Genomic DNA, 72,089 nt, shown 5'->3' with positions numbered 1-72,089 from the left:
ATGGACCCAAAGGTCTGAGGTAAACTACTCACACATCATCGGAGGGGCCATGGAGTTGATGTAGAGGCCCTCCATGATCAATGCCCCCTCCGGCGGAGCTCCAGAAAAGGCCCCAAGATGGGATCTCTTGGGTATAGAAGGTTGCGATGGTGGAAATAGGGTTTCGTGGTGCTCCTGGATGTTTTCGGGGTATGTGAACATATGTAGGAGGAAGAAGTAGGCCGATTGAGCCACGAGGGGGGAGGGCGCGCCCCTGCCTCGTGGCCGCCTCGTTGATTGCTTGACGTCCACTCCAAGTCCTCTAGATCACGTTTGTTCCAAAAATCACGCTCCCGAAGGTTTCATTCCGTTTGGACTCTGTTTGATATTCCTTTTCTGCGAAACACTGAAATATGCAAAAAAAACAGCAATTTGGGCTGAGCCTCCGGTTAATAGGTTAGTCCCAAAAATAATATAAAAGTGTAAAATAAAACCCATTACCATCCAAAACAGATAATATAATAGCATGGAACAATAAAAAATTATAGATACGTTGGAGACGTATCAACATCCCCAAGCTTAATTTCTGCTCGTCCTCGAGTAGGTAAATGATAAAAACAGAATTTTTGATGTGGAATGCTTTCTAGAATATTCTTCAATGTATTTTTCCCTATTGTGACATGAATGTTCAGATCCGAAAGATTCAAAATAAAAGTTTATTGTTGACATAAAAATAGTAATACTCCAAGTATGCTAATCAAGCAATTATGTCTTATCAAAATACTATAGCCAAATAAAACTTATCCCTACAAAGTCATATAGTTTGGCCATGCTTCATTTTCGTCATACAAAATGCTCTCATCATGCACAACCCCGACGACAAGTCAAGCAATTGTTTTATACTTAACCTTTTTCAAACTCTTTCAACTTTTACGCAATATATGAGCGCGAGCCATGGACATAGCACTATGGGTGGAATAGAATATGATGATTGAGGTTGTGTGAGAAGACAAAAAGGGAGAAAGTCTCACATTGACGCGGCTAATCAATGGGCTGTGGAGATGCCCACCGATTGATGTCAATGGAAGGAGTAAGGATTGCCATGCAACGGATGCACTAGAGCTATAAATATATGAAAGCTCATCAAAGAAACTAAGTGGGTGTGCATCCAACTTGCTTGCTCACAAAGACCTAGAGCATTTGAGGAAGCCCATCATTGGAATATACAAGAGTTCTATAATAAAAAATTTCCACTAGTATATGAAAGTGACAAAATAAGAGACTCTCTATCATGAAGATCATGGTGCTACTTTGAAGCACAAGTGTGTAAAAATGATAGTAACATTGTCCATTCTCTCTTTTTCTCTCATTCTCTTTTTTTATTTGGGCCTTCTTTCTTTTTTTTGGCCTATTTTCTCTTTATTTTTTTTCGTCCGGAGTCTCATCCCGACTTGTGGGGGGATCATACTCTCCATCATCCTTTCCTCACATGGAACGATGCTCTAATGATGATCATCACACTTTTATTTTCTTACAACTCAAGAATTACAACTCGATACCTAGAACAAAATATGACTCTATGTGAATGCCTCCAGCGGTGTACCGGGATTGCGATGAATCAAGACTGACATGTATGAAAAATTAAGCATGGTGGCCTTGCCACAAATACGATGTCAACTACATGATCATGCAAAGCAATATGACAATGATGATGCGTGTCATAATAAATGGAACGGTGGAAAGTTGCATGACAATATATCTCGAAATGGCTATGGAAATGCCATAATAGGTAGGTATGGTGGTTGTTTTGAGGAAGATATGAGGAGGCTTATGTGTGATAGAGTGTATCATATCACGGGGTTTGGATGCACCGGCGAAGTTTGCACCAACTCTCAAGGTGAGAAAGGGCAATGCACGGTATCAAAGAGTCTAGCAATGATGGAAGGGTGAGAGTGCGTATAATCCATGGACTCAACAATAGTCATAAATAACTCACATACTTATTGCAAAAATCTACAAGTCATCAAAACCAAGCACTACGCGCATGCTCCTAGGGGGATAGATTGGTAGGAAAAGACCATCGCTCGTCCCCGACCGCAACTCATAAGGAAAGCAATCAAAGAACACCCCATGCTTCAAATTTGTCACATAACGTTTACCATACGTGCATGCTACGGGACTTGCCAACTTCAACACAAGTATTCATCAATTTCACAATTACTCAACTAGCACACCTCTAATATTATCACCTTTATATCTCAAAACCGTATATCAAGCATCCAACTTCTCTTAGCATTTAAATTTTTTAACCAAAGTGAATTACCATGCAGTTCTAAAGGACTCTCAAAATGATATAAGTGAAGCATGAGAGATCAATTATTTCTATAAAATAGAACCACCGCCGTGCTCTCAAAGATATAAGCGAAGCACTAGAGCAAAAATTATCCAACTCAAAAGATATAAGTGAAGCACATAGAGTATTCTAATAAATTCCAATTCATGTGTGTGTCTCCCAAAAGGTGTGTACAGCAAGGATGATTATGGTAAACTAAAAAGGAAAGACTCAAATCATACAAGACGCTCCAAGCAAAACACATATCATGTGGCGAATAAAAATATAGCTCCAAGTAAAGTTACCGATGGACGAAGACGAAAGAGGGGATGCCTTCCGGGGCATCCCCAAGCTTAGGCTTTTGGTTGTCCTTGGATTTTACCTTGGGATGCCTTGGGCATCCCCAAGATTAGGCTCTTGCCACTCCTTGTTCCGTAATCCATCAAATCTTTACCCAAAACTTGAAAACTTCACAACACAAAACTTAAAAGAAAATCTCCGTGAGCTCCGTTAGTAAAAGAAAACAAACCACCACTTCAAGGTACTATAATGAAATCATTCTTTATTTATATTGGTGTTAAACCTACTGTATTCCAACTTTTCTATGGTTCATAAACTCTATTACTAGCCATAGATTCATCAAAATAAGCAAACAACACACGAAAAACAGAATCTGTCAAAAACAGAACAGTCTGTAGTAATCTGTAGGTTTAGAATACTTATGGAACCCCAAAAATTCTAAAATAAATTTTTGGACGTGAGGAATTTATCTATTAATCATATGCAAAAATAATTAACTAAATAACACTCTCCAGTAAAAAATGGCAGCAATTCTTGTGAGCGCTAAAGTTTCTGTTTTTTACAGCAAGATCAAAAAGACTTTCCCCAAGTCTTCCCAACGGTTCTACTTGGCACAAACACTAATTAAACACAAAAACACAACCAAAACAGAGGCTAGATAAATTATTTATTACTAAACAGGAACAAAAAGCAAGGAACAAAAATAAAATTGGGTTGCCTCCCAAGAAGCGCTATCGTTTAACGCCCCTAACTAGGCATAAAAGCGAAGATAGATCTAGGTATTGCCATCTTTTGTGGGCAATCCATAGCTGGCTCTCATAATAGATTCATATGGTCATTTAATTTTCTTTCTAGGGAAGTGTTCCATGCCTTTTCTTAACGGAAATTGGAATCTAATATTCCCTTCCTTCATATCAATAATTGCACCAACCGTTCTAAGGAAAGGTCTACCAAGAATAATAGGACATGAAGGATTGAAATCTATATCAAGAACAATGAAATCTACGGGCACATAATTCCTATTTGCAACAATAAGAACATCATTAATCTTTCCCATAGGTTTATTAATAGTGAAATCCGCAAGGTGCAAGTTTAAAGAACAATCATCAAATTCACGGAAACCTAGCAAATCACACAAAGTTTTTGGGATCGTGGAAACACTAGCACCCAAATCACACAAAGCATAGCATTCATGATCTTTAATTTTAATTTTAATTGTAGGTTCCCACTAATCATAAAGTTTTCTAGGGATAGAAACTTCCAACTCAAGTTTTTCTTCATAAGATTGCATCAAAGCATCAACGATATGTTTAGTAAAGGCTTTATTTTGACTATAAGCATGAGGAGAATTTAGCACGGATTGCAACAAGGAAATACAATCTATCAAAGAGCAATTATCATAATTAAATTCCTTGAAGTCCAAGATAGTGGGTTCGTTGCTATCTAAAGTTTTAACCTCTTCAATCCCACTTTTACCAATTTTTGCATCAAGATCTAAAAACTCCGAATTTTTGGGACGCCTTCTAACTAAAGTTGACTCATCTCGAGTCCCATCATTATCAAGATTCATATTGCAAAATAAGGATTTAATAGGGGACACATCAATCACTTTTAGATCTTCATCCTTATTGTCATGAAAACTAGAAGAACACGCTTTCACAAAGGGTGTGTTTGGTTGCCCGCATTAGGCCCAGCCTGGCTCGGGCGGGAAGAATTTGGCCCGTTTGGTTTTCTGCATTCACTGTGCGGACCGCATCGCACGAAACTTAAAGCATGTCCAGGCCAGGCCCGGGGGAAACGCACGAATCGGCAGTAGCTCGCGAGCCTGGCTCAGGCGAGTAGGGGAGGGCGACGCGCTTCTCCCCTCGTGCGAGCAGGGGAGATGGCGCGAGCTTTCTCGCGTCGCCGAAAAATCGACGGGAGGATTTCAGCTCACCTCCCGCCGCTCCACCCCTATTTAGCCCCTCCCCCACCGCCCCAACTCCCGCCACCATTCTTCCTCCGTTCGCACTTTCCCGCCGACGTGCATCGGCAATGACGAGCAGGTAAGCCGCACATCTTCATCGGCCGGCGGTCCACAGCATTGGAGCTCATTCACCGGCCACCACCGTCCCCCCTCATCCTCAAGCTGCAGCCCTGGCCTCTGTGAGTTCAATCACCCTTTCTCTCTGTTCCTTCTAGCTAGATCTGAGCTGCAGCTAGGGTTTGATCTAGATGCATGGTTGATTAGTGGTCTGATCTGTGAGCTGATATGGTTGGTTGCTATGCTGCGGTTGCAATTTGTGGTAGGGCTAGATGTTCAAGCATGTGGTAGGCTAGATTAGTAGTAGAGTTTGAAGTTGAACCTTGTGCTTGTGTTGAATCATGCTTAGATCTGTGATTTGTAGCTATTGGTGGTCCATTTGTAGCATGCTGTTTGTTGTAGATGTATGTTCCTGCTCATAGATTGTTTGGTATGCTTAGTATGATAGTGATGAAGCATGTGCTTGCTATGATAGTGATGAACCATGTACATGTATGCTCCTGCTTTCATGGATTGTCCGGTATATTGTGTGCTATACTCACTGTCAATGCATGCTACGATTGTAGGACATGACCACGCAGACGCAAGATCTTAGTCAGGCCCTTGTCGTGTCCGACAGTCAGTTTGCTCCATCGTTTGTCGAGGAATCGCAGCCTATTTCCGAGATGGCACCTGATTCAGAGGTGTTTGAGTCTGATTCCCTCTATGTGCCAGTAGTGCTCGTTGAGCCAACTCCTGCTGCTGCTGCCGCCGCTGCAATCAAGCTACAGCAGCAAAGGCAAAGAAGGATGGTAGGTCGAACAACATGAAGTGGCAGCCGTTCATGTCCACATTCGTGCTGAACAAGATGTGTGAGCTCATCTCTAGTGGAGTTAGGACTGACAAGGGCTTCAAGGAGGTGCACTTGAACACCATTGTGAAGCAGGTGTTCGAGTTCTGTGGGCAAGAGGTGTCTGCCACCCAGGTGTACAACCATCTGAGGAAGTGGAGAAGTCGATGGATCCAAGTGTCCAAGCTGAGAGACCTTAGCGGTGCCTCATGGGATGAGAACACTTGCTCCATAGTTCTGGAGGCAGAGCACTACGCCGGCCATGTCGTGATTAGCTCACAACCCTCTTCCTTTTCATACTGTCCACCATTGCCTACTCCTAATCGCAACTAACAACACTTGTGTTTCATTCTTAGGACCACCCAAGGGACACTGAGTTCCTCAACACACCCATCCAGAATTACAACCAGATGCAACACATCTTCTCCTTCGAGCTGGCAACTGGGAAGCATGCCATGGGCTCGGGTGAGCCTCTTGGTTCTCCCATGCCAGACTTCCCTGGGACACCGGATGTCGAGGTCCTTGATGACCCTGACAAGCCCGCTACGAAGCCCTTCAACAAGCCATTTGACCCCGTCCATGATAGGAAGGGGAAGAGAGGAGGCCTGATGGAGGAGGAGATCAATGTCTTTTGCAGCATGACTGAGGCGGTGAAGGAGGTGGCAACAGCCATCAGGGAGTGCAAGCCCCTCGACGTCCACCCTGACCTGTATGGCGCTGTCATGACCCAGGGTGGATTCAGCGACGAGGCTCTCATGGCAGCTCTCAGCCACCTGCTTGACAACAAGGCCCAGGGTGTTGGGTTCGTTGCCATGGCCGACGCTCACAGGGTGTTGTGGCTCAGGAGTTGGCTGGGCAAGTGCTACGTCTTGAGCTTGCGTTGGTTTTCCCCGAAGAGGAAGGGATGATGCAGCAGAGTAGCGTAAGTATTTCCCTCAATTTTTGAGAACCAAGGTATCAATCCAGTAGGAGGCCACGCTCAAGTCCCTCGTACCTGCACAAAGCGATAGCTACTCGCAGCCAACGCGATTAGGGGTTGTCAAGCCCTTCACGGTCACTTACGAGAGTGAGATCTGATAGATAGAATATTTTTGGTATTTTTGATATAAAGATGCAAGGTAAAAAGTAAAGGCAAAGTAAATAGCAAAATAATATTAAAGTGATGGAGATTGATATGATGAGAATAGACCCGGGGGCCATAGGTTTCACTAATGGCTTATCTCAAGAGCATAAGTATTCTACGGTGGGTGAACAAATTACTGTTGAGCAATTGATAGAATTGTGCATAATTATGAGAATATCTAGGCATGATCATGTATATAGGCATCACGTTCGTGACAAGTAGATCGAAACGATTCTGCATCTACTACTATTACTCCACTCATCGACCGCTATCCAGCATGCATCTAGAGTATTAAGTTAAAAACAGAGTAACGCCTTAAGCAAGATGACATGATGTAGAGAGATAAATTTATGCAATATGAAATAAACCCCATCTTGTTATCCTCGATGGCAACGATACAATACGTGCCTTGCTGCCCCTTCTGTCACTGGGTAAGGACACCGCAAGATCGAACCCAAAGCTAAGCACTTCTCCCATGGCAAGAACTACCAATCTAGTTGGCCAAACCAAACAAATAATTCGAAGAGACTTGCAAATATAACCAATCATACATAAAAGAATTCAGAGAAGATTCAAATATTATTCATAGATAGACTTGATCATAAACCCACAATTCATCGATCTCAACAAACACACCGCAAAAAGAAGATTACATCGAATAGATCTCCACAAGAGAGGGGGAGAACTTTGTATTGAGATTCAAAGAGAGAGAAGAAGCCATCTAGCTACTAACTATGGACCCGAAGGTCTGAGGTAAACTACTCACACTTCATCGGAGAGGCTATGGTGATGTAGAAGCCCTCCGTGATGACGGCCCTCTTCCGGCGGAGCTCCGGAACAGGCCCCAAGATGGGATCTCGTGGATACAGAAAGTTGTGGCGGTGGAATTAGGTTTTTGGCTCCTGTTTTGATCGTTTGGGGGTACGTGTGCATATATAGGAGGAAGAAGTACGCTGGAGGAGCAACGAGGGGCCCACGAGGCAGGGGGCGCGCCCTAGGGAGGGGGCGCCCCCACCCTCGTGACCGCCTCTTTTGTTCCTTGGAGCAGGGTCCAAGTCTGTTGGATCACGTTCGGTGAGAAAATCACGTTCCCGAAGATTTTATTCCGTTTGGACTCCGTTTGATATTCCGTTTTTTCGAAACACTGAAATAGGCAAAAAAAACAGCAATTCTGGGCTGGGCCTCCGGTTAATAGGTTAGTCCCAAAAATAATATAAAAGTGGAAAATAAAGCCCAATATAGTCCAAAACAGTAGATAATATAGCATGGAACAATAAAAAATTATAGATACGTTAGAGACGTATCAGGCATCCCCAAGCTTAATTCTTGCTCGTCCTCGAGTAGGTAAATGATAAAAAGAGAATTTTTGATGTGGAGTGCTACTTGGCATAATTTCAATGCAAATCTTCTTAATTGTGGTATGAATATTGATTAGAAAGATACAAGACAAAGGTTTATATTGACATAGAAAATAATAATACTTCAAGCATACTAACAAAGAAATTATGTCTTCTCAAAATAACATGGCTAAAGAAAGTTATCCCTACAAAATCATATAGTCTGGCTATGCTCCATCTTCCCCACACAAAGTATTTAAATCATGCACAAACCCGATGACAAGCCAAGCAATTGTTTCATACTCTAACTTTTTCAAAACTTTTTCAATCTTCACGCAATACATGAGCATGAGCCATGGATATAGCACTATAGGTGGAATAGAATGGTGGTTGTGGAGAAGACAAAAAGGGAGAATATAGTCTCACATCAACTAGGCGTATCAACGGGCTATGGAGATGCCCATTAATAGATATCAATGTGAGTGAGTAGGGATTGCCATGCAACGGATGCACTAGAGCTATAAATATATGAAAGCTCAACAAAAGAAACTAGTGGGTGTGCATCCAACTTGCTTGCTCATGAAGACCTAGGGCAATTTGAGGAAGCCCATCATTGGAATATACAAGCCAAGTTCTATAATGAAAGATTCCCACTAGTATATGAAAGTGATAACATGAGAGACTCTCTACTATGAAGATCATGGTGCTACTTTGAAGCACAAGTGTGGTAAAAGGATAGTAGCATTGTCCCTTCTCTCTTTTTCTCTCATTTTTTATATTATTATTTTTATTTTTATATGGCCTTTCTCTTTTTTTATGGCCTTTCTCTTTTTTGGGGCTTCTTTGGCCTCTCTTTTTTCGTCCGGAGTCTCATCCTGACTTGTGGGAGAATCATAGTCTCCATCATTCTTTCCTCACTAGGACAATGCTCTAATAATGATGATCATCACACTTTTATTTTTCTTACAACTCAACAATTACAACTCGATACTTAGAACAAAATATGACTCTATGTGAATGCATCCGGCGGTGTACCGGGATATGCAATATGACAATGATGAATGTGTCATGATGAACTATATGGTGGAAAGTTGCATGGAAATATATCTTGGAATGGCTATGGAAATGCCATAATAGGTAAGTATGGTGGCTGTTTTGAGGAAGGTATATGGTAGGTGTATGATACCGACGAAAGTTGCGCGGTATTAGAGAGGCTAGCAAGGGTGGAAGGGTGAGAGTGCGTATAATCCATGCACTCAACATTAGTCATAAAAAACTCATATACTTATTGCAAAAATTTAGAAGCTATCAAAGCAAAGTACTACGTGCATGCTCCTAGGGGGATAGATTGGTAGGAAAAAACCATCGCTCATCCCCGACCGCCACTCATAAGGAAGACAATCAATAAATAAATCATGCTCCGACTTCATCACATAACGGTTCACCATACGTGCATGCTACGGGAATCACAAACTTCAACACAAGTATTCTTTAAATTCACAACTACTCAACTAGCATGACTTTAATATTATCACATCCATATCTCAAAACAATTATCATGCTTCAATCTTTTCTTAGTATTCAACACACTCGAAAGAAAGTTTCACAAATCTTAAATACCAAGCATATTATTATTAGGAAAATTACCATGCTATTTAAGAGACTCTCAAATTAATTTAAGTGAAGCATGAGAGATCAATAGTTTCTTTAAAACAAATCCACCACCGTGCTCTAAAAGATCTAAGTGAAGCACATAGAGCAAAATTATCTAACTCGAAGGATATAAGTGAAGCACATAGAGCAAAATTATCTAGCTCGAAAGATATAAGTGAAGCACATAGCGCAAAATTATCTAGCTCAAAAGATATAAGTGAAGCACATAGAGCAAAATTATCTAGCTCAAAAGATATAAGTGAAGCACATAGAGTATTCTATCAAATTTTAATTCATGTATGGCTCTCTCAAAATGTGTGTACAGCAAGGATGATTGTGGTATACTAGCAAACAAAGACACAAATAATACAAGACGCTCCAAGCAAAACACATATCATGTTGGTGAATTAAAATATAGCTCCAAGTAAATTACCGATGGAAGTGGACGAAAAAAGGGGATGCCTTCCGGGGCATCCCCAAGCTTTAACTTTTTGGTGTCCTTGGATTATCTAGGGGGTGCCATGGGCATCCCCAAGCTTAGGCTCTTGCCACTCCTTGTTCCATGATCCATCAAAAGAATTCACCCAAAACTTGAAAACTTCACAACACAAAACTCAAAATAGAAAACTCGTGAGCTCCGTTAGCGAAAGAAAACAAAAGACCACTTCAAGGTACTGTAATGAACTCATTCTTTATTTATATTGGTGTTAAGCCTACTGTATTCCAACTTCTCTATGGATTATAAACTATTTTACTAGCCATAGATTCATCAAAATAAGCAAACAACACACGAAAAACAGAATCTGTCAAAAACATAACAGTCTGTAGTAATCTGTAGCTAGCGCAAGATCTGGAACCTCAAAAATTCTAAAATAAATTGCTGGACATGAGGAATTTATCTATCTGCAAAAACAATTAACTAAATAGCATTCTTCAAATAAAAATGACAGCAGTTCTCGTGAGCGCTAAAGTTTCTGTTTTTTACAGCAAGTTCAACAAGACTTTCCCCAAGTCTTCCCAACGGTTCTACTTGGCACAAACACTAATTAAACACAAAAAACACAACCTAAACAGAGGCTAAATAATTTATTTATTACTAAACAGGAGCAAATAGCAAGGAATAAAAATAAAATTGGGTTGCCTCCCAACAAGCGCTATCGTTTAACGCCCCTAGCTAGGCATAACAAGCAAGAATAGATCTAGGTATTGCCATCTTTGGTAGGCAATTCTTCAATTAGGCATCTACCATCTTTAGGAATTTATTTCTTTTTATTAATTATCAAACTTTTAGGCACAAGATTGAAAAATTCATTTGCAATAAATGGTTCCTTAATGATAGCAAAAAGATTGGGATGAATACTTGTAGATTTAAGATCCGCAGTTTCCTTACTAGGTGATTCACCCTTATTTTTAGGGGCATACATAAACTTGGCAATTTTAGTAGGAGGACTAGGGGTATTCTTTACCGAAGAAAAAGCGGTTCCCAAATTTGTAATGATACCCTCAAGTTTATCAATTCTAGTAGAATCTAAGTTCATCTTCTTATTAACTATGGGTTCCTTTTCCTTAATATTTTTCAAAGTCATTCCTACCTTAGATCCATGTTGAGTAATTTGATTGTGGATCTTTTTATCTAGATTTTCAATTGATTCAATAGTAGCAACTTTATTTTCAATAATTTCAAGTCTTTGCATAACATGCTCCAAAGTTAACATGGTTCCATTAACCAAAAGAGGTGGTGAGCCAAATAAATCTATCATAGCATTATAAGAATCAAAAGTATGGCTACCCAAGAAGTTCCCTCCGGTAATGGTATCGAGGATATATTTATTCCAAGGATTAATACCTACATAAAAATTGCGGAGAAGAACTAAGGTAGATTGTTTTCTGGTAGATCTATTTTGAGCATTGCAAATTCTATACCAAGCATCTTTTAGATTTTCCCCCTCCCTTTGTTTAAAATTTAGAACTTCACTCTCGGGAGACAACGGAGAAGAAATGAGACTATCCATGACGGCACGCAAACAAACTAGCACACTAGCAAACAAAAAGGCAAATAGAGAGAGAGGATATAGAGAGAGGGCAAATAAAACGGCAAGGGTGAAGTGGGGGAGAGGAAAACGAGAGGCAAATGGCAAATAATGTAATGCGAGAGATAGGGATTATGATGGGTACTTGGTATATTGACTTTTTGCGTAGACTCCCCGGCAACGGCGCCAGAAATCCTTCTTGCTACGTCTTGAGCTTGCGTTGGTTTTCCCCGAAGAGGAAGGGATGATGCAGCAGAGTAGCGTAAGTATTTCCCTCAGTTTTTGAGAACCAAGGTATCAATCCAGTAGGAGGCCACGCTCAAGTCCCTCGTACCTACACAAAGCGATAGCTGCTCGCAACCAACGCGATTAGGGGTTGTCAAGCCGTTCACGATCAGTTACGAGAGTGAGATCTGATAGATAGAATATTTTTGGTATTTTTGATATAAAGATGCAAGGTAAAAAGTAAAGGCAAAGTAAATAGCAAAACAATATTAAAGTGATGGAGATTGATATGATGAGAATAGACCCGGGGGCCATAGGTTTCACTAATGGCTTCTCTCAAGAGCATAAGTATTCTACGCTGGATGAACAAATTACTGTTGAGCAATTGATAGAATTGTGCATAATTATGAGAATATCTAGGCATGATCATGTATATAGGCATCACGTCCGTGACAAGTAGATCGAAACAATTCTGCATCTACTACTATTACTCCACTCATCGACCGCTATCCAGCATGCATCTAGAGTATTAAGTTAAAGATAGAGTAATGCCTTAAGCAAGATGACATGATGTAGAGAGATAAATTCATGCAATATGAAATAAACCCCATCTTGTTATCCTCGATGGCAACGATACAATACGTGCCTTGCTGCCCCTTCTGTCACTGGGTAAGGACACCAGAAGATCGAACCCAAAACTAAGCACTTCTCCCATGGCAAGAACTACCAATCTAGTTGGCCAAACCAAATGGATAATTCGAATAGACTTGCAAAGATAACCAATCATACATAAAAGAATTCAGAGAAGATTCAAATATTATTCATAGATAGACTTTATCATAAACCCACAATTCATCGGTCTCAACAAACACACCGCAAAAAGAAGATTACATCAAATAGATCTCCACAAGAGAGGGGGAGAACTTTCTATTGAGATTCAAAGAGAGAGAAGAAGCCATCTAGCTACTAACTATGGACCCAAAGGTCTGAGGTAAACTACTCACACTTCATCGGAGAGGCTATGGTGATGTATAAGCCCTCCGTGATGACGACCCTCTTCCGGCGGAGCTCCGGAACAGGCCCCAAGATGGGATCTCATGGATACAGAAAGTTGCGGTGGTGGAATTAGGTTTTTGGCTCCTGTTCTGATCGTTTGGGGGTACGTGTGTATATATATGAGGAAGTACGCCGGAGGAGCAACGAGGGGCCCACGAGGCAGGGGGCGCCCTAGGGGAGGGCGCCCCCACCCTCGTGACCGCCTCTTTTGTTCCTTGGAGCAGGGTCCAAGTCTCCTGGATCACGTTCGATGAGAAAATCACGTTCCCGAAGATTTTATTCCGTTTGGACTCCGTTTTGTTGGAAATATGCCCTAGAGGCAATAATAAATTAGTTATTATTATATTTCCTTGTTCATGATAATCGTTTATTATCCATGCTAGAATTGTATTGATAGGAAACTCAGATACATGTGTGGATACATAGACAACACCATGTCCCTAGTAAGCCTCTAGTTGACTAGCTCGTTCATCAATAGATGGTTACGGTTTCCTGACCATGGACATTGGATGTCGTTGATAACGGGATCACATCATTAGGAGAATGATGTGATTGACAAGACCTAATCCTAAGCCTAGCACAAGATCATGTAGTTCGTATGCTAAAGCTTTTCTAATGTCAAGTATCATTTCCTTAGACCATGAGATTGTGCAACTCCCGGATACCGTAGGAGTGCTTTGGGTGTACCAAACGTCACAACGTAACTGGGTGACTATAAAGGTGCACTACGGGTATCTCCGAAAGTGTCTGTTGGGTTGGCACGAATCGAGACTGGGATTTGTCACTCCGTGTGACGGAGAGGTATCTCTAGGCCCACTCGGTAGGACATCATCATAATGTGCACAATGTGATCAAGGAGTTGATCACGGGATGATGTGTTACGGAACGAGTAAAGAGACTTGCCGGTAACGAGATTGAACAAGGTATCGGGATACCGACGATCGAATCTCGGGCAAGTATCGTACCGCTAGACAAAGGGAATTGTATACGGGATTGATTAAGTCCTTGACATCGTGGTTCATCCGATGAGATCATCGTGGAACATGTGGGAGCCAACATGGGTATCCAGATCCCGCTGTTGGTTATTGACCGGAGAGTCATCTCGGTCATGTCTGCATGTCTCCCGAACCCGTAGGGTCTACACACTTAAGGTTCGGTGACGCTAGGGTTATAGAGATATTAGTATGCGGTAACCCGAAAGTTGTTCGGAGTCCCGGATGAGATCCCGGACGTCACGAGGAGTTCCGGAAGGGTCCGGAGGTAAAGAATTATATATAGGAAGTGCTATTTCGGCCATCGGGACAAGTTTCGGGGTCATCGGTATTGTACCGGGACCACCGGAAGGGTCCCGGGGGTCCACCGGGTGGGGCCATCTGCCCCGGGGGGCCACATGGGCTGTAGGGGGTGCGCCTTGGCCTATATGGGACAAGGGCACCAGCCCCAAGAGGCCCATGCGCCAAGAGTAGAGGAAAAGGGAGAGTCCTAAAGGGGGAAGGCACCTCCGAGGTGCCTTGGGGAGGATGGACTCCTCCCCCCCTTGGCCGCACCCTTCCTTGGAGGAAGGGGCAAGGCTGCGCCCTCCCCCTCTCCCTTGGCCCTATATATAGTGGGGGGAAGGGAGGGCAACCATACCTAAGCCCTGGCGCCTCCCTCTCCCTCCCATGACACATCTCCCTCCTCCCGCAGCGCTTGGCAAAGCCCTGTTGTAATCCCGCTACTTCCACCACCACGCCGTCGTGCTGCTGGATCTCCATCAACCTCTCCTCCCCCCTTGCTGGATCAAGAAGGAGGAGACGTCGCTGCTCCGTACGTGTGTTGAACGCGGAGGTGCCGTCCGTTCGGCGCTAGGATCATCGGTGATTTGGATCACGACGAGTACGACTCCATCAACCCCGTTCTCTTGAATGCTTCCGTGCGCGATCTACAAGGGTATGTAGATCCACTCCTCCCTCATTGCTAGATGACTCCATAGATTGATCTTGGTGACACGTAGGAAAATTTTGAATTATTGCTACGTTCCCCAACAGTGGCATCATGAGCTAGGTCTATGCGTAGTTTCTATGCACGAGTAGAACACAAAGTAGTTGTGGGCGTTGATTTTGTTCAATATGCTTGCCGTTACTAGTCTTATCTTGATTCGGCGGCATCGTGGGATGAAGCGGCCCGGACCAACCTTACACGTATGCTTATGTGAGACCGGTTCCACCGACTGACATGCACTAGTTGCATTAGGTGGCTGGCGGGTGTCTGTCTCTCCCACTTTAGTCGGATCGGATTCGATGAAAAGGGTCCTCATGAAGGGTAAATAGCAATTGGCATATCACGTTGTGGTTTTTGCGTAGGTAAGAAACGTTCTTGCTAGAAACCCATAGCAGCCACGTAAAACATGCAAACAACAATTAGAGGACGTCTAACTTGTTTTTGCAGGGTATGCTATGTGATGTGATATGGCCAAAAGGATGTGATGAATGATATATGTGATGTATGAGATTGATCATGTTCTTGTAATAGGAATCACGACTTGCATGTCGATGAGTATGACAACCGGCAGGAGCCATAGGAGTTGTCTTAATTTATTTATGACCTGCGTGTCAACATAAACGTCATGTAATTACTTTACTTTATTGCTAACCGTTAGCTGTAGTAGTAGAAGTAATAGATGATGTGACAACTTCATGGAGACATGATGATGGAGATCATGATGATGGAGATCATGGTGTCATGCCGGTGACAAGATGATCATGGAGCCCCAAGATGGAGATCAAAGGAGCTATATGATATTGGCCATATCATGTCACTATTATTTGATTGCATGTGATGTTTATCATGTTTATACATCTTGTTTACTTAGAACGACGGTAGTAAATAAGATGATCCCTCACTAAAATTTCAAGAAAGTGTTCCCCCTAACTGTGCACCGTTGCGACAGTTCATTGTTTCGAAGCACCACGTGATGATCGGGTGTGATAGATTCTAACGTTCACATACAACGGGTGTAAGACAGATTTACACACACAAAACACTTAGGTTGACTTGACGAGCCTAGCATGTGTACAGACATGGCCTCGGAACACAGAAGACCGAAAGGTCGAGCATGAGTCGTATGGTAGATACGATCAACATGAAGATGTTCACCGATGTTGACTAGTCCGTCTCACGTGATGATCGGACACGGCCTAGTTGACTCGGATCATGTAATCACTTAGATGACTAGAGGGATGTCTATCTTAGTGGGAGTTCATAAGATGAACTTAATTATCCTGAACATAGTCAAAAGGTCTTCGCAAATTATGTCATAGCTCGCGCTTCTGTTCTACTGTTTAGATATGTTCCTAGAGAAAATTTAGTTGAAAGTTGATAGTAGCAATTATGCGGACTAGGTCCATAAACTGAGGATTGTCCTCATTGCTTCATAGAAGGCTTATGTCCTTAATGCACCGCTCAGTGTGCTGAACCTCGAACGTCGTCTGTGGATGTTGCGAACATCTGACATACACATTTTGATAACTACGTGATAGTTCAGTTAAACGGTTTAGAATTGAGGCACCGAAGACGTTTTTGAAACGTCGCAAAACATATGAGATGTTTCGAGGGCTGAAATTGGGATTTCAGGCTCGTGCCCACGTCAAGAGGTATAAGACCTCCGACGATTTTCTTAGCCTACAAACTAAGGAGAAAAGCTCAATTGTTGTGCTTGTGTTCAGATTGTCTGAGTACAACAATCGCTTGAATCGAGTGGGAGTTGATCTTCCAGATGAAATAGTGATGGTTCTCCGAAGTCATTACCACCAAGCTGCTAGAGCTTCGTGATGAACTATGATATATCAAGGACATATATGATGATCCTTGAGATATTCGCGATGTTTGACACCGCGAAAGTAGAAATCAAGAAGGAGCATCAATTGTTGATGGTTGGTGAAACCACTAGTTTCAAGAAGGGCAAGGGAACAAAGGGATACTTCATGAAACGGCAATTCAGCTGCTGCTCTAGTGAAGAAACCCAAGGTTGAACCCAAACCCGAGACTGAGTGCTTCTGTAATAAGGGGAACAACCACTGGAGCAGAATTACCCTAGATACTTGGTAGATGAGAAGGCTGGCAAAGTCGATAGAAGTATATTGGATATACATTGTGTTGATGTGTACTTTACTAGTACTCCTAGTAGCATCAGGGTATTAGATACCGGTTCGGTTGCTAAGTGTTAGTAACTCGAAATAAAAGCTACGGAATAAACGGAGATTAGCTAAAGGTGAGATGACGATATGTGTTGGAAGTGTTACCAATGATTGATATGATCAAATATCGTACGCTCCCTCTACCATCGAGATTGGTATTAAAACCTAAATAATTGTTATTTGGTGTTTGCATTGAGCATAGACATGACTGGATTATGTCTATCGCAATACGGTTATTCATTTAAGGAGAATAATGGTTACTCTGTTTATTTGAATAATACCTTCAATGGTCTTGCACCTAAAATGAATGGTTCATTGAATCTCGATCATAGTGATACACATGTTCATGCCAAAAGATATAAGATAGTAATGATAGTACCACCTACTTGTGGCACTGCCACGTAAGTCATATCGGTATAAAACGCATGAAGAAGCTCCATGTTGATGGATCTTTGGGCTCACTCGTTTTTGAAAAGTTTGAGGCATGTGAACCATGTCTATTGGTGTATATGCATGAAGAAACTCCATGCAAATGGAGCATTTGGACTCACTTGATTTTGAATCACTTGAGACATGCAAATCATACCACATGGGCAAGATGACTGAAAGCCTCGTTTTCAGTAAAATGGAACTAGAAAGCAACTTGTTGGAAGTAATACATTTTGATGTGTGCAATCCAATGAGTGCTGAGGCATGTAGTGGATATCGTTATGTTCTTACTTCACAGATGATTTGAGTAGATGTTGAGTATATTTACTTGATGAATCACGAGTCTGAATTATTGAAAGGTTCAAGTAATTTCAGGGTGAAGTTGAAAGATCGTCGTGACAAGAGGATAAAATATCTATGATATGATCATAGAGATGAATATCTGAATTACGAGTTTGGCACAGAATTAAGACATTGTGGAAATTGTTTCACAACTAATACAGCCTGGAACACCATAGTGTGATGGTGTGTCCGAACATCATAACTGCACCCTATTGGATATGATGCATACCATGATGTCTCTTATCGAATTACCACGATAGTTTATGGGTTAGGCATTAAAGACAACCACATTCACTTTAAATAGGGCACCACGTAATTCCAATGAGATGACACCGTATGAACTATGGTTTAGAGAAACCTAAGCTGTCATTTCTTAAAAGTTTGGGGCTGCGACGCTTATGTGAAAAAAGTTTCAGGCTGATAAGCTCGAACCCAAAGCGGATAAATGCATCTTCATATGACACCTAAAACAATTGGGTATACCTCCTGTCTCAGATCCGAAAGCAATAAGGGATTGTTTCTAGAATCGGGTCCTTTCTCGAGGAAAAGTTTCTCTCGAAAGAATTGAGTGGGAGGATGGTGGAGACTTGATGAGGTTATTAAACCGTCTCTTCAACTAGTGTGTGGCAGGGCACAGGAAGTTGTTCCTATGGCACCTACACCAATTGAAGTGGAAGCTTATGATAGTGATCATGAAACTTTAGATCAAGTCACTACCAAACCTCGTGGGATGACAAGGATGCGTACTACTTCAGAGTGGTACGTGATCCTGTCTTGGAAGTCATGTTGCTAGACAACAATGAACCTACGAGCTATGGAGAAGCGATGGTGGGCCCAGATTCCGATAAATGGCTCGAGGCCATAAAATCCGAGAGAGGATCCATGTATGAAAACAAAGTGTAGACTTTGGCAGAACGGCTCGATGGTCGTAAGGCTATTGAGTGCAGATGGATTTTAAAAGGAAGACGGACAATGATGGTAAATGTCACCATTAAGAAAGCTCGACTTGTCGTTAAGATGTTTTCCGACAAGTTCAAGGAGTTGACTACGATGAGACTTTCTCACTCGTAGCGATGCCAAGAGTCTGTTGGAATTATATTAGCGATTACTGCATTATTTATGAAATCTTGCAGATAGGATGTCAAACATTGTTTCCTCGATGATTTTCTTGAGGAAAGGTTGTATGTGATACAACCGAAAGGTTTTGTCAATCCTGAAAGATGCTAATAAGTATGCAAAGCTCCAGCAATCCTTCTGAGGATAGGAGTAAGCATCTCGGAGTTGGAATGTATGCTTTGATGAGATGATCAAAGATTTTGAGTGTATACAAAGTTTATGAGAAACTTGTATTTCCAAAGAAGTGAGTGGGAGCACTATAGAATTTCTGATAAATATATGTTGTTGACATATTGTTGATCAGAAATGACGTAGAATTTCTGGAAAGCATATAGGGTTATTTGGAAAGTGTTTTTCAATGGAAAGCCTGGATCAAGCTACTTGAACATTGAGCATCAAGATCTATAAGGATAGATCAAAACGCTTAATGGTACTTTCAAATGAGCACATACCTTGACATGATCTTGAAGGTGTTCAAGATGGATCAGTCAAAGAAGGAGTTCTTGCCTGAGTTGTAAGGTATGAAGTTAAGACTTAAAGCTCGACCACGGCAGAATAGAGAGAAAGGACGAAGGTCGTCCCCTATGCTTAAGACATAGGCTCTACAGTATGCTATGCCGTGTACCGCACCTGAAATGTGCCTTGCCATGAGTCAGTCAAGGGGTACAAGAGTGATCTAAGAATGGATCACAGGACAGCGGTCAAAGTTATCCTTAGTAACTGGTGGACTAAGGAATTTTCTCGATTATGGAGGTGGTAAAAGAGTTCGTCGTAAAGGGTTACGCCGATGCAAACTTTGACACTAATCCAGATTATTCTGAGTAGTAAACTGGATTCGTATAGTAGAACCGTTATTTGGAATAGCTCCAAATAGAGCGTGGTAGCTGCATCTAGGAGATGACATAGAGATTTGTAAAGCACACACGGATCTGAAAGGTTCAGACCCGTTGACTAAAACCTCTCTCACAAGCATAACATGATCAAACCCAGAACTCATCGAGTGTTAATCACATGGTAAATGTGAACTAGATGATTGACTCTAGTAAACTCTTTGGGTGTTAGTCACATGGGGATGTGACCTTGAGTGTTAATCACATATCGATGTGAACTGGATTATTGACTCTAGTGCAAGTGGGAGACTGTTGGAAATATGCCCTAGAGGCAATAATAAATTAGTTATTATTATATTTCCTTGTTCATGATAATCGTTTATTATCCATGCTAGAATTGTATTGATAGGAAACTCAGATACATGTGTGGATACATAGACAACACCATGTCCCTAGTAAGCCTCTAGTTGACTAGCTCATTCATCAATAGATGGTTACGGTTTCCTGACCATGGACATTGGATGTCGTTGATAACGGGATCACATCATTAGGAGAATGATGTGATGGACAAGACCCAATCCTAAGCCTAGCACAAGATCATGTAGTTCGTATGCTAAAGCTTTTCTAATGTCAAGTATCATTTCCTTAGACCATGAGATTGTGCAACTCCCGGATACTGTAGGAGTGCTTTGGGTGTACCAAACGTCACAACGTAACTGGGTGACTATAAAGGTGCACTACGGGTATCTCCGAAAGTGTCTGTTGGGTTGGCACGAATCGAGACTGGGATTTGTCACTCCGTGTGACGGAGAGGTATCTCTAGGCCCACTCGGTAGGACATCATCATAATGTGCACAATGTGATCAAGGAGTTGATCACGGTATGATGTGTTACGGAACGAGTAAAGAGACTTACCGGTAACGAGATTGAACAAGGTATCGGGATACCGACGATCGAATCTCGGGCAAGTATCGTACCGCTAGACAAAGGGAATTGTATACGGGATTGATTAAGTCCTTGACATCGTGGTTCATCCGATGAGATCATCGTGGAACATGTGGGAGCCAACATGGGTATCCAGATCCCGCTGTTGGTTATTGACCGGAGAGTCATCTCGGTCATGTCTGCATGTCTCCCGAACCCGTAGGGTCTACACACTTAAGGTTCGGTGACGCTAGGGTTATAGAGATATTAGTATGCGGTAACCCAAAAGTTGTTCGGAGTCCCGGATGAGATCCCGGACGTCACGAGGAGTTCCGGAAGGGTCCGGAGGTAAAGAATTATATATAGGAAGTGCTATTTCGGCCACCGGGACAAGTTTCGGGGTCATCGGTATTGTACCGGGACCACCGGAAGGGTCCCGGGGGTCCACCGGGTGGGGCCACCTGCCCCGGGGGGCCACATGAGCTGTAGGGGGTGCGCCTTGGCCTATATGGGCCAAGGGCACTAGCCCCAAGAGGCCCATGCGCCAAGAGTAGAGGAAAAGGGAGAGTCCTAAAGGGGGAAGGCACCTCCGAGGTGCCTTGGGGAGGATGGACTCCTCCCCCCCTTGGCCGCACCCTTCCTTGGAGGAAGGGGCAAGGCTGCGCCCTCCCCCTCTCCCTTGGCCCTATATATAGTGGGGGGAAGGGAGGGCAACCATACCTAAGCCCTGGCGCCTCCCTCTCCCTCCCATGACACATCTCCCTCCTCCCGCAGCGCTTGGCAAAGCTCTGTTGGAATCCCGCTACTTCCACCACCACGCCGTCGTGCTGCTGGATCTCCATCAACCTCTCCTCCCCCCTTGCTGGATCAAGAAGGAGGAGACGTCGCTGCTCCGTACGTGTGTTAAACGCGGAGGTGCCGTCCGTTCGGCGCTAGGATCATCGGTGATTTGGATCACGACGAGTACGACTCCATCAACCCCGTTCTCTTGAATGCTTCCGCGCGCGATCTACAAGGGTATGTAGATCCACTCCTCCCTCATTGCTAGATGACTCCATAGATTGATCTTGGTGACACGTAGGAAAATTTTGAATTATTGCTACGTTCCCCATCACGTTTGATATTCCGTTTCTTCGAAACACTGAAATAGGCAAAAAACAACAATTCTGGGCTGGGCCTCCGGTTAATAGGTTAGTCCCAAAAATAATATAAAAGTGGAAAAATAAAGCCCAATATAGTCCAAAACAGTAGATAATATAGCATGGAGCAATCAAAAATTATAGATACGTTGGAGACGTATCAGCAAGCACTACTACTAGAGTAGTGCTGCCTGTGAGCGTGCATGATCCTCGACAATGGCGGTGGCGACGACGACGATGATGACGATGACAACGTACATTTTGTGTAGCTAGGGCTCAAAAACTATTTGATGGTCTGTATATTTTGGTGAGGTGGTATATACTGACCCCTCACGCTGATGGTGAACTTGCGGTGGTAGGACGACACCCTCTTTTGGATGTGGTGGTAGGTTAACACCAAGGTATTGGTAGGTTGAACTTGCTATGCCATATGATCATGCATGATTTACTTCTCTTCTGCTCCATTGTTGTTTGTGTGCTACTTTGCTTGCTACTTGTGCTCCATTGATTTGCTGCTTCAACTCTTGCTCTTGTGCATTGCTAGGGCAAGTGGTATGCCGTGTTCATCGGTGAGGTTCCAGGGATTTATAGTTCATGGGAGGAAACCAATGCACAAGTGGCATAGTATAGCAACAACAACTATAGAGGGTTCAAGACTAGGCAGGCAGCAGAACAAGCTTACTCCGCCTGGGTGCGAAAGCACGGAGGCAGCATTGTCGACAGTGCCAAGGTTGGAGCTGTCAAAGTGGAAGCTGCTAAGGTGGATCGTCAGTTCGGCCTGAAGCTGAAGAACTTCATCATCTTCGCCCAGTTCATCACCATTGCTGTGTTGTGGCGTTGATGTGCTAGGTGTGATCATTGTGGGTAAGCTCACCAACTAGGGTACAAGGTAAGCACAACATGTACGCTGTATGCAACCAAACGCCATGTTCATATGGCGCTAGGGCCAATGTAGCCAACCAAACAAAGTGCACTTGCGTATTACCTAATGCAGGGACTAGGGATGCAGGCAACCAAACAATTTGCATATGGCGTATTAGGGCCTGTTTTTCCTCAACCAGGCTGGGTTGAGAAGGGTATGCAATGCGACTACTGTTCCAAACTGGAACCAAACATGCCCAAAGCAATCTTTCTTAGCACGCATCCTAGCGGTTCTTTCTTTGCACTCATTAATGGAAATTCTCATGGCTTTGAGAGACTCATTGATAGCATTCTTAGGTGGAATAGATCTAAGTTTCAAAGAATCAATATCAAGAGAAATTCTATCCACGTTCCTAGCCAACTCACCAATCTTAAGCAATTTTTCTTCAATCAAAACATTGAAACTCTTTTGCGAAGTAATAAATTCTTTAATATTAGATTCAAAATCAGAGGGCATCTTATTATAATTTCCATAAGAATTGTTGTAGGAATTACCATAATTATTATAGGAATTACTAGGAAACGGCCTAGAATTGAAATTACCTCTATACACGTTGTTACCAAAATTGTTCCTAACAACAAAATTCACGTCCATAGATTCTTATTATTCTCAATCAAAGTAGACAAAGGCATATCATTAGGATCAGTAGGAGCACTCTTATTAGCAAACAATTTCATAAGTTTATCCATCTTTCCACTCAAAACATTAATCTCTTCAATTGCATGCACCTTTTTACTAGCAGATCTTTCAGTGTGCCATTGAGAATAATTAACCATAATATTATCTAGGAGTTTAGTAGCTTCTCCTAAAGTGATTTCCATAAAGTGCCTCCCTCGGCCGAATCTAAAAGATTTCTAGAGGCAAAATTCAATCCGGCAATTTTTTTTGTATAATCATCTATAAATTCATACCATCTGTAGGGCAATTACGTATCATTAATTTCATCCTCTCCCAAGACTATGCAGCATGCTCATGATCAAGTTGCTTAAAATTCATAATATCGTTTCTAAGAGAGATGATCTTAGCGGGAGGAAAATACTTAGAGATAGAAGCATCTTTGCACTTATTTCATGAATCAATACTATTTTTAGGCAAAGACGAAAACCAAGCTTTAGCACGATCTCTAAGCAAAAACGGAAATAGCTTAAGTTTAACAATATCATTATCCACATCTTTCTTCTTTTGCATATCATACAAATCAACAAAGTTGTTTCGATGGGTAGCGGCATCTTCACTAGGAAGGCTAGAAAACGGATCTTTCAAGACAAGATTCAGCAAAGCAGTATTAATTTCACAAGATTCAGCATCGGTAAGAGGAGCAATCGGAGTGCTCACAAAATCATTATTGTTGGTATTGGCAAAGTCACACAATTTAGTATTATCTTGAGCCATCGTGACAAGCAGGCAATCCAACACACAAGCAAACAAGCGAAGAAAAAGAGAACGGAAAGAGAGGGTGAAAGGAAAAGAGGGCGAATAAAACGGTAAGGGTGAAGTGGGGGAGAGGAAAATGAGAGGCAAATGGCAAATAATGTAATGTGAAGGATAAGAGTTGTGATGGGTACTTGGTATGTCTTGACTTGGCGTAGATCCCCTCGGCAACGACGCCAGAAATCCTTCTTGCTACCTCTTGAGCATGCGTTGGTTTTCCCTTGAAGAGGAAAGGATGATGCGGCAGCAAAGCAACGTAAGTATTTCCCTCAGTTTTTGAGAACCAAGGTATCAATCCAGTAGGAGGCCACGCGCGAGTCACCTCGTACCTACACAAACAAATAAGAACCTCGCAAGCAACGCGATAAAGGGGTTGTCAATCCCTTCACGACCACTTGCAAGAGTGAGATCTGATAGAGATAATAATAATAAGATAAATATTTTTGGTATTTTTATGATATAGATTGAAAGTAAAGATTGCAAAATAAAATAGATTGAGAACTTGTATGATGGAAAATAGACCCGGGGGCCACAGGTTTCACTAGTGGCTTCTCTCAAGATAGCATAAGTATTACGGTGGGTGAACAAATTACTGTCGAGCAATTGATAGAAAAGCGAATAATTATAAGAATATCTAGGTATGATCATGTATATAGGCATCATGTCCGTGACAAGTAGAGCGACTCCTGCCTGCATCTACTAATATTATTCCACACATCGACCGCTATCCAGCATGCATCTAGAGTATTAAGTTCATAAGAACAGAGTAACGCTTTAAGCAAGATGACATGATGTAGAGGGATAAACTCATGCAATATGATAAACCCCATCTTTTTATCCTTGATGGCAACAATACAATACGTGTCGTTTTCCTTTCTGTCATTGGGATCGAGCACCGCAAGATTGAACCCAAAGCTAAGCACTTCTCCCATTGCAATAAAGATCAATCTAGTAGGCCAAACCAAACTGATAATTCGAAGAGACTTGCAAAGATAACCAATCATACATAAAAGAATTCAGAGAAGATTCAAATATTCTTCATAGATAATCTTGATCATAAACCCACAATTCATCGGATCTCGCAAACACACTGCAAAAAGAGTTACATCAAATAGATCTCCAAGAAGATCGAGGAGAACTTTGTATTGAGATCCAAAGAGAGATAAGAAGCCATCTAGCTACTAGTTATGGACCCGAAGGTCCGAGGTAAACTACTGACACATCATCGGAGGGGCCGCGGAGTTGATGTAGAGGCCCTCCGTGATCAATTCCCCCTCCGGCAGAGGTCCGGAAAAGGCCCCAAGATGGGATCTCTTGGGTACAGAAGGTTGCGGCGGTGGAAATAGGGTTTCGTGGTGCTCCTGGATGTTTTCGGGGTATGTGAACATATATAGGAGGAAGAAGTAGGTCGGTTGAGACACGAGGGGCCCACGAGGGGGGAGGGCGCGCCCAGGGGTGTAGGTTTGCCCCCTACCTCGTGGCCGCCTCGTTGATTGCTTAACGTCCACTCCAAGTCCTCTGGATCACGTTTGTTCCAAAAATCACGCTCCCGAAGGTTTCATTCCGTTTGGACTCCGTTTAATATTCCTTTTCTGCGGAACACTGAAATAGGCAAAAAAACAGCAATTTGGATTGGGCCTCCGGTTAATAGGTTAGTCCCAAAAATAATAACAAAATTGTAAAATAAATCCCATTAACATCCAAAACAGATAATATAATAGCATGGAACAATCAAAAATTATAGATACGTTATAGACGTATCAGCAGAGTGGCAAAAAAAATAGGCTGGGAGGGGATTTGGGTGCGCTGGAGTGTTGGGGAACGTAGCATGCAATTTCAAAAATTTCCTGTGCTCACGCAAGTTCTATATAGGAGATGCATAGCAGCAAGAGGGGGAGAGTGTGTCCACGTACCTTCGTAGACCAAAAGCAGAAGCGTTTGACAACGCTGTTGATGTAGTCGAACTTCTTCTCGTTCCGACCGATCATGTACCGAACGTACGGCACCTCCTCCGAGTTATGCACACGTTCAGCTCGATGACGTCCCTCGAACTCTTGATCTAGCAAAGTGTCGAGGAAGTAGGTGAGTTCTGTCAGCACGACGGCGTGGTGACGGTGATGGTTAAGTGATCCGCGCAGGCCTTCGCCTAAGCACAACGAAGATATGATTGGAGGCGTAAACTGTGAAGGGGGCGCCGCACACGGTTAACAATTGTTGGTGTGTGTTCTAGGTGCCCCCTCCCCACGTATATATAGGTGGGAGGGGGAGGGGAGCAGCCATGGGGCTCCCCAAGTAGGAGGAATCCTACTTGGGGACTAATCCAATTCGCCCCCACCATATTTTTGGAGGGGGGAGGAAGGAGGAGGGAATGAAGGGGGAGGCCGAATCCCTCCCCTTCCTTCTCTCTTTCCCTCTTTCCTTCTCCTCTGGTGCGGCCCATATGGGGGCGCAGCAGCCCCTGCTGCCTGCTGCGTTTCCCCTCTTGGCCCATTAGGCCCATATCTTTTGCCGGGGGTGCCCGGAACCCCTTTCGGTGACCCGATATGTACCCGGTACCCTCCGGAGCACTTCCGATGTCCGAATACTATCAGCCTATGTATTAATCTTTACCCCTCGACCATTTCGAGACTCCTCGTCATGTCCGTGATCTCATTCGGGACTTCAAACAACATTCGGTAACCAAATCAGATAACTCATATAATACAAAATCGTCATCGAACGTTAAGCGTGCGGACCCTATGGGTTCGAGAATGTAGACATGACCGAGACACCTCTCTGGTTAATAACCAATAGTGGAACCTGGATGCTCATGTTGGCTCCTAAATACTCTACGAAGATCTTTATTGGTCGAACCGTTATGACAACATACGTCATTCCCTTTGTCCATCAGTATGTTACTTGCCTGAGATTCAATCGTCGGTATCTTCATACCTAGTTCAATCTCATTAACGACAAGTCTCTTTACTCGTTCCATAATACATCATCCTACAACTAACTCATTAGTCACTTTGCTTGCAAGGCTTCTTATGATGTGCATTACCGAGAGGGCCTAGAGATACCTCTCTGATACTCGGAGTGACAAATCCTAACCTCGATTTATGCCAACCCAACAAACACCTTCAGAGATACCTGTAGAGCATCTTTATAATCACCCAGTTACTTTGTGACATTTGATAGAACACAAGGCATTCCTCTGGTGTCCGGAAGTTGCATAATCTCATAGTCAAAGGAATATGTATATGACATGAAGAAAGCAATAGCAATAAAACTGAACGATCAATATGCTAAGCTAACAAACGGGTCTTGTCCATCACATCATTCTCCTAATGATGTGATCCCGTTCATCAAATGACAACACATATCTATGGTTAGGAAACTTAACCATCTTTGATTAACGAGCTAGTCTAGTAGAGGCTTACTAGGGACACAGTGTTTTGTCTATGTATCCACACATGTATCAAGTTTTCGGTTAATACAATTCTAGCATGAATAATATACATTTATCATGATATAAGGAAATATAAAATAACAACTTTATTATTGCCTCTAGGGCATATTTCCTTCAGTCTTCCACTTGCACTAGAGTCAATAATCTAGATTACATTGTAATGATTCTAACACCCATGGAGTCTTGGTGCTGATCATGTTTTGCTCGTGGAAGAGGCTTAGTCAACGGGTCTGCAACATTCAGATCCGTATGTATTTTGCAAATCTCTATGTCTCCCTCCTTGATTTGATCACAGATGGAGTTGAAGCGTCTCTTGATGTGTTTTGTTCTTTTGTGAAATCTGGATTCCTTCGCTAAGGCAATTGCTCCAGTATTGTCACAAAAGTTTTTCATTGGACCAGATGCACTAGGTATTACACCAAGATCGGATATGAACTCCTTCATCCATACTCCTTCATTTGCTGTTTCCGCAGCAGCTATGTACTCCGCTTCGCACGAGATCCCGCCACGACACTTTGCTTGGAACTGCACCAACTTACATCTCCACCATTCAATATAAATATGTATCCGGTTTGTGACTTAGAGTCATTCGGATCAGTGTCAAAGCTAGCATCGACGTAAGCATTTACGACGAGCTCTTTGTCACCTCCATAAACGAGAAACATATCCTTAGTCCTTTTCAGGTACTTCAGGATGTTCTTGACCGCTGTCCAGTGATCCACTCCTGAGTTACTTTGGTACCTCTCTGCTAAACTTATAGCAAGGCACACATCAGGTCTGGTACACAGCATAGCATACATGATAGAACCTATGGCTGAGGCATAGGGAATAACTTTCATTTTCTCTCTATCTTCTGCAGTGTTCGGGCATTGAGTCTGACTCAATTTCATACCTTGTAACATAGGCAAGAACCCTTTCTTTGACTGATCCATTTTGAACTTCTTCAAAACTTTATCAAGGTATGTGCTTTGTGAAAGTCCAATTAAACGTCTTGATCTATCTCTATAGATCTCGATGCCCAATATATAAGCAGCTTCACCGAGGTCTTTTATTGAAAAACTTTTATTCAAGTATCCTTTTATGCTATCCAGAAATTCTATATCATTTCCAATCAATAATATGTCATCCACATATAATATTAGAAACGCTACAGAGCTCCCACTCACTTTCTTGTAAATACAAGCTTCTCCAAAAGTATGTATAAAACCATATGCTTTGATCACCTCATCAAAGCGTATATTCCAACTCCGAGATGCTTGCACGAGTCCATAGATGGATCGATGGAGCTTGCACACTTTGTTAGCACCTTTAGGATTGACAAAACATTCTGGTTGCATCATATACAACTCTTCTTTAAGAAATCCATTAAGTAATGCAGTTTTGACACCCATTTGCCAAATTTCATAATTATAAAATGCAACAATTGCTAATATGATTCGGACAGACTTAAGCATCGCTACAGGTGAGAAAGTCTCACCGTAGCCAACTCCTTGAACTTGTCAAAAACCTTTTGCAACAAGTCGATCTTTGTAGACAGTAACATTACCATCAGCGTCAGTCTTCTTCTTGAAGATCCATTTATTCTATATGGCTCGCCGATCATCGGGCAAGTCCACCAAAGTCCACACTTTGTTCGTATACATGGATCCTATCTCAGATTTCATGGCTTCAAGCCATTTATCGGAATTTGGGCTCATCATAGCTTCTTCTTAATTCGTAGGTTCATCATGGTCTAGTAACATGACTTTCAGAACATGATTACCGTACCACTCTGGTGTGGATCGTGCTCTGGTTGACCTACGAGGTTCAGTAGTAACTTGATCTGAAGTTTTATGATCATTATCATTAGCTTCCTCTCTAGTTGGTGTAGGCATCACGGGAATGGTTTTCTGTTATGAGCTACTTTCCAATTCGAGAGAAGGTACAATTAGCTTATCAAGTTCTACTTTTCTCCCACTCACTTCTTTCGAGAGAAACTCCTTCTCTAGAAAGGATCTATTCTTAGCAACAAAGATCTTGCCTTCGGATCTGTGGTAGAAGGTGTACCCAACAGTTTTTTTCGGGTATCATATGAAGACACACTTCTCCGATTTGGGTTCGAGCTTATCGGGCTGAAGCTTTTCCACATAAACATCGCAACCCCAAACTTTAAGAAACAACAGCTTAGGTTTCTTGCCAAACCACAGTTTATACAGTGTCGTCTCAACGGATTTAGACAGTGCCCTATTTAAAGTGAATGCAGCTGTCTCTAATGCATAACCCCAAAATGATAGTGGTAAATCGGTATATTTCCTTCACGGAGATGTCGGAGTCCTATGTGTCGGCGGTTCGGACTCCCGTAGAGCCTCCCCCTATCTGCTTTCAATTTGCGGGAAAACGGACATCCGGACCGCTCTGCGAATCAATCGGGTACCGCGTTGGATGACAAAAATGGCTCTGAACGGATGCTTTACTCAGACATAAAAAACTTATCCTTTCGCCTAGTAGTCTTTCATGTTTTTCATCCACATTTGTCATTTATACCATAAAGAGAATGATGATGTATCATGTTATAAATCTACTGGAAGATTTTACATTAGGGGTATACTATTATGTAGGCAATGACTTCCTAACAAATTGAAGTACTTTAACAACATTATTATAAGAAAGCTGGAAAGAAGTGTGAGGATCGTATGAAGTAACGGTGAAACCCTATATGTGATATTAAATATTTAGTGAAATAAAGCAAATCGTTCTTATGTCATTTCTCAAGCGGCATTTGGGCAGCAATTCAAAGCTGAATAATATAACATCGTATAACTATCTATCATCATCAACCACTAATAATTTTAACAAATTCATTTATTGCGCAACTATGATTACGAATGTGCATGCACTTATTGGCCCTTGGGAGGTCGTCCTCCCTGTAGTGAGTGACCTTGATGCAACCTCGGCTGGCCACAAGTTTGCTTGCATCGACTGTGTGCGCATCACCGCCACGAATACTTAGAAAATTTGGAATGTCGAGGTTTTCCCTAAAGACCTGCTACTGCAAACACCTATCACCCCTAATATTGACATCGATGTTCTCCTCAGGCACATATGTTCTCACACTACTTTTGTAAGACGATTCTCAAGGTCTTGGTGTAATTTTTTTGGCTTTGTCTAGGGTTACATTACATGAGCTCGCATTTTTCGTCTGCCAATACTGTTAGCATATACCCCCTATAATATGATACTATTGTAGCACTTTGTTAAGGTGGGCTTTTTCGCCAGACCTCAAAAAAAGAGATATGAATGCATATAAAGCCTTCTAATTTTCTAGAATGAAGTTCATCACATCCAGGTATCCAATGAAAATATGTAAATAGCAACAAACTTACATATCTATATACAATAAGATGATGGTGGAGAGGCGGGTAACCGAAGGTCAATTGCCGTCGAAGATGCAACCATTCCGGTGTTTCCAGAGCCACCCGGTGGTGATGATGATGAGGGAGGCCAACCCTCTACGAGCGGGAGTTGGTGCGCGATCACATAACGTAATGCACCAGGATTGGAAATCCATGCCGCCAATGGGTAGGTTGGCCGTGGAGCGAACCCATCCCAGGATCTCGAGCCAAATTTCTTGCGAGAAATAGTAGAGCACCAACAAATGCTGCATCGTTCCTTCTTCCTGATCGCATTAGGCGCACATGGGCTCGTGGGGGAGGCCGTGACGGGCTAGGCGATCAGCCGTCCAACATTGGTCTTGCATCGTTAGCCACCTGAAGAACTTGATCCATAGTGACACCCAAGGCGAGCCTTTGGGCTAGGGCCGGCGCCACCGGGATCAAGAGCATCATCCCGGAGAGTTAGAAAGCTAGAAGAAGCGCGAGGATCGTATGGAGTAACGGTGAAACCCTATATGTGATATTAAATATTTAGTGAATTAAAGAAAATCTTTATTATGTCATTTCTCAAGCGGCATTTTGGCAGCAATTGAAAGCCGAGTAATACAACATCGTATAACTATCTATCATCATCAACCACTAATAATCTTAACAAATTCGTTTATTGGGCAACTATGATTATGGATGTGCATGCACTTATTGGCTCTTGGGAGGCCGTTCTCCCTCGCAGTGAGTGACCTTGATGCAACCTCGGCCGGCCATAGGTTTGCTTGCATCGACTGTGTGTGCGCCACCGCCACAAATACTTGAAGAAGTTGGAATGTTGAGGTTTTCCCTAAAGACCTGTTGTTGCGAATGCCTGTCACCCCTAATATCATTGTCGATGTTCTCGTTCGGCACATGTGTTCTGACACTCCTTTCGCAAGACGGTCCTCGAGGTCTTGGTGCATTTTTTTGGCTTTGTCTAGGGTTACATCGCATGACTTCGGCCTTGTCACTGTTTTTCAAATTTTAGACCAACATCTCCTTTGGGCTAGGGCGGGCGCCACCGGGATCAAGAACATCATCCTGGAGAGTTGACTAAAGTTAGTTGGGGATGAGAAATCCATTTGTTTGCTCCGCACTCTCTATCATGCCTTAACATGCACATCGTTAGCGAGTGTATGCAATCTTATGCTGTAAAACTCTCCTTTCTACTCCTTTCGTTCGAAATTTTTTGTCCTAAGGCAGTTTCTCAAATGGATGTATCTAGCACTAACTTGGTGCTAGATACATCCGTTTGAGGGACAAGATTTTCCGGACGAAGGAAGTATCAATGAAAAGATACGCAACCTTTGCGTAGTCACGAAAAAAATACGATAAGAAGGGTTCAACCGACACAACCGAAGATACGCAAATATTGCGTAAAGGGGAAGATATACGATAATTAATACGGGCAAATATCGTGTATAAAGGGGAGGATATACGATAATTAATACGGGCCAAATATCTCAAAAGGGTGAAAATATGCAGAAATTAATTCCCGGAGATAGATAGAGATAGAACTGCCGTGACCAGAGAGAGAGAGAGAGAGAGAGAGAGAGAGAGAGAGAGAGAGAGAGAGAGAGAGAGGAGGCGTGTGAGAGCTGTAGCAGAAACTGAAACCGCAAGATACAAACAACAGCCAGTGGAACAGGTCGTGTGGTTAGACTCCAGCTAGCGAGCAGCGGCGGCACAGAGCAAAAACAAAAACAGGGAAGCCCGTTGCGTTTCCCCCCACACCTCGCCCTCCCTCCCTCCCTCCCACGCGCACGAGCACGCAGATCGATTCGCCGGCGTGGCTCACGCCGGCGCTCCGTGCCTCCGCGCCCCTAGCCGCGGTGGATGAGCGGCTGCCCCGTCGCCGCCGCCGCCGCCGCACCGTCCGAGTCCGGGCTCCAGGGCCGCTCCGGCCATGGCGAGCGTCGGCCGCAGCAGATCGAGGCGCAGGGGAGAGGTCGGCGGGCCGTTCGAGTGGGACGCGGCCCCTTCGGGGGACTACTCCGCCGATCACCATGGTCCGTGCTTGCCTGGTCCAGCCTCGTTCCGTACTAGTAGTAGTTTCTTGTAATCGTTCCTTCTTTTTTTTTCTGGGTGCGTAATTCTTTGGCCTTTTCTTTTCGTTTGGAGGCCATACGGTAGAGATCCCGTACTTGATTTTGTTCAGGGCGTCCCTTGTTTGATCCTTGACGGTGAAGGTTTTTGAGGGGGTTTTGGTTCTCTCTCGTGTGTTATCGCGTCGAGAGAGAGATTGGGGATTGCTTTACTTCTTTCGTGCTTCCGTCCGCACCTTCGGGCTTGCTTGCACATTTAGCATCCTCCATTTCCTTTAGGTTTTGCTTATATTTCGGAATTAAATTCCCTGTTTTTACCCACTTTTTTCTTGTTTTATTTAAAAGGATTTCGCGGATTAATCATTACTGAAAATGACGTTTCTTTGGCTGCGCTCGCTGTCTAATCAGAAGAATTTATAATTAAGAGTAGGTTCCCATTAGTGTATGCTCGTAGAGAGATATACCTTAAAGCAATCAGTAAAATATTGTGCACTTTTCTTTTTTACATACATCCCTGTTGTTTTAAGCAAACGGACGGGGACATAATAACTTTCTCATGTACTTTAGGTCTTAGTCAAGCCTTTATTGGGAGAGAGAAGATTCTTGTTTCGAATTTCAAATGGCTGTAGCGGACAGATCTTTCCTTGCTTCCTTTCTTCCTTGTTCTTTAATTTGAAGTTACACTGATGTTCCGTGGGAGTTCTAGGACAAAAGCTACCCCCTAAACTAGACGTGTGATAAATGCAGTTTCCCCCGTCCTTCACTGTTTTGGGATGAACTGTAGTAGACTGCGTGGGTCCTAAAGATCCTACACCCTAGCCTAGAGGCATGTAGAGGAAATGTGACAATTCCCACCAGATCACGCAAAGAAACCTCATTTGCCCGTAATTTGCTGGATATTTATTGTAAGCAAAAGCATTAAATTATGGTCTTTTGTGTCCCCATGTCAGCTGGACGGACGCCGTGCAGGTTCATGGCCAAGTGGCCTTCTTATTCTAACCACTGGCCTTCTTATTCTAATCACCAAGAGAATCTTTGTTTGAATTTGTCTGAGCCTGTAGAAGAGCCGTAACTTATTCTGTGTTGGTTACCTGATGCTGAATGAATTGACCGTTTGTTCTAAAAGAAGTAGTAGTAAGGTTGGTACAAATTCAATCTGCCACTCTTGAATCAAAGTAAATATTGTGTGCTCCATACGATGAAACACTAATTTTTACTCCCTCCGTCCAATAATTTTTACTCCCATCACACATAGACATTTTTACTCAGGGTTCAACACTTACTATGATGATGTTTCTACACAAGCAGGTTCTTCTGATTTTTTATTTTCTTATATTTTTAAAAATTAAACTGCATGAAGCTATTCGAAGAAATGACATCATGGTGAAGCTCTTTGTACTTTTCTTTTAAGAGCTGTTGTTCTACCAGATATTTGCTTGTAATTTTGTGCTAGGTATATTTCCATCCTACTATGCCATCGTTTCCTGGATCTAGTAAAACAGTGAACTGGAGCTGAAGACTCCTCTCTATGTGGCCTTTGTTTTTCCCTTTCCCCACAGAAAATTTAGTTTGACATGAAGTTTCTTCTTCTTGCCATGATATCATATTGCTTCTTCTGCCAATTTTCGTTGCTATACAAATTATTTACTGTCTCTTTTCTCTTTAAACCAGGGGCTGGGTCATCGAGGAAACAAGCAAGTAACTCTGGGATACTCTCCCACACTCTGGTGAGTGACCCGTGTTTAGCTAAAGAGCTATATCATATGATACGTATGTTCGCAATTTAACCTAGAAAGCTTAAAACATGCACACTTTTCTCTTCTGTGATACTAAGGCCCTGTTTGGAGACCCGCCACTCCACCACTCCGCTCCCGGAGCTGGAGTTAAAAAGCACGGAGCTGGGAAAGAGATGCTCCGCAGCTCCTCGTATTTTTAGGAGCTGGAGTGACTCCGAACAGGGCCTAACTATAACCCTCTGATATGAAACTGGAGAGCTTAAATTGGTTTACATGTGTTGCTCTAATATCAACAATTGATGTGCGCTCTGCAGTATCGAGTTTACTTCAAATGTGTGCATGTTATTCTGTTGGCCATAGCAGGATTATTCTGTTGTAGTAGTGACGGGCGCTATGGTTGCAAATGGACTCCTTATTTGCCTTAGCTTATAGCTAGCGATAGCTCTGCTATTCCATGTAGGTATACTTGTGACAAAATAGCATGGTAAGTTAGAAATTCAACTGTTCTAGAAAGCCAAGATACACGATTTATAACGTTTAACTATGAGAAATCCCTACCAAGAGACTTAATCTTTCTCCTTTTTAATACCCCAACATTCATATTTTTCAAGGATTAAGTACTTGATTTTGTGAAAATTACTAAACCTATCATTTTATGATCCTTTCAACCTGTATTAGTATTTTCTTTATCCAGAGCAAAATGCTTGTGCCTTGCAATGTAAGGGACTGATGGAGCAATCATTTAAACAACTGTTGCAATATAACAAAACATAACTTATAACCTCTACTTAATGGATGACAACTGTGATAATTTTCAAATGAATTAAGAGGTAATGCCAGTGAATGTGAACGGATCTCTACGAACTCAGATGTTTATAAGAGTAAAGATAAAGATAAATATGCTTACCTTATGTGACCTATCTTGGGTGCATATTTTGTTCCTTTTCTATTTTTACCATATGTGACTTATCTTGGAATAGCTTGGAGATAGCTAGCCATAACTTTCTATCTGCAAAAGAAGTGGCTTAACTCCTTAGAAATCCACTAAAATTTTGTAGTTATCCTCTGCTATCAAACTTTTTTGCCCCAGTTATTTGATTGTTTAACTTTTTTTCAGTTTGACGAGGAAATCAGGAAAAGTAAACCAAGACAGTCCAGCTGTGTACCGATGAAAAAGCTAATAGATGAAGAGTTCTTGAAAGATGTCAATGCCAGGCATACTTCACCAGGTGCTGTAGGAAGACTAATGGGTCTTGATTCACTCCCTACCTCGTCTGGGACCCATAGCCAGCACAGAAGTAGCAGAAGTCATGCACACAAGACGCCATCTTTTATTTCTCATGATAGATATGTTCCACAGAGGAGAAAGAATGATGAGATGCCAGAGGTCAAAGATGTTTTTGAGGTTATGGATGTGATGGGAGTAAAGGCACACCGAAGCCCAAGAGGTAGAAATGGAAATACAACTTCCAGATTTGATGCAGCTGAGAAGGCTAATCTAGATTTCATAAGGCACAAATTTATGGATGCAAAACGTCTTTCTACAGATGAATCCCTTCAGATGTCAGAAGAGTTGAATGAGACACTTGATGCATTGGTATCTAATAAGGATCTTCTTTTGGAATTTCTTGAAAAACGCGATCTGGGTTCTGCCTCCTCTAATGGAAACTGCATTACAATATTGAAGCCATCTAAAAGAAATCAATTTATTGATGCAGACAACATCTGTTCACATGATAATGATACAGAAAGTTTTTTCCGCAAGCAAAATGAAGTGAAATACCCCACGAGGAAACCACATACTAAGTTATCCAGTCAATCCCCAAGAGAAGACTCTGGTTCATCGAGGCAGAAACTATCAAGGTCAAGTCAGGAAATCAGTGATAAACGAGCTTGTCCCACACGGATTGTTGTCCTGAAGCCATGCTTTGAGAAAGCTCAGGACCTTGAAGGATCCTTCGGCCTACCACATGAAATCCCTCATTCTGATTACAGAAGGCACACCGCATGCCAGTGTGCTGGCATGTGGAGTCCATATACTGATGAGTCCATGTGTCAAGTATCCCCTGGCGATCCTGAAACGTCAGGCCATATAAAAAAGGGATCTAGAGAAATTGCTAGAGAGGGTGCAAAACAAATGAGAGCTGCTAGGGGCCGTGTTCTCCAACCAGACACCAGCACAATTTTGTCAGATGAAAGCTCACAGTTTGTGTCATCTCTTGCTAAGGTCAAGAATTCGGAGAGAGTCCATAGGTCTTCTGAATTATGTGACGGTTGGGCTTCTCCCACCTTCAACACTTCGCCAGCATATTCAAATGACACATCAGTCATAAATGAAGCAAAGAAACAGCTCTCTAGCAGATGGAAGATAGCGCATCAATTTCAGCATCAAGAACCTGAGAATAATGGCTTCGGCGTGCTTGGAGACATGTTTGTTCTCTCTGACGAGGAAACATCAGAAGTTGCTACCCAAACAATGTCATACCAGAAATGTCCAAAGGGAGAACTGCAGCGAAACAGAGTGCCAGTCTCGTGTAGCAATCCTCTTGGCATCAGCAGCAAGGATGGTTGGAGAGGTGTAGCTCCAAGCAATTCAGCAAGGTCTAAATATCTTCCATCATTCTCTAACCATGGAGTTCAAAAGTCGAGCAACAGAAAAAGAACGGGTAGGCAAAATGAGTTTTCTATGCTTAAAGATGTTCTCAAAATAGGACCCCATGATTCTGAGTACGCATGTCATAGTAGACAAAGAAAATCCCTGGTCGGAGGTTCACCTTTTCGTGGTGATGAAGATCAAGTGCTCCCAGATGATGAGGGAAGAACCATGATTGACCATGAGATACATGTGAGTTCTCAGGAAGCACCAGATGTTATTGACATGCCAGATTCATCTGAACAGACACTTGCACATACCGTGAATTCTGGCCATGAATTAGATGGAGTGCGTCATCTGGATACCAGTTCTGCAGTTTTTCAACAGAATAAAGAACCACTTTCTCCTGCTAAACTGAATCAGCACATGCATCAACAGCCATCGACAGCATTTGATTTCTGCCTTCATGTTCCTAATTTTGACAATCTGCTGGCTCAGGTATATCGCATGTACCATCTAATTTTAGCTTATTATGCAGTTTTTTTCTTGTATCCTTAATAAATTCCTGTGGATATACATTAATTTATATGAAGGGGAGCCTTGGCGCAGTGGTAAAGCTGCTGCCTTGTGACCATGAGGTCACGGGTTCAAGTCCTGGAAACAGCCTCTTACAGAAATGTAGGGAAAGGCTGCGTACTATAGACCCAAAGTGGTCGGGCCCTTCCCCGGACCCTGCGCAAGCGGGAGCTACATGCACCGGGCTGCCCTTTTTTTTATACATTACTACATGTACATCCCATTTTTCTCCCCTCTTGTTTCCCTCAACCAGATCTTTCAGCTCTTTGATAATTCTGGAAGCTCAATTGATTTATCGCTTGCCATGTTTACCAACTTCTGATTGTATTCTATTGCAGGCCGAGGGGATTGAAAATCATGTGGATGATGTTTACGCAGCTCTGTTTAATCCGCCAACAGAAACAGAATCTCCTGTGGGGATTGACCACCATCATGGTGTTGACAATGACAATCAAGCCTCGTGGATTCACCCGACAGGATCAGAATCTCCGGTGAGCTCCAACATTGATGAGCAGCCAAGTCCAGTGTCTGTTCTTGAATCTTCCTTGGATGCTGAAGAAGTTTACTCAGGAGATTTCGAGAAAATTAGTGCCGATCTTCAAGGCAAGTGGTCGAGTTTTTCTTTGCCTATTCACCTTCCCTTTAAATTCTCAGCTCTTGAGTTTGACTTTCTGTAATATTACAGGACTGCGAATGCAACTTCAGCTTCTCAAGACGGAGACCACAGACGATGCAGACGACACCGATCATCTTACAGCGAGCGACGACGAGGTTGCCTCGGCAGATGAGCCACTTGCTGAAATGGAGATACTACCCCATGCTTTCGTGGATGAGGAAGAACGAGATTTCTCGTATGTGCTTGATATGCTCACCTTATTGGGCATTGATGACGCTTTCCAGGACGGGCTACTCGACGTGCGCTGCTTTTCGGAATATCCTGCTGGCCCTGATATATATGATATACTTGAGAACAAGTACAGCAGCCTCATTCTATGGCCGGCGTCGGAGAGGATGCTCCTGTTTGAGCTCACAAACACCGTGATTGCAGATCTGATAGCCTCTCTGGTGCATCATGGGTCAAAGGGGTTGCTGCGAAGGTTCTCATCCAGGTGGGATCAGGAGGGGTTTGTCGTTGATGTGTGGCAGAGGGTGTTCGAGATACGGCAAGAGATGGACGGTAACCAGGGCGACCCGCTGATGATGGACTTCGAGCGGCATGGCTCTGAGGATGGCGTCGATCTTGTCGGGAGGGAGATGGAGAGGATGTTGCTTAAGGATCTTGTGGTGGAAACCATTGCTGAGTTCCTGGGGACAGGATAATCTGGTGTAGCTTTTGTGGCTCCATGGTTTGCAGCGATTGCCATTTGAGCAGCTGAGATGCCGTAGGTTCGTTGTAGTGGATCATCATACAGACAGAGACAGGTGAAGGGATGTGGTTGTAACTATTAGTTGTAATAACTGTGGCCTAGGGTTCCCCTCCCAACTGGAGAAAAACCAGTGGATTTTGGGCGCGGAGATGGAGTATAAATGTGAATTTTTGGTATGAACTGGTTGATAATCATGCAGTTGCCTTGTTTGGTATGTTTTGAATGTGTGTTACATGAAATGATGCTTATGTTAGTCGTTGCTCTTCAGCGGCTTAGGATGTGGAAATTGCATAGAAGTCATCCCACTCCCCCCAACTATCCCTCGTTTGTCCGACAAGCTTTTAGACACCTTGGACGCAATCTTATGCAACTACGGCAATATCACAAGTGGTTCAGGTACGGAGCAACAACTCCACACCACCCGTGTGTCGCGGCCTGCACCTGCAACGTCGATCAGTGCGTTTGATTTGCACACCCAAAACCCTATATAAATCTGGCTAACATGCACGTAACGATGCACACCAGCAGCACTCCCCGGTCTCCTCCGCGCACGCGCCAAGATGGCCAAGGGGGCGCTCTACATCTACATGATGGTCGCGCTTGCACTGACGAGCTGCGCACTCGCGGGCCGCGTCCTCAACGACCATCCCGCGGCGCCTCCGGTAGAGACCGATCCATTGCCGGGGCCGACCGACCCGCCTGTCGACCCAGAGGTAGTGCCGGTCCCCGCGCCCACGGCGGCGTTGCCTTTGCCATCCAATGCCGCGGGCGCCGCTGGCGTAGCTCCGGCCGCTGGCGTTGGTGCAACGGCTAACGTAGGAGCCGGCGACAGCCCCCTGACGTTCTTCATGCATGACATCCTCGGCACCTCGTCGCAGACGTCGGCGCTCATGGTGACCGGGGTGGTGGCGAGCGCCGACGGCCTGGCCAGCGGCAACAACGTCGTCCCCTACGACAGCCTCGTCCAGAGCAACGGAAACGCCGTCAACGGCGGCTACAAGAACACCATCCCCTCCGTCAACGGTTCTGGCGGTGGCGACACGCCCCAGACCCAGAACCTCCTCCTCGGCATGACCACCGTCGTGGACGAGGAGCTCGCCGGGGGCCATGAGCTCGGCGCCGCGGCCGTCGGCAGGGCGCAGGGGTTCTACGTCGCGAGCTCGCAGGACGGCAGCAGCAAGACGGTCGTGCTGACGGCCATGTTCGGTGGCGAAGTGCACGGCGACACGCTCAGCTTCTTCGGGGTGCACCAGTTGGCGGCGCCGGAGTCCCGCATCGCCGTCATTGGCGGCACAGGGAAGTACGAGACCGCCAAGGGCTTCGCCGCCATCCGCACGCTGCACCCCGGCGACCAGCACGCCGCCGACGGCGTCGAGGGCCTCCTCCAGTTCGACATTCACCTCTCCTGAGCTGCTTCCCTAACTAGTGCTACCACATTCCAAGTGTTTGTCCTTCCAGGTTATATGATGCTCTGCCGTCGCGCTCAACATTTGTAATCTGAATTTCACGGCCTATGCATTTTACTACCATAATACTCCTATATGTAATGCGAACTAAGTGTATATTTATGCATATTTTATGAAGAAAACTAAGTATATTTGTGATGTCCTGGCCTCCTGGGTCACATGAAATGAAATCCTGAAAAACTTAACTGTTTGGATGAGCTTACAGAACATAAACCACACGAAAAGCAGAGTGTCATGAGCTCCTACAAACAGAAAACAAATGGGTGCCAGGATACTAGAATTTAAGCAAAAAAGAAATAATAAAAAACTCTCTATTCATGTACTTTGAAAGCCTAAGGAGTTGACAAGAACATGATCACATGATTCTGATTTCCGAGACAAAACTTATGTATCAATGAAACTAAAATCAGGTAACGCATGTCATGTCACTAAAGAGTTGCATGGAAGAAGAATCCTGGGTAAGCTATCTGTAATCTATACGCCTGCAGCCGAGCTTGCCAAGGCACTAAAGAACGCTCCGTGTGAAGTATAATACAGATCCGACTTCGGTAACTCCTGCCCCTCATTTCTCATCCAAGATGCGTTTCTGGAAGTCCGAAACCATGCGTGGCAGGCCTTGCTTCAGAGAGACTTTTGGCTCCCAATTGAGAAGAGATTTGGCCTTTGAGATGTCAGGTTTTCTCATGTGCGGATCATCGGCGGTGTTGGGTTTAAATTCAACACGCGCACTTGGGTCAATTGTCTCTTTCACTACCTGTGGAATATAGTGCGGAAACGTTATTCCTCATAGGCAAAAAATGTATAAAAATATCCACTTTATGTTTAAACAAGAAGTGGAGGTCAGTCAGTTTCGGTATCAAGGTCAGACCTGAGCAAGCTCCAACATGGTAAACTCCCCAGGGTTTCCCAAGTTGAAAGGTCCAATGTACTTATTTTCCATCAGAGTTATCAACCCATCAACCTACAAATTAACAGATGGTTAAAGTTTTTAAGATTCGAATGCATAAGGCATTGATGCAGTTTTGAACAACAAAACAGAAATTGCTGCTTCCACATTTAGACAAGGAAAAATGAACAAGTCAAGTACCAAATCCGAAACATATTGAAAGCTTCTTGTTTGCTTTCCATCACCATAAACCGTCATTGGCTGCTTTCGCAAAGTCTGGAAATGAGAGACAATGGATATTGGGTAATGCCAAATTTCTATGGTAGTCCTCCTTTTGAATAAGAGCTATGAATTAAGACAAACCTGTGCAACAAAGTTGCTAACAACCCGGCCATCATCTAAACACATACGAGGGCCGTACGTGTTGAATATGCGAGCAATTCTAACCTGAAGAAAGTTCCCTTGTCAAATTTGATATTTAAGATATGTAAGACAGTAATGGAACACAGATAAAGCAGATCATAAGCAGAATTTTGCCAAATGTACTGTCCCTCTTTGATTCACTCCGTCCAGTTAAAAATATGTAAGCAATACCTTGAATATTCATTTTAAAAACTCAAGAGAAGACCTTCTACTCAAACTAAGAGCAGTCAATTTTACGCTCATTACTGTATGTTTTTACTTCAAAACGGCTACATGTAATGAGTTCCCAACATCACAAAGGTACTTTTTTCTGGCAAAAAATATATTTTGAGACAAACACATGGCACAATCTCTCTTGCTCATGATTGCCCAAAATGTAGTACATATAAACATACACAGACAGCATGAAGCACATGGGTCCAATATTTGGCATTTGAGCCCTCTCAAGTTCACTTACTCAAAAAGGAAATTACTGAAACATCACCTATAAATACCATCTCAGATACATAATGATTTTTTTTGCGGGTAGATACATAATGATTTTTGCCTGGTTTAATTGCACATCTTACCAGATCGTAAAACAAGCTTTGAGCCACACTATTAATATATGCTGAGGGGCGCCGTGCAGTTAATTTTAGGCAACACATGACATTGCCAACAAGGAAGTCTATAGTTTGACTAAGACCACAATTCAGCAACTGCAGCTTTACCTCAACGCCAGCACCACGATGGTAATCCATGGTCAGAGTTTCTGCTGTTCTCTTTCCCTCGTCGTAACAACTCCTTACACCTACACATTGCCACAAAAATGGCACATATCAAAATGCAGTGGAGTGGGCAGACAGAAACGGGCAGTGGTTGAAATATAGTACTATTTGGCTTGTTGCGCATGAGAAATGTTATCTCCTCCAGATAAAATGAGCACACCTATGGGATTGACATGGCCCCAGTAACTCTCCTTCTGAGGATGCTCTAGAGGATCACCATACACCTCACTGGTACTGGTGAGCAAGAACCGGGCACCGACCCTCTTCGCCAGTCCCAGCATGTTCAACGTCCCCATCACATTTGTCTTGTGCATTATTAGTTAAGGAACCTATTAGGAACAGTATCGAAACAAAAACTACAGAAAACTCTAGGTTTTCTGGCAATGCAGGCACAACATTTCAATTTTCCTATGCCATTATTGACCTACTAGTATTTAAGCAATCCTTTCTATATACGCAACTGAATACATAAAAGCAAACAAACTCGAACATTTACAGTGGAAATGGAAAAAAAGGATATGATGGTCTTGATTGGGTTGAATTTGTAGTGGACGGGGGAGGCGGGGCAGGCGAGGTGGTAGATCTGGTCGACCTCGAGGAGGATGGGCTCGACGACATCGTGGCGGATGAGCTCGAAGCGAGGGTTGGCGAGGTGGTGCGCGACGTTTTCCTTGCGGCCCGTGAAGAAGTTGTCGACGACGATGACGCTGTCCCCGCGGGCGAGGAGCTTGTCCACGAGGTGGCTGCCGACGAAGCCGGCGCCGCCGGTGACGACCACCCGCAGGGGCTTTTTGCGGACGCCGACGGGGAGGCGGCGCGGCGACGCGTTGGCGGTGGAGAAGGAGAAGACGCGGGGGTTTCTGATGGCAGAAGTGGCGGTGGCGGCGTATGCGGCGGAGGAGAGGGAGATAGGGTGCGGGGCGAGGGCGGGGTAGAGGAGGAAGAAGGAGGAGGCGAGGAGGAAGCCGAGGAGGACGAAGAGGAGGCGGTGCTCGCGGAGGAGGTAGGAGGCGAGGGAGCGGGAGAGGGAGGCGCGGTGGTGCGGGCGGTGCTGCTTGCTGAGGCTGGGCTGGCGGTGGAGCTGCTTCATGGTCAGACGGCGGCGGCGGCGGATCCGCTCGCCGGCGGGCGCGGAGGGAGTAGGCGAGAGTGAGGGGGGCGGACTGAGGAGGCGGCACGTGTGATGCGGGCGTGGAAAGCTGCGGTGGCCTGCTCCCCGCAGATGCCGCACGTGCGTGGAAACGTTCTTTGCCCTTTCTCCTGTGCACATTAGCGACTCATTCATTAATATTCCATTACTAGAGCAGTATAGTGTGGAAGATATCATTCAAGACCGCATAGCGCAGTGGATTAGCGCGTCTGACTTCGGATCAGAAGGTCGTGGGTTCGACTCCCACTGTGGTCGATATTTTTTGAAATGGGATTTCTATTCTTGTGGTTACTTATTTTCGCCCTGTCACCTTAACAATTTTTTTTCTATCCTTTCATGGTCCCAGCCTCATAAAATACCCGAATACGGGGGCAAAGCATATTTATCGTTACTTTGATGACGTCTTAACGAGTGGGACCATCTCAAAAATGCTCCATCAACCTCGCATCCCAGTCCATGGACACGGGATTTCTATTCTTGTGGTTACTTATTTTCGCCCTGTCACCTTAACAATTTTTTTCTATCCTTTCATGGTCCCAGCCTCATAAAATACCCGAATACGGGGGCAAAGCATATTTATCGTTACTTTGATGACGTCTTAACGAGTGGGACCACCTCAAAAATGCTCCATCAACCTCGCATCCCAGCCCATGGACACGGGATTTCTATTTCCGTGGTTACTTAATTCTACTTAGTTTTACCCCGTCACTCTAACGTTTTCATTTTTTTCTTTTATCCTCTTATAGTCCCAGCCTCGCAAATGCCCGAATGCGGAGTCAAAGCATATTTATCGTTACTTTGATGACGTCTTGACGAGTGGGACCACCTCAAAAGTGCTCCATCGACGTCGCATCCCAGCCCATGGACACGGTTGATATTTTTTGAAATGGGATTTCTATTTTTGTGGTTACTTACTTTCGCCCTGTCACCTTAACAATTTTTTTTCTATCCTCTCATGGTCCCAGCCTCACAAATGCCCGAATACGGGGGCAAAGCATATTTATCGTTACTTTGATGACGTCTTGACGAGTGGGACCACCTCAAAAGTGCTCCATCAACATCGCATCCCAGCCCATGGACACGAGATTTCTATTTCTGTGGTTACTTAATTCTACTTAGTTTTACCCCGTCACTCTAACGTTCTCATTTTTTTTCTTCTATCCTCTCATAGTCCCAGCCTCGCAAATGCCCGAATGCAGAGTCAAAGCATATTTATCATTACTTTGATGACGTCTTGACGAGTGGGACCACCTCAAAAGTGCTCCATCGACGTCGCATCCCAGCCCATGGACACGGGATTTCTATTCTTGTGGTTACTTATTTTCGCCCTGTCACCTTAACAATTTTTTTCTATCCTTTCATGGTCCCAGCCTCATAAAATACCCGAATACGGGGGCAAAGCATATTTATCGTTACTTTGATGACGTCTTAACGAGTGGGACCACCTCAAAAATGCTCCATCAACCTCGCATCCCAGCCCATGGACACGGGATTTCTATTTCCGTGGTTACTTAATTCTACTTAGTTTTACCCCGTCACTCTAACGTTTTCATTTTTTTCTTTTATCCTCTTATAGTCCCAGCCTCGCAAATGCCCGAATGCGGAGTCAAAGCATATTTATCGTTACTTTGATGACGTCTTGACGAGTGGGACCACCTCAAAAGTGCTCCATCGACGTCGCATCCCAGCCCATGGACACGGTTGATATTTTTTGAAATGGGATTTCTATTTTTGTGGTTACTTACTTTCGCCCTGTCACCTTAACAATTTTTTTTCTATCCTCTCATGGTCCCAGCCTCACAAATGCCCGAATACGGGGGCAAAGCATATTTATCGTTACTTTGATGACGTCTTGACGAGTGGGACCACCTCAAAAGTGCTCCATCAACATCGCATCCCAGCCCATGGACACGAGATTTCTATTTCTGTGGTTACTTAATTCTACTTAGTTTTACCCCGTCACTCTAACGTTCTCATTTTTTTTCTTCTATCCTCTCATAGTCCCAGCCTCGCAAATGCCCGAATGCAGAGTCAAAGCATATTTATCATTACTTTGATGACGTCTTGACGAGTGGGACCACCTCAAAAGTGCTCCATCGACGTCGCATCCCAGCCCATGGACACGGGATTTCTATTTCCGTGGTTACTTAATTCTACTTAGTTTTACCCCGTCACTCTAACGTTCTCATTTTTTTCTATCCTCTCATAGTCCCAACCTCGCAAATGCCCGAATGCGGAGTCAAAGCATATTTATCGTTACTTGGATGACGTCTTGACGAGTGGGACCACCTCAAAAGTGCTCCATCTGTTAGGGAACGTTGCAGAAAACAAAATTTTTCCTACGGTTTCACCAAGATCCATCTATGAGTTCATCTAGCAACGAGTGATCGGATGCATCTACATACCTTTGTAGATCGCGAGCGGAAGCGTTCAAAGAACGGGGATGAGGTAGTCGAACACGACGTGATCCAAATCACCGGAGATCCTAGCACCGAACGGACGGCACCTCCGCGTTCAACACACGTACGGAACATCCATGTCTCCTCCTTCTTGATCCAGCAAGGGGAGAGGAGAGGTTGAGGGAGATGGCACCAGCAGCAGCACGACCGCGTGGTGTTGATGGAGCTGCAGTACTCCGGCAGGGCTTCGCCAAGCGCTATGGAGGAGGAGGAGGAGGAGGTGTTGGAGAGGGAGAAGGAGGCAACCAAAGGCGTGGATGAAAAGCCCTCCCTCCCCCACTATATATAGGAGGGCCAAGGGGGGGCGCCGGCCCTAGGAGATCTAATCTCCTAGGGGGGTGCGGCCAAGGGGGGTTTCTCTCCCCCCCCCCAAGGCACCTAGGAGGTGCCTTCCTCTCCTAGGACTCTTCCTCCCTTGAAACCCTAGGCGCATGGGCCTCTTGGGGCTGGTGCCCTTGGCCCATGTAGGCCAAGGCGCACCCCCTACAGCCCATGTGGCCCCCCGGGACAGGTGGCCCCACCCGGTGGACCCCCGGGACCCTTCCGGTGGTCCCGGTACAATACCGATAACCCCGAAACTTGTCCCGATGCCCGAAACAGGACTTCCCATATATAAATCTTTACCTCCGGACCATTCTGGAACTCCTCGTGACGTCCGGGATCTCATCCGGGACTCCGAACAACATTCGGGTTACTGCATATACATATCCCTACAACCCTAGCGTCACCGAACCTTAAGTGTGTAGACCCTACGGGTTCGGGAGACATGCAGACATGACCGAGACGACTCTCCGGTCAATAACCAACAGCGGGATCTGGATACCCATGTTGGCTCCCACATGCTCCACGATGATCTCATCGGATGAACCACGATGTCGAGGATTCAAGCAACCCCGTATGCAATTCCCTTTGTCAATTGATATGTTACTTGCCCGAGATTCGATCGTTGGTATCCCAATACCTCGTTCAATCTCGTTACCGGCAAGTCACTTTACTCGTACTGTAATGCATGATCCCGTGACCAGACACTTGGTCACTTTGAGCTCATTATGATGATGCATTACCGAGTGGGCCCAGTGATACCTCTCCGTCATACGGAGTGACAAATCCCAGTCTTGATCCATGTCAACCCAACAGACACTTTCGGAGATACCCGTAGTCTACCTTTATAGTCACCCATTTATGTTGTGACGTTTGGTATACCCAAAGCACTCCTACAGTATCCGGGAGTTACACAATCTCATGGTCTAAGGAAAAGATACTTGACATTGGAAAACTCTAGCAAACGAACTATACGATCTTATGCTATGTTTAGGATTGGGTCTTGTCCATCACATCATTCTCCTAATGATGTGATCTCGTTATCAATGACATCCAATGTCCATAGTCAGGAAACCATGACTATCTGTTGATCAACGAGCTAGTCAACTAGAGGTTTACTAGGGACATGTTGGTATCTATTATTCACACATGTATTATGATTTCCGGATAATACAATTATAGCATGAATAAAGACAATTATCATGAACAAGGAAATATAATAATAATGCTTTTATTATTGCCTCTAGGGCATATTTCCAACAGTCTCCCACTTGCACTAGAGTCAATAATCTAGTTACATTGTGATGAATCGAACACCCATGGAATTCTGGTGTTGATCATGTTTTGCTCTAGGGAGAGGTTTAGTCAACGGATCCGCTACATTCAGGTCCGTATGTACTTTACAAATCTCTATGTCTCCATCTTGAACATTTTCACGAATGGAGTTGAAGCGACGCTTGATGTGCCTTGTCTTCTTGTGAAACCTGGGCTCCTTGGCAAGTGCAATAGCTCCAGTGTTGTCACAAAAGAGTTTGATTGGCCCCGACGCATTGGGTATGACTCCTAGGTCGGTGATGAACTCCTTCACCCATATTGCTTCATGTGCTGCCTCCGAGGCTGCCATGTACTCCGCTTCACATGTAGATCCCGCCACGACGCTCTGCTTGCAACTGCACCAGCTTACTGCCCCACCATTCAAAATATACACATATCCGATTTGTGACTTAGAGTCTCCAGATCTATGTCAAAGCTAGCGTCGACGTAACCCTTTACGATGAGCTCTTCGTCACCTCCATAAACGAAAAACATATCCTTAGTCCTTTTCAGGTACTTCAGGATATTCTTGACCGCTGTCCAGTGTTCCTTGCCGGGATTACTTTGGTACCTTCCTACCAAACTTACGGCAAGGTTTACATCAGGTCTGGTACACAGCATGTCATACATAATAGAACCTATGGCTGAGGCATAGGGGATGACGCTCATCTCTTCTATATCTTCTGCCGTGGTCGGACATTGAGCTGAGCTCAATTTCACACCTTGCAGCACAGGCAAGAACCCCTTCTTAGACTGATCCATATTGAACTTCTTCAATATCTTATCAAGGTATGTGCTTTGTGAAAGACCTATGAGGCGTCTCGATCTATCTCTATAGATCTTGATTCCTAATATATAAGCAGCTTCTCCAAGGTCCTTCATCGAAAAACTCTTATTCAAGTAGGCCTTAATGCTGTCCAAGAGTTCTATATCATTTCCCATCAAAAGTATGTCATCTACATATAATATGAGAAATGCTACAGAGCTCCCACTCACTTTCTTGTAAACGCAGGCTTCTCCATAAGTCTGCGTAAACCCAAACGCTTTGATCATCTCATCAAAGCGAATGTTCCAACTCCGAGATGCTTGCACCAGCCCATAAATCGAGCGTTGGAGCTTGCACACCTTGTTAGCATTCTTAGGATCGACAAAACCTTCCGGCTACATCATATACAATTCTTCCTTAAGGAAACCATTAAGGAATGTCGTTTTGACGTCCATTTGCCATATTTCATAATCATAGAATGCGGCAATCGCTAACATGATTCGGACGGACTTCAGCTTCGCTACCGGTGAGAAAGTCTCATCGTAGTCAACCCCTTGAACTTGTCGATAACCCTTAGCGACAAGCCGAGCTTTATAGATGGTCACATTACCATCCGCGTCTGTCTTCTTCTTAAAGATCCATTTATTTTCTATGGCTCGTCGTTCAACGGGCAAGTCATTCAAAGTCCATACTTCATTTTCATACATGGATCCTATCTCGGATTTCATGGCTTCTAGCCATTTGTCGGAATCCGGGCCCGCCATCGCTTCTTCATAGTTCGAAGGTTCACCGTTGTCTAACGACATGATTTCCAAGACAGGGTTGCCGTACCACTCTGGTGCGGAACGTGTCCTTGTGGACCTTCGAATTTCAGTAGGAGCTTGATCATCATCATTAACTTCCTCTCTAGTCGGTGCAGGCACCTCAGGAACATTTTCTTGAGTTGCGCCATTTTCCGGTTCAAGAGGTAATACTTCATCAAGTTCTACTTTCCTCCCACTTACTTCTTTCGAGAGAAACTCTTTCTCTAGAAAGAATCCATTCTTGGCAACAAAGATCTTGCCTTCGGATATGAGGTAGAAGGTATACCCAACAGTTTCTTTAGGGTATCCTATGAAGACGCATTTTTCCGACTTGGGTTCGAGCTTTTCAGGTTGAAGTTTCCTGACATAAGCATCGCATCCCCAAACTTTTAGAAATGACAGCTTAGGTTTCTTCCCAAACCATAATTCAAACGGTGTCGTCTCAACGGATTTCGACGGAGCCCTATTTAAAGTGAATGCGGCAGTCTCTAAAGCATAGCCCCAAAAAGATAGCGGTAAATCGGTAAGAGACATCATAGATCGTACCATATCTAATAGAGTGCGATTACGACGTTTGGACACACCATTACGCTGAGGTGTTCCAGGCGGCGTGAGTATTGAAACTATTCCACATTTTCTTAAGTGTGTGCCAAACTCGTGACTCAACTACTCTCCTCCACGATCTGATCGCAGGAACTTGATTTTCCTGTCACGTTGATTCTCAACCTCACTCTGAAATTCTTTGAACTTTTCAAAGGTTTCAGACTTGTGTTTCATTAAGTAGATATACCCATATCTACTCAAGTCATCAGTGAGGGTGAGAACATAACGATATCCACCGCGAGCCTCAACACTCATTGGACCGCACACATCAGTATGTATGATTTCCAATAAGTTGGTTGCTCGTTCCATTGTTCCTGAGAACGGAGTCTTGGTCATTTTACCCATGAGGCATGGTTCGCACGTGTCAAATGATTCATAATCAAGAGACTCTAAAAGTCCATCTGCATGGAGCTTCTTCATGCGTTTGACACCTATGTGACCAAGGCGGCAGTGCCACAAGTATGTGGGACTATCATTATCAACCTTACATCTTTTGGTTTTCACACTATGAACATGTGTAGCATTACGCTCGAGAAAGAATAAACCATTCACCATCGGAGCATGACCATAAAACATATCTCTCATATAAATAGAACAACCATTATTCTCAGATTTAAATGAGTAGCCATCTCGAATTAAACGAGATCCCGATACAATGTTCATGCTCAAAGCTGGTACTAAATAACAATTATTGAGGTTTAAAACTAATCCCGTAGGTAAATGTAGAGGTAGCGTGCCGACGGCGATCACATTGACCTTGGAACCATTCCCGACGTGCATCGTCACCTCGTCCTTCGCCAGTTTCCGCTTATTCCGCAGCTCCTGCTTTGAGTTACAAATGTGAGCAACTGCACCGGTATCAAATACCCAGGAGCTACTACGAGTACTGGTAAGGTACACATCAATTACATGTATATCACATATACCTGTTGTTTTGCCGGCCTTCTTGTCTGCTAAGTATTTGGGGCAGTTCCGCTTCCAGTGACCACTTCCCTTGCAATAAAAGCACTCAGTCTCGGGCTTGGGTCCATACTTTGGCTTCTTCCCAACAGCTTGCTTGCCGGGCGCGGCAACTCCTTTGCCGTCCTTCTTGAAGTTCTTTTTACCCTTGCCCCTTTTGAACTTAGTGGTTTTATTCACCATCAACACTTGATGTTCCTTCTTGACTTCTACCTCTGCTGATTTCAGCATTGAAAATACCTCAGGAATGGTCTTTTCCATCCCCTGCATATTGAAGTTCATCACAAAGCTCTTGTAGCTTGGTGGAAGCGACTGGAGGATTCTGTCAATGACCGCATCATCCGGGAGATTAACTCCCAGCTGAGTCAAGCGGTTATGTAACCCAGACATAGTGAGTATGTGCTCACTGACAGAACTATTTTCCTCCATCTTACAGCTAAAGAATTTGTCGGAGACTTCATATCTCTCGACCCGGGCATGAGCTTGAAAAACCATTTTTAGCTCTTCGAACATCTCATATGCTCCATGTCTCTCAAAACGCTTTTGGAGCCCCGGCTCTAAACTATAAAGCATGCCGCACTGAACGAGGGAGTAGTCATCGGCACGTGTCTGCCAAGCGTTCATAACGTCTTGGTTCTGTGGGACGGGTGCGTTACCTAGCGATGCTTGTAGGACATATTCTTTCTTGGCAGCTATGAGGATGATCCTCAGGTTCCGGACCCAGTCCGTATAGTTGCTGCCATCGTCTTTCAGCTTGGTTTTCTCTAGGAACGCGTTGAAGTTGAGGACTACGTTGGCCATTTGATCTACAAGACATATTGTAAAGATTTTAGACTAAGTTCATGATAATTAAGTTCATCTAATCAAATTATACAATGAACTCCCACTTAGATAGACATCCCTCTTCTAGTCATCTAAGTATAACATGATCCGAGTCAACTAGGCCATGTCCGATCATCACGTGAGACGGACTAGTCAACGTCGGTGAACATCTTCATGTTGATCGTATCTTCTATACGACTTATGCTCGACCTTTCGGTCTTCTGTGTTCCGAGGCCATGTCTATACACATGCTAGGCTCGTCAAGTCAACCTAAGTGTTTGCATGTGTAAATCTGTCTTACACCCGTTGTATGTGAACGTTTGAATTAAACACCCGATCATCACGTGGTGCATTGAAACAACGAACTGTCGCAACGGTGCACAGTTAGGGGGAACACCTTCTTGAAATTATTATGAGGGATCATCTTATTTACTACCGTCGTTCTAAGTAAACAAGATGCAAAACATGATAAACATCAAATGCAATCAAATTATAATAGTGACATGATATGGCCAATATCACATAGCTCCTTTGATCTCCATCTTGGGGATCCATGATCATCTTGTCACCGGCTTGACACCATGATCTCCATCATCATGATCCCCATCATCGTGTCTCCATGAAGTTGCTCGCCAACTATTACTTCTACTACTAAGGCTAACGCGTTTAGCAATAAAGTAAAGTAATTTACATGGCGTTTCTAATGACACGCAGGTCATACAAAAAATAAAGACAACTCCTATGGCTCCTGCCGGTTGTCATACTCATCGACATGCAAGTCGTGATTCCTATTACAATAGCATGAACATCTCATACATATAGATAATTCATCATTCATCACAACTTTGGCCATATCATATCACAAAGCACTTGCTACAAAAACAAGTTAGACGTCCTCTAATTGTTGTTGCAAGTTTTACGTGGCTGAAGTAGGGTTCTAGCAAGAACGTTTTCTTTCCTACGTGAAAGCCACAACGTGATTTGTCAACTTCTATTTACCCTTCATAAGGACCCTTTTCATCGAATCCGCTCCAACTAAAGTAGGAGAGACAGACACCCGCCAGCCACCTTATGCAACTAGTGCATGTTAGTCGGTGGAACCGGTCTCACGTAAGCATACGTGTAAGGTTGGTCCGGGCCGCTTCATCCCACAATACCGTTGAAGCAAGATAAGACTAGTAGCGGCAAGAAAGTTGACAACATCTACGCCCACAACAAATTGTGTTCTACTCGCGCAAGAAGAACTACGCATAGACCTAGCTCATGATGCCACTGTTGGGGAACGTTGCAGAAAACAAAAATTTTCCTATGGTTTCACCAAGATCCATCTATGAGTTCATCTAGCAACGAGTGATCGGATGCATCTACATACCTTTGTAGATCGCGAGCGGAAGCGTTCAAAGAACGGGGATGAGGTAGTCGAACACGACGTGATCCAAATCACCGGAGATCCTAGCACCGAACGGACGGCACCTCCGCGTTCAACACACGTACGGAACAGCCACGTCTCCTCCTTCTTGATCCAGCAAGGGGAGAGGAGAGGTTGAGGGAGATGGCACCAGCAGCAGCATGACGGCGTGGTGTTGATGGAGCTATAGTACTCCGGCAGGGCTTCGCCAAGCGCTATGGAGGAGGAGGAGGTGTTGGAGAGGGAGAAGGAGGCAACCAAAGGCGTGGATGAAAAGCCCTCCCTCCCCCACTATATATAGGAGGGCCAAGGGGGGGCGCCGGCCCTAGGAGATCTAATCTCCTAGGGGGGTGCGGCCAAGGGGGGTTTCCCTCCCCCCCAAGGCACCTAGGAGGTGCCTTCCCCTCCTAGGACTCTTCCTCCCTTGAAACCCTAGGCGCATGGGCCTCTTGGGGCTGGTGCCCTTGGCCCATGTAGGCCAAGGTGCACCCCCTACAGCCCATGTGCCCCCCCGGGACAGGTGGCCCCACCCGGTGGACCCCCGGGACCCTTCCGGTGGTCCCGGTACAATACCGATAACCCCGAAACTTGTCCCGATGCCCGAAACAGGACTTCCCATATATAAATCTTTACCTCCGGACCATTCCGGAACTCATCGTGACGTCCGGGATCTCATCCGGGACTCCGAACAACATTCGGGTTACTGCATATACATATCCCTACAACCCTAGCGTCACCGAACCTTAAGTGTGTAGACCCTACGGGTTCGGGAGACATGCAGACATGACCGAGACGACTCTCCGGTCAATAACCAACAGCGGGATCTGGATACCCATGTTGGCTCCCACATGCTCCACGATGATCTCATCGGATGAACCACGATGTCGAGGATTCAAGCAACCCCATATGCAATTCCCTTTGTCAATTGATATGTTACTTGCCCGAGATTCGGTCGTTGGTATCCCAATACCTCGTTCAATCTCGTTACCGGCAAGTCACTTTACTCGTACCAAATGCATGATCCCGTGACCAGACACTTGGTCACTTTGAGCTCATTATGATGATGCATTACCGAGTGGCCCCAGTGATACCTCTCCGTCATACGGAGTGACAAATCCCAGTCTTGATCCATGTCAACCCAACAGACACTTTCGGAGATACCTGTAGTCTACCTTTATAGTCACCCAGTTACGTTGTGACGTTTGGTATACCCAAAGCACTCCTACAGTATCCGGGAGTTACACGATCTCATGGTCTAAGGAAAAGATACTTGACATTGGAAAACTCTAGCAAACGAACTATACGATCTTATGCTATGTTTAGGATTGGGTCTTGTCCATCACATCATTCTCCTAATGATGTGATCTCGTTATCAATGACATCCAATGTCCATAGTCAGGAAACCATGACTATCTGTTGATCAACGAGCTAGTCAACTAGAGGTTTACTAGGGACATGTTGGTATCTATTATTCACACATGTATTATGATTTCCGGATAATACAATTATAGCATGAATAAAGACAATTATCATGAACAAGGAAATATAATAATAGTGCTTTTATTATTGCCTCTAGGGCATATTTCCAACACCATCGACGTCGCATCCCAGCCCATGGACACGCGATTTCTATTTCTGTGGTTACTTAATTCTACTTAATTTTGCCCCGCCACTCTAACGTTCTCATTTTTTATCTATCCTCTTATAGTCCCAGCCTCGCAAATGCCCGAATGTGGGGTCAAAGCATATTTATCGTTACTTGGATGACGTCTTGACGAGTGGGACCACCTCAAAAGTGCTCCATCAACATCGCATCCCAACCCATGGACACGGGATTTCTATTTCCGTGGTTACTTAATTCTACTTAGTTTTACCCTGTCACTCTAACGTTCTTATTTTTTTCTATCCTCTCATAGTCCCAACCTCGCAAATGCCCGAATGCGGAGTCAAAGCATATTTATCGTTACTTGGATGACGTCTTGACGAGTGGGACCACGTCAAAAGTGCTCCATCGACGTCGCATCCCAGCCCATGGACACGCGATTTCTATTTCTGTGGTTACTTAATTCTACTTAGTTTTGCCCCGCCACTCTAACGTTCTCATTTTTTTATCTATCCTCTCATAGTCCCAGCCTCGCAAATGCCCGAATGTGGGGTCAAAGCACATTTATCGTTACTTAGATGACGTCCTCACAAGTGGGACCACCTCAAAAGTGCTCGTCACATCCCAGCCCATGGACACGAGATTTCTATTTTCGTGGTTACTTAATTCTACTTAGTTTTGCCCCGCCACTCCAACGTTCTCTTTTTTTCTATCCTCTCACAGTCCCAGCCTCATAAATGCCTGAATGTGGGGTCAAAGCCCATTTATCGTTACTTGGATAACATCCTGACAAGTGGGACCACCTCAGAAATGCTCCATTGACATCGCATCTCGGGTCATGGACACAAAGCTGGGCCCAGCCAGCCAATGCAGCTTGTGTGTGTATCTGCTTAAGCGCCGCTCGATGGGTGTTTTATGTAATTGGGTCGGCCTATTCAGCCTGTGTGAACAGTGTCGAATAACCTTTTTTTATTTCTAGTCAATTTTAGGAATTTATATAACATTCATTTCAAATCCAGTTAATTTAATTCAAGTTCCTAAATTCATCATATCTTCATGAATATTCATTTTTAGCGTAGGCTCGTCTACACCCGGTGAAGAGAAAATTCACAAAAAATACTAAAAGATTCAAAAAATCTGAATTTTTTCTGCATGCAAGATAATTTGGTGCTCCATCGATGTCGCATCCCAGCCCATGGACGCGAAGCTGGGTCAAGCCAGTGTGGCCTGTGTGCGTATCTGCTTAAGTACCGCTCGATGAGTGTTTTAAGTAATTGGGTCGGCCTATTCAGCTGTCTGAATAGTGTCGAATAACTTTTTTCATTTCTAGTCAATTTTAGGAATTCATATAACATTCATTTCAAATCCGGTTGAGTTGATTCAAGTTCCTAAATGAAGGAAATATGCCCTAGAGGCAATAATAAAATTGTTATTTATATTTCCCTATATCATGATAAATGTTTATTATTCATGCTAGAATTGTATTAATCGGAAACTTGATACATGTGTGGATACATAGACAAAATAAAGTGCCCCTAGTATGCCTCTGCTTAACTAGCTCGTTAATCAAAGATGGTTAAGTTTCCTGACCATAGACATGTGTTGTCATTTGATGAACGGGATCACATCATTAGGAGAATAATGTGATGAACAAGACCCATCCGTTAGCTTAGCATAATGACCGTTTAGTTGTATTGCTATTGCTTTCTTCATGACTTATACATATTTCTCTGACTATGAGATTATGCAACTCCCGAATATCGGAGGAACACCTTGTGTGCTATTGAAGGAAATATGCCCTAGAGGCAATAATAAAGTTGTTATTTATATTTCCTTATATCATGATAAATGTTTATTATTCATGCTAGAATTGTATTAACCGGAAACTTAGTACATGTGTGGATACATAGACAAATGATATCTACTACACAACCTTCTTCTTGTAGACGTTGTTAGGCCTCCAAGTGCAGAGGTTTGTAGGACAGTAGCAAATTTCCCTCAAATGGATGACCTAAGGTTTATCAATCGTGAGAGGCGTAGGATGAAGATGGTCGCTCTCAAGCAACCCTGCAACCAAATAACAAAGAGTCTCTTGTGTCCTCAACACACCCAATATGATGGTAAATTGTATAGGTGCACTAGTTCGGCGAAGAGATGGTGATACAAGTGCAATATGGATGGTAGATATAGGTTTTTGTAATCTGAAAATATAAAAACAGAAAGGTAACTAATGATAAAACTGAGCGAAAACGGTATTGCAATGCATTCAAACAAGGCCTAGGGTTCATACTTTCACTAGTGCAAGTGCTCTCAACAATAATAACATAATTGGATCATATAACTATCCCTCAACATGCAACAAAGAGTCACTCCAAAGTCACTAATAGCGAAGAACAAACGAAGAGATTATTGTAGGGTACGAAACCATCTCAAAGTTATCCTTTCTGGTAGATCTATTCAAGAGTCCGTAGTAAAATAACATGAAGCTATTCTTTTCGTTCGATCTATCCTAGAGTTCGTACTAGAATAACACCTTAAGACGCAAATCAACCAAAACCCTAATGTCACCTAGATACTCCAATGTCACCTCAAGTATCCATGGATATGATTATACGATATGCATCACACAATCTCAGATTCATCTATTCAACTAACACAAAGAATTTCAAAGGGTGCCCCAAATTTTCTACCGGAGAGTCAAGACGAAAATGTGTGCCAACCCCTATGCATAAGTTCACAAGGTCACGGAACTCGCAAGTTGATCACTAAAACATACATCAAGTGGATCACATGAACATGCCATTGTCACCACAGATAAGCATATGAAAGACATACATCAAGTGTTCTCAAATCCTTAAAGACTCAATCTGATAAGATAACTTCAAAGGGAAAACTCAATCCATCACAAGAGAGTAGAGGGGGAGAAACATCATAAGATCCAACTATAATAGCAAAGCTCGCGATACATCAAGATCGTGCCGAATCAAGAACGCGCGCGAGAGAGAGAGATCAAACACATAGCTACTGGTACATCCCTCAGCCCTGAGGGTGAACTACTCCCTCCTCGTCATGGAGAGCGCCAGGATGATGAAGATGGCCACCGGAGAGGGATTTCCCCCTCCGGCAGGGTGCCGGAATGGGTCTAGATTGTTTTTCGGTGGCTACCGAGGCTTGCGGCGGTGGAACTCCTGATCTAGGTTATTTTCTTGAGGTTTCAGTATTTATAGGAATTTTTGGCGTCGGGAACAAGTCAGGGAGGTGCCCGAGTCGTCCACGAGATAGGGCGGCATTCCCGGGGGATAGGGCGCGCCCCTCACCCTCGTGGATGGCCCGGGACTCTTCTGGCCAAACTCTTTTACTCCAGGGCTTCTTTTAGTCCATAAAAAATCATCAAAAATTGGCACGCAATCGGACTCCGTTTGGTATTCCTTTTCTGTAAAACTCAAAAACAAGGAAAAAACAGAAACTGACACTGGGCTCTAGGTTAATAGGTTAGTCCCAAAAATCATATAAAATAGCATATAAATGCCTATAAAACATCCTAGATGGATAATATAATAGCATGGAACAACCAAAAATTATAGATACATTGGAGACGTATCAAGCATCCCCAAGCTTAATTCCTGCTCGTCCTCGAGTAGGTAAATGATAAAAACATAATTTTTGATGTGGAATGCTACCTAGCATAATTATCAATGTAATTTTCTTTATTGTGGCATGAATGTTCAGATCCGCAAGATTCAAGACAAAAGTTTAATATTGACATAAAAATAATAATACTTCAAGCATACTAACCAAGCAATTATGTCTTCTCAAAATAGCATAGCCAAAGAAAGCTCATCCCTATAAAATCATATAGTTTGGCCATGCTTCATTTTCGTCACACAAAATGCTCCCATCATGCACAACCCCGATGACAAGCCAAGCAATTGTTTCATACTTTAGTATTCTCAAACTTTTTCAACTTTCATGCAATACATGAGCGCGAGCCATGGACATAGCACTATGGGTGGAATAGAATATGATGATGGAGGTTGTGTGGAGAAGACAAAAAAGGAGAATTTCTCACATCGATGCGGCTAATCAACGGGCTATGGAGATGCCCATAAATTGATGTCGATGCGAGGAGTAGGAATTGCCATGCAACGGATGCACTAGAGCTATAAATTTATGAAAGCTCTGTTGGGGAACGTAGTAATTTCAAAATTTTCCTACGAACACTCACGATCATGGTGATGCATAGCAACAAGAGGGGAGAGTGTGTCCATGTACCCTCGTAGACCGAAAGCGGAAGCGTTATCACAACGCGGTTGATGTAGTCATATGTCTTCACGATCCGACCGATCCAAGTACCGAACGTACGACACCTCCGAGTTCAGCACACGTTTAGCTCGATGACGTCCCACGAACTCCGATCCAGCAGAGCTTCACGGGAGAGTTCTGTCAACACGACGGCATGATGACGGTGATGATGTTGCTACTGACGCAGGGCTTCGCCTAAGCATCGCTACGATATAACCGAGGTGGAATATGGTGGAGGGGGGCACCGCACACGGCTGGAATAGATCAACAGATCAACTTGTGTGTTCTAGGGTGCCCCTGCCCCCATATATAAAGGAGCAAGGGGGAGGTGGCCGGCCAGGAGGAGGGCGCGCCAAGGGGGGAGTCCTACTCCCACCGGGAGTAGGACTCCTCCTTTTCCTTGTTGGAGTAGGAGAGGGAAGGAAGGGATAGAGGAGGAGAAGGAAAAAGGGGGATGTCGTGGTTCTAAGACTGACAGTAGAATAGGGGGTAGGAATGTAGAGGCAAGATCCTAGCTACGAAGGAGTTGTACACGCGAGTTTTACGAGTTCAGGCCCTTCTTGGAGGAAGTAACAGCCCTACGTCTCGGAGCCCGGAGGCGGTCGACTGGATATATGCATGTGAATTACAGAAGGTACGAACCCTTGTCCTAGAGGAGGGGTGGCTTATATAGAGTGTGCCAGGACCCCAGCTCCCCTCCGTTACACAGGGTTCAATGTTCATAAAGGAGGAGCGTTACTAGTAACGTCCGAAGTAAAGTGCTATAAATGTCCATAAAGCTATGACTTAAACCCCGACCGTTGCGGAGTGAAAGGCTTCACATCTTCTGGTGGTCGAGTGGTTGTTAGCATGGTCGAGTGTCTTCAAGGTGGTCGAGTGAACACATCTTCATGGTCGAGTGGATGATGGTTTTTCTTCGACTGCTTCTGGTTCTTTGTAGAGATGTCCTTGGGGAGGGTATGTTGGACAGATCCATGACCCTACCCTAGGTACATAGCTTCATCATTAGCCCCCGAATGGATCAGGGTTTGAGTGAGGAAGGAGTTGGGAACGCTTCCGACTCATTCTTTGTGCTGTGAGTATAACTCGTTCTGGAACAATGAACCGAGGAGACAGCATCAACTTCTTTTTCAGTCGCCTTGGTCCATTCTTAGTTTTTTTTGTCGAGTGAACTTTCACGGTAGAATTCCGAATGATAATGTGGAGGATGTTTTCGGTCTGGCGGGTTGCTCTGCTCTCCACGGATTTCACAGGATTCGAATTTTCGGAAGCGCGCCAGACGGGCGAGACCGTGGTAATCGGGACGGATTAGGCAAGTCTCCTCGATCTCTGTGCCACCTTTTTCGCCACGTACTGCGTGCGCGACTGTTGCGGGATTTGTTTAGATCGTCCGGGTCCACCAGTCAGTCACTCGGGGAACGACCTTATAAAAGGCACCGGACCAGGCCTCTGCCCCGTGCGCTCCCATTCACTTTTCTTCTTCCTCCGACCTCTCCGCCACGCTCGCTTCTGCTCTCGTCGCCGGACCCTCGCTCGAACTCGATACATCGCCATGGGGAAAGAGAAGACGGTGGCGCTGGAGTGCGCGAAGAAGGCGACCGCGAAGGCGAAGGGCAAGCGGACCAGCCGGGGTGGATCCTCGTCGAGATCCGGCCTGCCGCCGGGCTGGATCCAAGGCGACTGGATCCGCTCGACGATCAGCCAAGACGACCTTGATGACCTGGTGGAGGGGGGACTGATCCCCCACAAGTCGGTGTGGCTCCCGGGGAACAAGACCGAGCCGCAGCCAAGGGAGGGTGAGTGCGTTCTCCTCGCCACCCACGTCGATCGCGGATTCTCACTGCCTCCCCATCCTTTCTTCTGGGGCGTTTTGAACTTCTTTGGGGCTCAGCTCCACCATTTCACTCCAAACACCATAGTCTATCTGGCTGCTTTTGTGTCAATGTGTGAAAATTTCTTGGGCTGTCGACCGCACTGGGGTCTTTTCAAACACATCTTCACCTGCCGCTCCCAGTCGGTCAAAAAGGCCAATCCGAGTGATGAGAGGACGCACGTGATCCAGATGTGCGAGGGCCTAGGGATCCAGATGAGGAACAAGAGCACCTTCCCAGCAATGATCCTTCCCAACTCGGTCTGGGGTTGGCAGTCGACTTGGTTTTACTGTAAGGACCAGCCGACCCCGGGTCAGTCGACTGGACTTCCTCCCTTTTCTTTGGTTCGAGTGGAGAAGCCCTCCTTCCTGAAGGTGGTCCCAGAAGAGAAGGCGCATGTCAAGGTGCTGGTCGAGCGGGTCGTCCAACTCGTCCGCGACGGGGTGACTCGGATGGACCTGCTGGAGGTCTTTCTCGGTCGACGCATCCAACCGCTTCAGGCACGCGATCATCCGATGTGGATGTACTCTGGGCTCGAGGACTCCACTCGGATCCACCCGGAGGACGTCAGCGAGGACATCTTGGAGAAGTGGCTGATGGGAATCACCAGCAACAAAGACAACCCTCGGGGGTCTAGGAGGGTGATTCCATTCGACCACTGGCGTCAGCCGGAGCAGGTATGATTCTGTTTTATCAAGTATCTTTCCGATTTACTGTGTGACACCTTGTTGACGGTCGACTGTACTCCTTTTGCTCATTGTTCTTTCATGCTCTCATTGACATGTACTCGATGCCCAACGAAGTGCAGGAGCAAGACGTCGAGGAGGGAGCGAGCGAGGGCGAGAGCGGCGAGTGGCACTCGGATGCAGAGGAGGACGAGGAGAGCGACGACTCGAGCGATGACCAAGAAGTCGACTCTCCTCCTCACAGAGAGAGGAGATCCAAGCACGCACACGACCCGGCGAGCACCCTGGACCCGGCGACCGCGCCGACTGGGCAGTCTTCGAAGCGCCCCCGGACGTCTTCTCCAGCGCCGATTGAGAAGGCCTCAAAGCAGCCCAAGGTTGTGCCGCCTCCAGCTCCAAAAGCATTGAAGGCCACCTCCTCCAAACTGCCCAAGGCTTTGCCCAAGATCAAAGTGACTGTCCCTACCATCTCTGGGTAATCGTCTGACTTGTTCTTTTCATCGACTCGAGCAACAGAACGTAAACGACTGAGTGCGGACACTTGCAGAGCTGCTACATCGGGAACCTCTTCCCTCCAGTATCGAGACGAGGAGATGAAAGACGCGGTTACCTCTAACCCAGGTAGAAACTCTTATGATCTTGTTCTTGATTCCTTGGTCGATTGCATTCTAGCGGTTCACTTGGGGTCGAATGATCTGTCTTGCAGCTCCACCCAACGTCATCGATCTTCCAGATGACGATGAAGATGTGGCTCTTAAGCCCAGGAAGAGCAAGAAGGTAGCAGCTGGCAAGATGTCTCGGCAAGGGCCAACAACAACACCACCCGTTCGTCAACCTGAAGACGCAGGCAGGGCCTCTGTAACCTTCGCTGCACCCTTGTCGAGTGAGCCCCCCGCGCCGTCGACTGCACCGGTGATTCCTTCAGTCGTCCAACTCCACGCCACAGAGCTCCAAGCTGCCACACTTGGGTCGACTGCTCTCTTCTTCACCAGCTACCCCGTCTCGAACAACCAGTCGGAAGCGGCTGCGGAAGCCATCCGACAGGCTGACGTGATGATGGAGCGGATGAAGGTGGTGCATGAGAATAGCCAGGCTGCCTATGACGCCAGCGCTGCTCTCCGGGCCAATGTCCAGGTAAGTAGACTTTTCGACTGCTCTTGTTCTATCAGGATATGCTACCCAAAAAAATTTCTTCTACACAATCTCCTGCTGTTTGCGTAGAATCAGTGCACCCACTGGGTGTTTTATTGTCTTTGGTAGTTGCGTTCTTCCACTAGGTCTGGGCGAGTAGGATCTGAACCGGTGGGGGCACGCTAAGTGCACCCATTGGGTGTAGTCCCCGAGACCGCGGTCGACTGCTGGCAGTCGACTAGGGTCTGAGTTCTACCTTCCTTTCTTTTCTTCTACTCGACTCGGGCGGACCGGTCGAGTAGGATCTGAACCGGTGGGGGCACGCCAAGTGCACCCACTGGGTGTAGTCCCCGAGACCGCAGTCGACTGGGGTCCGAACAACTTTTTTTTTGACTTGACCCGGGCGGACCGGTCGAGTTGGGTCTTAATCAGCGGGGGCACGCCAAGTGCACCCGCTGGGTGTAGCCCCCGAGACCACAGTCAACTGTTTGCAGTCGGCTGGGGTCTAAGCGAACTTCTTTAAGTTTTATCCACTCAGAAGTGAACAACCTTTGATCTTGTCGATTGACACGTCTTTCGCCTTCTGCAGAAGTCTTGTACTCTCATTTCCAAGTTTGCTGAACTTGAGGAGAAGCAGAGGCAACTCAACCTCGACTTGGAGTTGGCCAGCAGAATCTGAAGAAAGCTCAAGAAGAAGCTGCTGGTATGGAAGGTAACTGCCTGTCGACTGTCTTTTTTTTAAACATTTCTTCGAGCTCTTGTCTGATCCGATTGCTTCTTTTGTAGAGAAAATGAAGTTAGCTCTGGAGAAGGACTCGGACCTTGCCGCTGCGCAAAAAGCAGCCTAAGATAAAACTGCTCTCGCAGACCAGAAGCTCGCTTCAGTTGGAACGCTGGAAGGGGAGGTGAACAGGTTGAAATCTTGCCTCAATGAATCTAACCGTGAAGTGACTAGTCTGAAGAAGGACAAGGTTGCCCTGAATGAAAAGCTGGAGTCCGCGATCCGCAAGAGGAATGACACAGAAGCTTATCTGAGGACTCTTGCCAAGAAGCTCTATCTCACGCTGGAAGGTATTTCTTTTAAACCGACTGTGTTGATGCTTGCGAACGGATCCTGCCCGGTCGACTCACTAATTTTTGGCTGCAGAATTCTGCCAAGACTTTGACGAGGAAACTAGAAAGGTCGAGACGGGTCTGGACCCTATCGCTTCTCCAGTTTGCGACGAAACTGCAATGAACATGCTCCGACTGGAGTCCCGTATCGCCAGCGCCACAAGCTACCTCGTGCGCCTGAAGGAGGTAGTCTCCCGAATCGACTCATTGCTTTGACCAAGGGCGACGCTTCAAAATGACCTGGAATCCCTGATGGCTCGACTGAACGAGATCCCTGACCGAGTGCAAGAATGGAAGAAGTCCTCTGCCCGGTGTGGTGCTGACGTGGCGCTGTCCTTGGTGCGAGTCCACTTCAAGGAGGCTCGTGAAGACAAGCTGGCTGCGATCAAGGTCGCTAACACCAAAAAGCATGACTTACAGTCCTTCATGGAAACTTTCATCGCTGCTGCTACTCGGATCACGGATGGGATCGACTTGGACGAATTCGTCGAGCCTGCCAGCCCTCCTCCTGCCGAGTGAACAAACTTATGAGACTTGAATCTGCTTTAAATTTGCCTCAGAATGCCGAGTGGTTGCTATAACCGTTAAACTCCTTCGGGCTTGATGCTCGAATACTTTTGGTTTGCTGCTTGGAACTTTAGGATTTATCCGAATTTGGTTTATCTCTAAATACGCTTGCATTTTTCCTTCGAACGGGCTTTGTTCACTGCTCGGAATAGTCTTTGCGCTGGAGATGCAACTCTGAAGTGGTGGCTCCAGTCGACCCGCACCTCGTCGTCCTTGCGGATAGGGATGGAGCGCACGTTGTACTTGTGTTGTATCTCCGAAGGAGAAGGTTGCAGTCGACCTGCACCTCGTCGTCCTTGCAGATAGGGATGGAGCGCACGTTGTACTTGTGTCGTAGCTCCGAAGGAGAAGGTTGCAGTCGACCTGCACCTTGTCGTCCTTGCGGATAGGGATGGAGTGCACGTCGTACTTGTGGCGTAGCTCCGAAGGAGAAGGTCGCAGTCGACCTGCACCTTGTCGTCCTTGCGGATAGGGATGGAGTGCATGTTGTACTTGTGGCGTAGCTCCGAACCTCCGAGTGGGAGGGTCGCTCCCCACTCGGTAGGATTTTACAAACTCAGGCGAGTACTAGACTGCAGCTAGGCCCCAGAGTGGGAGGGTTGCTCTCCACTCGGTAGGATTTTTTAAACTTAGGCGGGTACTGGACTGTAGCTAAGCCCCCGAGTGGGAGAGCCTAGGCGAGTACCAGACTGCAGCTAAGGCCCCGAGTGGGAGGGTTGCTCTCCACTCGGTAGGATTTTTAAACTTAGGCGAGTACTGGGCTGCAGCTAAGCTCCCGAGTGGGAGAGTTGCTCTCCACTCGGTAGGATTTTTTAAACTTAGGCGAGTACTGGACTGCAGCTAAGCCCCCGAGTGGGAGGATTGTTCTCCACTCGGTGGGATTTTTTCAAACTTAGGCGAGTACCGGACTTTAGCTAAGTCTGCAAGTGAGAGAACTTAGGCGAGTACCGGACTTCAGCTAAGTCTGCAAGTGAGAGAACTTAGGCGAGTACTGGACTGTAGCTAAGCCCCCGAGTGGGAGGATTGCTCTCCACTCGATGGGATTTTTTCAAACTTAGGCGAGTACCGGACTGCAGCTAAGTTTCCAAGTGAGAGAACTTAGGCGAGTACTGGACTGCAGCTAAGCCCCCGAGTGGGAGGATTGCTCTCCACTCGGTGGGATTTTTTCAAACTTAGGCGAGTACCGGACTACAGTTAAGTCTCCAAGTGAGAGAATTTAGGCGGGTACTGGACTGCAGCTAAACCCCCGAGTGGGAGGATTGCTCTCCACTCGGTGGGATTTTTTAAAAATTACGCGAGTACCGGACTGCAGCTAAGTTTCCAAGTGAGAGAACTTAGGCGAGTACTGGACTGCAGCTAAGCCCCCGAGTGGGAGGATTGCTCTCCACTCGGTGGGATTTTTTCAAACTTAGGCGAGTACCGGACTACAACTAAGTTTCCAAGTGAGAGAACTTAGGCGAGTACTGGACTGCAGCTAAGCCCCCGAGTGGGAGGATTGCTCTCCACTTGGTGGGATTTTTTCAAACTTAGGCGAGTACCGGACTGCGGCTAAGTTTCCAAGTGAGAGAACTTAGGCGAGTACTGGACTGCAGCTAAGCCCCCGAGTGGGAGGATTCCTCTCCACTCGGTGGGATTTTTTCAAACTTAGGCGAGTACCGGACTGCAGCTAAGTCTCCGAGTGAGAGAACTTAGGCGAGTACTGGACTGCAGCTAAGCCCCCGAGTGGGAGGATTGCTCTCCACTCGGTGGGATTTTTTCAAACTTAGGCGAGTACCGGACTGGAGCTAAGTCTCCGAGTGAGAGAACTTAGGCGAGTACTGGACTGCAGCTAAGCCCCCGAGTGGGAGGATTGCTCACCACTCGGTAGGATTTTCTTTCGAACTTAGGCGAAATAGATTCGCGGCTAAGCCCACCCACTGGGGGATTTTAGAGGTAAATAAAAGCAACAACAATCATGCGAGAAGACTGAAAAGCTCTTGTCTTGGATGAACAAATTACAAAGTTACTTCTTATTACATTTTATTCGAATGAGTGCTTAAGTATAAAAGGGGCGGAGCAGCTCCGCGTTCCAAGCCCGTGGCTCGTCTTTCTGATGCTCAACACTGTAAAGATGATATGCTCCATTGTGGAGGTCTTTGGTGATGATGAAGGGGCCTTCCCAAGCCGGGGCGAGCTTGTGCGGTTTCTGTTGGTCCACTCCAAGAACCAGGTCTCCTTCTTGAAAGGCTCGACCCCTCACATTTCTGGCATGGAATCGACGCAAGTCTTGCTGATAAATGGTCAACCGGATCAAGGCCATCTCTTTTTCTTCCTCTAAGAGATTGACTGAATCTTGCCGGTGTTGGGGAACGTGGTAATTTCAAAAATTTCCTACGCACACGCAAGATCATGGTGATGCATAGCAACAAGAGGGGAGAGTGTGATCTACGTACCCTTGTAGACCGACAGCGGAAGCGTTAGCACAACACGGTTGATGTAGTCGTACGTCTTCACGGCCCAACCGATCAAGCACCGAAACTACGGCACCTCCGAGTTTAGCACACGTTCAGCTCGATGACGATCCCCGGACTCCGATCCAGCAAAGTGTCGGGGAAAAGTTCCGTCAGCACGACGGCGTGGTGACGATCTTGATGTTCTACCATCGCAGGGCTTCGCCTAAGCACCGCTACAATATTATCGAGGATTATGGTGGAAGGGGGCACCGCACACGGCTAAGAAAACGATCACGTGGATCAACTTGTGTGTCTATGGGGTGCCCCTGCCCCCGTATATAAAGGAGTGGAGGAGGGGAGGGCCGGCCCTCTCTATGGCGCGCCCTAGGGGAGTCCTACTCCCACCGGGAGTAGGATTCCCCCTTTCCTAGTCCAACTAGGAGTCCTTCCATGTAGTAGGAGTAGGAGACAAGGAAGGGGAAGAGGGAAGAGAAGGAAGGAGGGTGCGCAGCCCCTCCCCCTAGTCCAATTCGGACTAGGCCTTGGGGGGGCGCGCGGCCTGCCTCTCCCTCTCCCCTAAAGCCCAATAAGGCCCATATACTTCTTCTCCCGTATTCCCGTAACTCCCCGGTACTTCGAAAAATACCCGAACCACTCGGAACCTTTCCGATGTCCGAATATAGTCGTCCAATATATCGATCTTTACATCTCGACCATTTCGAGACTCCTCGTCATGTCCCCGATCTCATCCGGGACTCCGAACTCCTTCGGTACATCAAAACTCATAAACTCATAATATAACTGTCATCGAAACCTTAAGCGTGCGGACCCTACGGGTTCGAGAACAATGTAGACATGACCAAGACACATCTCCGATCAATAACCAATAGCGGAACCTGGATGCTCATATTGGCTCCTACATATTCTACGAAGATCTTTATCGGTCAGACCGCATAACAACATACGTTGTTCCCTTTGTCATCGGTATGTTACTTGCCCGAGATTCGATCGTCGGTATCTCAATACTTAGTTCAATCTCGTTACCGGCAAGTCTCTATACTCGTTCTGTAATACATCATCTCGCAAGTAACTCATTAGTTGCAATGCTTGCAAGGCTTTATGTGATGTGCATTACCGAGAAGGCCCAGAGATACCTCTCCGACAATCAGAGTGACAAATCCTAATCTCGAAATACGCCAACCCAACATGTACCTTTGGAGACACCTGTAGAGCTCCTTTATAATCACCCAGTTACGTTGTGACGTTTGGTAGCACACAAAGTGTTCCTCCGGTAAATGGGAGTTGCATAATCTCATATTCATAGGAACATGTATAAGTCATGAAGAAAGCAATAGCAACATACTAAACGATCGAGTGCTAAGCTAACGGAATGGGTCAAGTCAATCACATCATTCTCCTAATGATGTGATCCCGTTAATCAAATAACAACTCTTTGTTTATGGTTAGGAAACATAACCATCTTTGATTAACGAGCTAGTCAAGTAGAGGCATACTAGTGACACTCTGTTTGTCTATGTATTCACACATGTATTATGTTTCCGGTTAATACAATTCTAGCATGAATAATAAACATTTATCATGAAATAAGGAAATAAATAATAACTTTATTATTGCCTCTAGGGCATATTTCCTTCAGTCTCCCACTTGCACTAGAGTCAATAATCTAGTTCACATTGCCATGTGATTTAACACCAATAATTCACATCATTATGTGACCAACACTCAAAGGGTTTACTAGAGTCAATAATCTAGTTCACATCGCTATGTGATTAACACCCAAAGAGTACTAAGGTGTGATCATGTTTTGCCTGTGAGAGAAGTTTAGTCAACGGGTCTGCCATATTCAGATCCGTATGTATTTTGCAAATTTCTATGTCAACATTGCTCTGCACGGAGCTACTCTAGCTAATTGCTCCCACTTTCAATATGCATCCAGATTGAGACTAAGAGTCATCCGGATCAGTGCCAAAACTTGTATCGACGTAACCCTTTTACGACGAACCTTTTGTCACCTCCATAATCGAGAAACATATCCTTATTCCACTAAGGATAATTTTGACCGCTGTCCAGTGATCTACTCCTAGATCACTATTGTACTCCCTTGCTTAACACAGTGTAGGGTATACAATAGATCTGGTACACAACATGACATACTTTATAGAACCTATGGCTGAGGCATAGGGAATGACTTTCATTCTCTTTCTATCTTCTGCCGTGGTCGGGCTTTGAGTCTTACTCAATTTCACACCTTGTAACACAGCCAAGAACTCTTTTCTTTGACTGTTCCATTTTGAACTACTTCAAAATATTGTCAAGGTATGTACTCATTGAAAAAACTTATCAAGCGTCTTGATCTATCTCTATAGATCTTGATGCTTAATATGTAAGCAACTTCGCCGAGGTCTTTCTTTGAAAAACTTTTTTCAAACACTCCTTTATGCTTTGCAGAATAATTCTACATTATTTCCGATCATTAATATGTCATTCACATATACTTGTCAGAAATGCTGTAGTGCTCCCACTCACTTTCTTGTAAATACAGGCTTCACCACAAGTCTGTATAAAACTATATACTTTGATCATCTCATCAAAGCGCATATTCCAACTCCGAGATGCTTGCACCAGTCCACAGATGGATCGCTGGAGATTGCATATTTTGTTAACATTTTTAGGATTGACAAAACCTTCTGGTTGCATCATATACAACTCTTCTTTAAGAAATCCATTAAGGAACGCAGCTTTGTTTATCCATTTGCCAGATTTCATAAAATGCGGCAATTGCTAACATGATTCGGACAGACTTAAGCATAGATACGAGTGAGAAACTCTCATCGTAGTCAACATCTTAAACTTGTCGAAAACCTTTTTGCGACAATTCTAGCTTTGTAGATAGTAACACTACTACCAGCGCCCGTCTTGCTCTTGAAGATCCATTTATTTTCAATTGCTTGCCGATCATCGGGCAAGTCAACCAAAGTCCATACTTTGTTTTCATACATGGATCCCATCTCAGATTTCATGGCTTCAAGCCATTTTGCGGAATCTGGGCTCACCATCGCTTCTTCATAGTTTGTAGGTTCATCATGATATAGTAGCATGATTTCCAGATCTGGATTACCGTACCACTCTGGTGCGGATCTTACTCTGGTTGATCTACGAGGTTCAGTAATAACTTGATCTGAAGTTTCATGATCATCATCATTAACTTCCTCACTAATTGGTGTAGGTGTCACAGAAACCGTTTTCTGTGATGAATTACTTTCCAATAAGGGAGCAGGTACAGTTACCTCATCAAGTTCTACTTTCCTCCCACTCACTTTTTTCGAGAGAAACTCCTTCTCTAGAAAGGATCCATTCTTAGCAACGAATTTCTTGCCTTCGGATCTGTGATAGAAGGTGTACCCAACTGTCTTCTTTGGGTATCCTATGAAGACACATTTCTCCGATTTGGGTTTGAGCTTATCAGGATGAAAATTTTTCTTATAAGCATTGCAACCCCAAACTTTAAGAAACGACAACTTTGGTTTCTTGCTAAACCACAGTTCATACAGTGTCGTCTCAAAGGATTTAGATGGTGCCCCTTTTTTTTCGTGAATGCAGCTGTCTCTAATGCATGATCCCAAAATGATATTAGTAAATCGGTAAGAAACATCATAGATTGTACTATATCCAATAAAGTATGGTTATGACGTTCGGACACACCATTATGTTGCGGTGTTCCAGGTGGCATGAGTTTGTGAAACTATTCCACATTGTTTTAATTGAAGACCAAACTCGTAACTCAAATATTCGTCTCTGCGATCAGATCGTAGAAACTTTATTTTCTTGTCACGATGATTTTCCACTTCACTCTAAAATACTTTGAACTTTTCAGACTTATGTTTCATCAAATAGATATACTCATATCTGCTTAAATCATCTGTGAAGGTCAGAAAATAATGATACCTGTAGCGAGCCTCAATATTCATCGGACCACATACATCAGTATGTATGATTTCCAACAAATCTGTTGCTCGCTCCATTGTTCCAAAAAACGGAGTCTTAGTCATCTTGACCATGAGGCATGGTTCGCAAGCATCAACTGATTCATAATCAAGTGATTCCAAAAGCCCATCAGTATGGAGTTTCTTCATGCGCTTTACACCGATATAACCTAAACGACAGTGCCACAAATAATTTGCACTATCATTATTAACTTTGCATTTTCGGCTTCAATATTATGAATATGTGTAACACTACGATCGAGATCCAACGAACTATTTTCATTGGGTGTATGACCATCGAAGGTTTTATTCATGTAAACAGAACAACAATTATTCTTTGACTTTAATGAATAACCGTATTGAAATAAACATGATCAAATCATATTCATGCTCAATGCAAACACCAAATAACACTTATTTAGTTTCAACACTAATCCCGAAAGTATAGGGAGTGTGCGATGATGATCATATCAATCTTGGAACTACTTCCAACACACATCGTCACCTCACCCTTTACTAGTTTCTATTTATTTTGTAACTCCCGTTTTGAGTTACTACTCTTAGCAACTGAACCAGTATGAAATGCCGAGGGGTTGCTATAAACACTAGTAAAGTACACATCAATAACACGTATATCCAATATACCTTTGTTTACCTTGCCATCCTTCTTATCCGCCAAATACTTGGGGCAGTTCCACTTCCAGTGACCAGTCCCTTTGCAGTAGAAGCACTTAGTCTCAGGCTTAGGATCAGACTTGGGCTTCTTTACTTGAGCAGCAACTTGCTTGTCTTGAAGTTCCCCTTCTTCCCTTTGCCCTTTTCTTGAAACTAGTGGTCTTGTCAACCATCAACACTTGATGTTTTTCTTGATTTC

At 44.7% G+C, this 72,089-nt stretch overlaps 4 protein-coding genes and 1 non-coding gene across 5 annotated transcripts; 4 read left to right on the top strand and 1 right to left on the bottom strand.

Annotated features, from left to right (window-relative positions):
* The first annotated feature begins 5,439 nt into the window (after positions 1 to 5,439).
* Positions 5,440 to 6,371, top strand: LOC147976168 (uncharacterized). Its single transcript, XM_087520755.1, has 2 exons — positions 5,440 to 5,730; positions 5,820 to 6,371. The coding sequence occupies exons 1-2, from the start codon at positions 5,440 to 5,442 to the stop codon at positions 6,369 to 6,371; spliced, it is 843 nt and encodes a 280-aa protein (XP_087376881.1).
* Positions 6,372 to 32,691: 26,320 nt separating this feature from the next.
* Positions 32,692 to 39,572, top strand: LOC125552105 (uncharacterized). Its single transcript, XM_048715583.2, has 5 exons — positions 32,692 to 33,050; positions 34,758 to 34,813; positions 35,940 to 37,913; positions 38,330 to 38,594; positions 38,677 to 39,572. Exons 1-5 carry the CDS (start codon positions 32,948 to 32,950, stop codon positions 39,309 to 39,311), a joined length of 3,033 nt encoding a protein of 1,010 aa, XP_048571540.2. The 5' UTR covers positions 32,692 to 32,947; the 3' UTR covers positions 39,312 to 39,572.
* Positions 39,573 to 39,864: 292 nt separating this feature from the next.
* On the top strand, positions 39,865 to 40,962 carry LOC125552104 (dirigent protein 9-like). Its single transcript, XM_048715582.2, has one exon. It carries the CDS (start codon positions 39,919 to 39,921, stop codon positions 40,765 to 40,767), a length of 849 nt encoding a protein of 282 aa, XP_048571539.1. The 5' UTR covers positions 39,865 to 39,918; the 3' UTR covers positions 40,768 to 40,962.
* Positions 40,963 to 41,163: 201 nt separating this feature from the next.
* Positions 41,164 to 44,133, bottom strand: LOC125552103 (UDP-glucuronic acid decarboxylase 1). The gene is made up of 7 exons (XM_048715581.2): positions 43,421 to 44,133; positions 43,061 to 43,208; positions 42,844 to 42,923; positions 42,074 to 42,157; positions 41,912 to 41,986; positions 41,693 to 41,785; positions 41,164 to 41,578 (listed from the first exon to the last, which is right to left on the bottom strand). Exons 1-7 carry the CDS (start codon positions 43,988 to 43,990, stop codon positions 41,387 to 41,389), a joined length of 1,242 nt encoding a protein of 413 aa, XP_048571538.2. The 5' UTR covers positions 43,991 to 44,133; the 3' UTR covers positions 41,164 to 41,386.
* Positions 44,134 to 44,231: 98 nt separating this feature from the next.
* On the top strand, positions 44,232 to 44,305 carry TRNAR-UCG (transfer RNA arginine (anticodon UCG)). The gene has a single exon. It is a non-coding gene; the product is annotated as a tRNA-Arg (tRNA).
* The last annotated feature ends 27,784 nt before the right edge of the window (positions 44,306 to 72,089 follow it).

Source organism: Triticum urartu, chromosome 4A (assembly GCF_056163025.1).
Source record: "Triticum urartu cultivar PI428250 chromosome 4A, HENAU_Tu73, whole genome shotgun sequence".
Lineage (NCBI taxonomy): Eukaryota > Viridiplantae > Streptophyta > Magnoliopsida > Poales > Poaceae > Triticum > Triticum urartu.
The sequence above is the reverse complement of the archived record's forward strand: the minus strand, read 5'-3'. Positions and strand labels throughout refer to the sequence as shown.

Coding starts and splice junctions, on each gene's coding strand:
- LOC147976168 (XM_087520755.1), top strand. CDS start 5,440: ATGAAGTGGCAGCCGTTCATGTCCACATTCGTGCTGAACAAGATGTGT. Junction 5,731..5,819: donor AGCACTACGCCGGCCATGTC/GTGATTAGCTCA, acceptor TTTCATTCTTAG/GACCACCCAAGGGACACTGA.
- LOC125552105 (XM_048715583.2), top strand. CDS start 32,948: ATGGCGAGCGTCGGCCGCAGCAGATCGAGGCGCAGGGGAGAGGTCGGC. Junction 34,814..35,939: donor GGATACTCTCCCACACTCTG/GTGAGTGACCCG, acceptor ACTTTTTTTCAG/TTTGACGAGGAAATCAGGAA. Junction 38,595..38,676: donor AATTAGTGCCGATCTTCAAG/GCAAGTGGTCGA, acceptor GTAATATTACAG/GACTGCGAATGCAACTTCAG.
- LOC125552104 (XM_048715582.2), top strand. CDS start 39,919: ATGGCCAAGGGGGCGCTCTACATCTACATGATGGTCGCGCTTGCACTG.
- LOC125552103 (XM_048715581.2), bottom strand. CDS start 43,990: ATGAAGCAGCTCCACCGCCAGCCCAGCCTCAGCAAGCAGCACCGCCCG. Junction 42,158..42,843: donor ATCGTGGTGCTGGCGTTGAG/GTAAAGCTGCAG, acceptor AACTTTCTTCAG/GTTAGAATTGCTCGCATATT. Junction 41,987..42,073: donor TTAGCAACTTTGTTGCACAG/GTTTGTCTTAAT, acceptor TCTCATTTCCAG/ACTTTGCGAAAGCAGCCAAT.